The sequence below is a fragment of the Lichenostomus cassidix genome, chromosome 2 (genome assembly GCF_008360975.1).
Source record: "Lichenostomus cassidix isolate B80296 chromosome 2, HeHo_3.0, whole genome shotgun sequence".
NCBI lineage: Eukaryota > Metazoa > Chordata > Aves > Passeriformes > Meliphagidae > Lichenostomus > Lichenostomus cassidix.
The window spans coordinates 66,032,755-66,104,843 of NC_139482.1; the positions used below are offsets into that span (position 1 = coordinate 66,032,755).

The following is a 72,089-nucleotide window of genomic DNA, read 5'->3' on the forward strand; positions in this document are numbered from 1 at the left end:
AGAACATGTATTCCTGAAAATTTATATAAAATTCACAGTAGGTGAAATTTCATCAAAGAAACAGCAACTAACATTTTTAGATTTCCTTAAAATGTTGTGCTATAGACAGAAATACAGAAAATAATGGTACTGGTTTTCTTTAGTTTCAAAAGGTTGGCTTTCTGTAGGTTTTGGTCTTTTTTGATTGATGTACAAATATAACTAACAGAAAATTTATCATCCTCCATTTTTGTTTTTTTGTGTGTGTGTGATGATCTATGGTACTGCCTTGATGATTATACTTCACCATCTGGTTAACCTTCTCAGCAAGACACTAGAAAACAAATCCTGTGCAGTACAATTTTATCTATACTTCAGTTATTCTGATCAGAAGCAGTTACCCAAAACTATGAAAAATTGTTATGGAGACTTGAAATGTGCTGCATAAACCACTCGTGATTGAATTGAACAAAGGGCTTCTGCACTATTCAAGGAAAAAGATTATCCCCCAAAACTCCACTCATGATCATGGTTTTCATGAGTGAGAATATGTTATTTTCATACTAGACAGATAGATAATACTGGTTGGTACCAAGGTACTGGGAAAGCAGAACACTCAGAAGCAGGTTAAAGTTCTTTGTAAGCAAATAAAATGCAGACATTCTTGTCTTGGTAACTTTTTTGGAACTTAGAAAAGTTAAGTAGCACTTAAATTTTGTATCTGAATCTTCAGGGCAAAATCGACATGTTTGATCTACAGATCAACAGTTATATTGAAAGTCTCACCCAGTGGTTATCCACATACAAATGACAGAGAAAACTCTTGAATTTGTAGCATAAGACCTAAGCAGAAATAAGCATCTCACACACCACACAACAGTCATGCTGATGATCATAAGTAATCTCTTAATAAGAAAGCTACTTTAGTACAGGGATATATTTCTGTGTTAATTTTTGAAAATTTATTTTCTCAGTGTTTGAGACAGTAGAGTTTCCTAAACAGGCCATTGAAATTTTAGAACAAATTTAGGCCATGCTTGAAAGTGAAGTGCAAGTCATCAGACATACTGACAGGTTCTCCTAATTCCTTCGGGAAAAAGATTTACCAGAGCAGACTTTTTACTTGTAGGCATTCTCAAAGAAAGGACAATGATCTGCTTTTCCTAAATGGAAGCCAGGGAAACATTACCTAATCTTTGCTCCATTGTTGGCAAAGGGAGAACTCTTTATGAAGTAAAGGCAAAAATTCTAATTGAAGTTGATAAAAGAATACATCTCCAAGAGCAATCCAAAAACCTTGCTCAGCTTTTCTCTTGCAGCTTTCTAAGTCAAAAATACCAGAGTTTCACTGTCTGCTGTAAGGCTGCTTCTAGCTCTCATAATCAGAAAGAAATGAGGAAGAGAAGAGAAAGCATGAAGAGATACATTGTGAATACCTCACAAGAGTAATTCAATATTTATCAGGTGATATTCCAAGTAGATTGTCTATCCTTAACTTTTTGATGCAGGAGGGTTTTTTGAAAACAGAATTCAAATTTATGATAGTTTGAATTCTGTTTAGTGCTATGTACCATAGAAGGTCATAAACAAAAAGATTTGCTCTGCAAATGAATGCAAACTCTTCTACCTGAACATGGTATTTCAGTAGTCAAGCAGAGCTGCTTGGATTAACCACTGCTAATGTGATAAACAAGACAAATGAGCAAATCATAAGGAGGTAGGGAAAAATTACTTCAGGAAGGCATCAGAGAGTAAATAAAACTGCCTTATAGTCTGTGTCAGGCCCTAGTACAGGGCATGGTTAGGTGTGGGAAAACTCTGGATCTCAGTGCTACAGCAAACACATGGTATATTGCATCCCTCCACTAAAGAAAGGCTGCAATGAGTCACAGCACTCTCCATAAATTCTCTAATTTATGCCAGAAGCTGTCATAATCCCTCCCTTGACAGAATCTTCTTTATTTCAGCTCTCAGGAGAGTTGCATCAAATAATCTGCCCCACTGAGTCATGCATATTACAGACACACACATCCTTTATAGCAGGACTTCAATATAGTGGGCAGCCCAGACTTATTTTTAGAAAGAACAAAGCCAGTATCAGATAAACACCTCACTTGAAAAGAATTGAAACATTTTTAATTGCAAAACAAAACAAACACTTCTGTGTTTATTGTCACCCAAATGAAAGGCCAGTTACACAAATTAGGTTTACCCTGAATGTACAATCTCAAAAATTACCTGAGAAGACCACCACATCCTGCTAACACAGAATCTGGTGTTCTACATTCCAGAGGAAGTCCATCCTAACCCCTGTTACAATTGTTCACTTCCTCATTCCTACAGAATGCCAAGAGCTTTGAAATGCATTAGTATGCAAATATCTTGGGTGGCTTTACTACACATTTATATTGCAGAGTAATCAATAAATTATTATTTCAATATTTATTGGAATCTCAGAATAAGAAAGAAGACAGATTACACAAATCCATCTTAGTTGATTAATGGGTACTCCAGCAAAAGGCATACACTGATGGAGTGGGTCAGTATGCAGACTATATTACTGAATATTTCAGCTCGGTTGTAAATATAGTATCTGTTTCTCTTAGGGACTGTCACACTGAGTGCAGTATAAAAGGCAATAAATTTCAGCAGATTAATTAACTCTTTGGTTACTGGGGCTGTGTGTCACCTATCCTGGCACCTAATAAAAAATCCTTTAATGCCAAGACATAAAGAAGGGCCTCTTTGAAAATGAGTTATTAACAGCATTTCGTGAATAGATGGAGAAATTGTAGCCCAGCCATTTAAGTGTCATAAAGTGCAGCAAAGGCTGCTGGAGGCCTCTGAGGGACGCCAGGCAATACCATAACAATCAAATCTGAGATGGAAGAGGGATTGAGCTGTCCACTCAGAATTTTTATATTGTCAAAGAGCAGCGAGGAAATAATGTGATCAAGAAGTGAATTAACCTTGTGTGTGAAAGAAAGGGGATGATCTGATGGAAAAGGCAGTAAAGTAAAAATCACTCCATAATGCCTACACTGCAGGCTGGTCATGAGGGGCCCCTAATGTCTGCAGGCTGTCAGGGAACAGATCCAGCCCGCTAAGTACCATAAACCCATTACCTGCATTAGGCAGTAATTGGAATACATTTATTCATACTTTCAAAGTTCTTAGGATCCTCGTGCTGGCTAACCACACAGCATTAATTTCTAAAATGTTTTTTGTTTCTACCCTTGTGATAGAACATGGACAGTCTTCTGGGGCAATTAATACTCCAAAAGGCGTGAAAGACTCATATACCATGTTACATTTATACATATGTCTGTATCACACCATACAGTTTAATCTGGTTTCCTTGGTGTCAATTCCCCATGAAGCTATGCTGGCATTTCTAGTAAATAACAAGCTACAGATATTTGCTCTGTTGGAATTGATACAACCGTATGGGAGGACTCCACCAAGGAGGAAATAATCCATACCAATTTTAACAAGGTTGCTTTGTCCTAAACGTCTTTAGCAACATGCTAGTCAAGCAAGAGGCTGTGAAAGTAATACAGAATACCTCTGCTATGCAGAATTTTTTTTCTTCTTCGTACACAAGACAAAAATTTTCCTTGAACCACCCATGGAAATGATGGACACAGTCTCAAAGTAGATGATGTCTACTCAGCCCAAACCTCTTGCATATACAAAATTCACAATCAAATGTGACACCAGTGAAGTCCAGTATAAGAAAAATCTTGGCTGGAAACACGTATTTATAGTGACCCACAACCCTAGATAAAAGACATCAAGAGTAGGCATGTTTAAAAGTACTTTTTATTCTTAAAGATGCCTTCTTCATGAAAGAATTGCTCTCCATTACCTCAAAGCAGAACATACAACTGTGCAGTGAGAGTTAAGACCATCTAGTTGCAGCATCACTATATAAAGCGAGAACTAGAAAAGCATCCTTTAAGCAAAATACCCCAAATCTTTATTCTGACTCTTAGGAATAAGCAGAATTACAAAATCAATATGTAAGTTTAACGTATCTTTACGTTTTTAAGGATTTTTAAATATACTATGGTTTTCTAAGAATTCTTAATTTGTGAGGAAATTTTAGTTATCATCCATTCCTGCATACTGTAGTCCATCTAGCAATCAAAATCAGGTTGAGAAATGCAAAAATGTGAAGTCTCCTTGTTGCTGCCAACAGAATTTGCCAGAAAGAGTATGTTCCCTAGTCAGCCATTGCCATGAGAGGAAAAGCACAGGACTTGTGGTGGGAGACATCTCTCTTAACAGTTCATGTTCAGTCACCATCCAGGGGTGGTGGGTTGTTCTTCACTTGCAAATCTCCCCAGTCCAGTCCCTAGCACTTCTGACTCTCAGTATCTGAACAGAGTTTTAGTTTAACCAAGGTAGTTTATTAAGAACTACAGTTGTATTTAAATTTCAGAGGGCCTAGAGTAAGTACTAGTGCAGTATATCATTTCCTTTATCAAACTGACACAAAGAAAAAGATTGCAACTGACACTTCTGCAAATATCACCTTTTTAGACAAGCTTTCGTGAAACAGTGTGCCTATATTTATGCAGGGCATTTATTAACATTAGGAGGGAATATAAAATAAAATAAAAAAAGAAAAAAACCAAAGTATTTTCTGCTCATGGTGAATGCATTATCTTCCTCCAATTCTGTTCAGCAGGACTTGAGTGAGTTTGGAAAGTTTTGGACATGCTTATATAACAGATTACAATATGAATATAGCCACTGAGTTATTCTTCTCTGCTTGGTCAAGATTGCCCATACTCTCGTATGTTCAAGACAAACATAGAGCAAAATACCCTTATTGTCTGTCAGTATTATATCCACTTACCACCAGAGACTACACAAAAGCTGCCTCTAGGCACATCTCTCCAGGGCATGGAAAAGTGCATCCCTAATCTTCCTGTCCCTTCTGTTGAAGCAGCCAAATATCCAAAACAACTAAGTGAGAAAAAAATACTGGAGAATACATTCACAGCTGAAATTAGGTTAGTCACTTCCAGCTCTGAAGAACAACAAATAATGCACCCAAATCCATTACCTAAGAAAATATGGAATCAAACTGTGCCTCACTGAGCAGGTTAAAAGCACTTTCACTTTAAATAAAACCAACAGTATTTGCAACAAAACAGATGAATGAAAAAATGTTTCTCCAGGTCTGCAGAGCAGCAGTTAGCACCAAGCAAGGTTCAAGCACAGCAAAATTGAATCTAGCAGAAGTCCAGACCCTGACTGCCAAGTTTTGAGTGCAGCAGGGAAACTTCTGCCAGTCTTCTGGTTCAGTGGTAGGTGAAAACACCTCATTTTTAATAACCTCACACTGATAATCCAATTTCTTGAAATGAAAAATAGTTTTTCAAAGGAATATTAAATTCAGGATACATTTGCTGAGCCTAATAGCGTTTAGCATATGACCACAAAAGTATCAAGACCTAAGATCAATGTTTCAGACTCTTTCAGTTTGGTGGGAAACAGACACTCTACTCCTCAACAATTACAGAAATTGAAATCTATATGAAAAGCTTGCTCAGTAGTTCAGTTGTAGTTCCTTAAAATTCATTACTTAGTCCACAGGCTTCATCTTCTAGTAATGAAATAGGCACAAACTATTAGGAGGAAAATTTACTTATACAATAGTACTATTCACATTCATGATTAGTGAAGCCTTACTGATACTGACTAGCTCTTGAATGTCATCCAGCTAAAATCAGGCTGAATTAAACTTTGTCCGTGACTATCCTATGTGCACAAATATCCCTAAAAAAAATAAATCACAGGACAGAAACATACATATATGAGTAAATGTTTTTTAAAAGTGACAAATGCACTGAGCCAGCAAAATTTTGAGAACAAAGACAAATATGCCTGTCTTCACCAACAAATTAAAAAAAAAATATTATAAGAATCAGCCTACAATTTAAATGGCAAAATAAAGTCAAACTCTCCTTAAAGCTGAAGCATTCTGGTACAAGGATCACTGGGCTGTGAAAGGAATTAATGAGCTCTAACAGTACAAGTACTACTGCCCACTGTGTTATAAATGCTTCAGTCACTTCTTGAGTTTTCTCACCTATAAACAGGAGCTAGAATAAAACCAGCATGGTGTTGAAGACCACTAGTGAGAGCTTACATCAGCTTCAGAAATTATCAGATACTGTACTAGATTAAAGTATTACAGATAAATGGTTAGACTAAAAGGCCACATTTCTATACAGATGACTTTTCACTTCAGGAAATGAGCAAACAGAATGATTTTCATTCTTTCGTAATAGAAAATGTTGTAAATGGACAGTGTAAGTCATGAAATATCAGTGTCCACTGCTTAAGGTCATGCCTACCACTACTGTCACTTTTAACTGAGCTGAGTAGATGTTCAGTTTTGTAGTCAAGCAATTTAAACACCTACAAGGACACTCCAGCATGTAAAACACTGAACATTAAGAGACTGAAGAATCCCACAGAAAATTACACAAAGGAACTTTGTTTCAATCTAAAAAAAATACAGATCTGTTGGTTTTGGAAGAGTCACCAAAAGATGTCCAGATACCTCGGCCAAAAGCAATGATCCTGGTTAGGGAGCTCTGGAGAATTGTTTTGGTGACTGAACTATCAAAGAGTTCCTAATAGGGAGGTTCCAAACTATCAGGTTGCAATCTAGCACAGTTATAGCTACGTCCCTTAAGGCCTTTAAGATAGCTGAAGTGTAATATCTTACAAGCAAAGGACCATAAAATGAAAATTTCTATACAATCAGGTGCTCTTCTAATACAGCTGCAGTATAGCATGTTATCAGAATGGCCAATTGAGATTATTGTTCACACAAATAGAATAATTCTAACCATTTTTACCAGTCAAAATATTTGCCACAGTCACTACCATAAAAAGAACACTTCTTTATATTAGTAAATCAACAAAATTTATTTTTCTCTTTCTTTAAAAGAATTTATTAATATTCAAAATTAAATGCAGTGGCTACAGAGGAATTAAAGGCCACTAGGTTCTAGCTAAACAAAAATTGTTTAACACTACCTTTACTCCTTTACAGCAAACCCTGCTGATTCTTGCTCTTAGAAGGATTTTCTGCCACCAGCTTTTGTGCCCCAAGTAATTTTGATCTTTCTCACACACCATTAATAATGTTACTGCTCCAGGTATCACTAAACAATATAATTAATGGAGTCCAAGTACACTGCAGTCATGTTGCAATGTGATTTGGGTCTATAAAGAACACGTTGAAGGCCTTGGCAGAATGGGCCAGATTACCCCAAATAATAATGCTGTGTAGATCCAGGAAAAAAGAAAAGAAAAGAAAAGAAAAGAAAAGAAAAGAAAAGAAAAGAAAAGAAAAGAAAAGAAAAGAAAAGAAAAGAAAAGAAAAGAAAAGAAAAGAAAAGAAAAGAAAAGAAAAGAAAAGAAAAGAAAAGAAAAGAAAAGAAAAGAGAAGAGAAGAGAAGAGAAGAGAAGAGAAGAGAAGAGAAGAGAAAAGAAAAGAAAAGAAAAGAAAAGAAAAGAAAAGAAAAGAAAAGAAAAGAAAAGAAAAGAAAAGAAAAGAAAAGAAAAGAAAAGAAAAGAAAAGAAAAAAGAAAAGAGAAGGGAAGGGAAGGGAAGGGAAGGGAAGGGAAGGGAAGGGAAGGGAAGGGAAGGGAAGGGAAGGGAAGGGAAGGGAAGGGAAGGGAAGGAAAGGAAAGGAAAGGAAAGGAAAGGAAAGGAAAGGAAAGGAAAGGAAAGGAAAGGAAAGGAAAGGAAAGGAAAGGAAAGGAAAGGAAAGGAAAGGAAAGGAAAGGAAAGGAAAGGAAAGGAAAGGAAAGGAAACCACAGAAATACACTACCTTCAATGTATCCAAGCAATCAGAATACAACAGTAATAAACTGAGAATAATATGCATGCTATAATGCTGCTTCACTTATTTGTAAATATCAGTTTAAACTGCTTAGCAAAGGAAAAAAGCTTGCAAGACAGACCATAGGGAAAAAAAGACTTTATATTACTGGCCTAAATTTAGCAGCAGAGTTAGCAATTTATGGACTTGATTATACCTTCAAAATGAACAATAACCCAGTAACTACTGCAGTAGAAAGGTACTAAATTTTTATGATATGGGGTAATCAGGTTGGCTACCAAAGACATAGTAGACATGCTGCAAAGAAGAAACAATTCACATTAAAATAGTCAAGTAACAAATGCCCTTCTTGAAAAGGATATTTTTCTTTATATGATGTCTTTAGCAGACTGTAGGCTGCTTCTTTAAATGAATGCTTATGACACACTTAATTTTCAGGCACACTTGGTTACAGAAAGAGGCACCACAGTGTACATCATGTTTAGAAATAAATAGAGCTGTCATACTTGGATTCATATTGACATTTACATCAGACTCTTAATCTGTGTAGATTTGACAGATGGGAAAAAGTCAGCCACCCCACACATAAATGACACTTACATATTCATAATCAACATATTTTTTGTTGTTTACTCAGTAAAGCAAAACTAGTTTATTTTTACATCTCTACCATGGCAGCAAACAGTCTGACATTTCAGCATATATAGAGATGGTATGCCATTTTATTGCAATTACTATTTCCAGGAAAAAAGGAGGGGAAAAAATAGTAGTGCTTTTCCAAAAAAAAAAAAAAATATATATATATATAATGTATTCTTTTTTGTTGAAGATTGAAAAAAAATTATATTCTTTGCTTCATGGTGTAACGGGTACTCATGGACTGTGGAATTAGCAATTTCATGCAAAATCAGTAAACTTTTCCTTTCTATTTAGTGCATGGATTGTTAATAAAAATGAAATAAAAATTAAGTACCTAGGATAACTCAATAAGCACTCAAAGAAATGTAGTGCTTTTATAATTACTTAATGCCCACAGGAGTAACTCATTTGCTATAAAAATTCTGCAAATAAAATTATAAAATAGAACATTCAAATTTAAATAAAATTATATCCAAATTATTTTGGACTCTACTAGGCTTTTTTCCAATTTCTTGCTACTATCTAGAATCTAAAATACTTTTAACACTGTTCTCTCCTGAATATTTGTGTAATGAGTTGAGCACAAATTTTGGCATGATTCCTGTGTAGTTAGATGTTGGATGCAACCACACAGATTTTCAGTGAAGGCAATGAAGTCACACAAGACACAGCACAACTCTTAGGATATTGTATATAACTTTCTAGATATCAATTTATCTTTGTCAGCTGCATTTATTTTGCTCCAAAATATTATTCTGTTCAAACATTTTAGACAGACCCTGGATACACTGTACCTTACCTTGTTTTGAAAAGCCAATGCTTTAAAATGTGAAAATGTACCACTATACTTAATCCTAATAAAAAGAAATCAACATAACACCAGTAATACAGATAAACCTCAAGCTTCAAAAAGACAACAGTGTTCCAGTTATCCTTGGACTCTCTCCAGGCACAGCAGGAGATGCCCAAAAAAAAAAGTGACCATGCAGAGGATGCACTACACCAAATGGAATGTACATCATATGAATTAGTATATATTTCTATGTTTTTTCCTAAGTTATTCCATATTTTAAACTCCTCTGGTCAGAGAGGCTTATTTGCTCTAAGTTTATGCAAATTTGACAACAACTCAACCCCTGTCTGGCTGTAAAAATCTATCATATATTGCTATCATAGCAATAAAAAATATTCAAGCCTAATTAGGAGACATTAGTATTAATGAGCAAAGAAGATATCGTGCAAAAAATTTTAAAAATTGCTCTAAAATTAAAATACTATGAAAATACAATATTTAAGTATTTTCTAGGACATCTATAACAGAAAACAGTCCTAATGACACCAAATGCTACAAACCAACCCAGAATGGAACTTTTTAGCAAAGAAGATGCCAGAGGGTGAAGCTGGCACTTACAGAAGTGCCTGGCTTTGACAGCTTTGATCACTTCAATGCTGCAGAAATTGAACCACATTTCTTACCAAAAGGACCAGGGGAAGCTGTGTCTGGCACATGTCAGTTCAAAAGAGAATGTATCCAATGACACGAAGAGAATATCTTTGTCGTCAACTCTGTGGCTCCTCTGGTAATTTCTCTGTAGTCTTTTCACACATGGAAGATACCATTTTATGTTGATTTGTGGCAGGGAGAAATAGGCTCAATTGCAAACAGTTTCACTTGTTATGCTTTTTTGTAGTGTGTCATATGGATCTATTCTCAGATAACTGCAGGATACATATTAGGAGACCTTAACAGAACTTACCATAAAAATGGTTCAGCACACAAAAAACAAGTTCTCAACCCTTGTAAAACACCAGGAAGAGTTAACACAAGAGGGAGATCAGTATTCCCTTCTTGTCTCAGACACTGAAGTCCATATAAATGTAAGCATATCACCATATTTTGCATCATACCAGTCCTGATACCAATACAGCAATGACAAAACTACTTCAGAGGAGTGCTGCTTTAGTTTTGAACAATACTCCTAAGACACTATAAAATATCATAAGAACACCCATGAGTACAAAACAAGTGATGTGAAAATTCATTTCAATACCTTCCCATGCATAACACGTTAGTTTCTTTAGATTACGCTGTGTTACGGAGTTTTTCACAATCTTGCCTTCAGAAAATTTGAGAATACTTATAAAATCCATTATTTATTATACCAGGTCTTTAGTAATAAATACAGTATATTGCTTTTAACTTCAATTGTGACTAATTCCTAGCTGACTTTACTTTCTAGCACATCAGCAAAGTACACAGAGTTCTTTGACACCAATTATTAACTTATATTATAAATTAATTCAGAAGAGGAAACCAATGTAGTGTAAAAATTACTTCAATCCTTTTTTGAGAGGAATTAAGATGTAATGAAGAACAAACTTCAGAAACTAAGGAATTTTATTTCAAACTAATGTCAATTCAGTATAAAATATTTTTATGCTTATCTAAAAGTATATCATTCTCTAGCCAAGCCTATCCAAACTTATTCTCTCCCTAAAGTTACCTATCAGAAGTATAAAATAGACCCCATATTCTCCTTTTTTTCTTCTGAGAAATTTCAATCTTTCCTTTCCGGTATCCACTTGACACCAAAAAAACTGTTTGCTTTCTCTTCCAGTAACATACTCTGCTTGTCAAACACCAACTTCCAAGCTTATGTACCTCAAAATACCATACAATGCATATGTATAATGGTGGAGGAAGTGGATAAGCCCCTGCCCATCATATTCAAGGAGTCATGGCAGTATGATGTTGTTCCCACTTACTGGAAAAGAGGGTATATAACCCCCATTTCCATAAAGGAAAAATAAGGAAGACCTGGGGATGTACAGGCCCCAAGTCTCACCTCTGGGCCCAGCAAGATGATGGAGCAAATCCTCCTGGAAATTATACTTAGCCACATGGAAAATAAGGAGGTGATTTGTGACAGCCAGTATGGCCTCAATACAGGCAAATCATGCCTAACAAATCTTGTGCCCTTCTATGGTGGAGTTACAGTGGTGGTGAATGAGGGAAAAGCAATTGAAGTTGTCTCTCTGAGTTTGTGCAAAGCATTTGATTCTGTCCCACACTATGCCATTGTCTTTATCTAAACTGGAGAGAGATGGATTTGATGGATCAACTGCTCAATGGATAAGGAATTGGATAGAGGCTGCACTCAAACAATTGCAAACAATGGCTCAACATCCAAGTAGAGACTAGTGACAAGTGGCATTCCTCAAGGGTCAGTGTTGGGACTGCCATGGTTTAACATTTTTGCCGGTAATATGAACAGTGGGATTCAGACACCCTCAGCAAGCTGGCCAGATAGCCAATCATAACCTGGCCTTCATCAAAAGAAGTGCGACCAGCAGGTCAAGGGAGGTGATTCTGCCCCTCTACTCCACTCTCATATAACCCTACCTGGAGTGCTGTGTTCAGCTCTGGGGCTCACAACAAAAGCAGGACATGGAGCAATTCCAGAGGAGGGTCAGAGGGCCAGAGCACATCTCCTATGAAGACAGGCTGAGAGAGCTGGAGTTGTTCAGCTTGGAGAAGAGAAGGCTCCAGAGACACCTTAGGGCAGCTTTCCAGTACCTAAAGGTGGCCTGCAGGAGAGCTGGAGAGGGACTTCTTACAAGGGCATGTAGTGACAGGACAAGGGGCAGTGGCTTTAAACTGAAGGAGGGTAGGTTTAGATTAGATATTGGGAAGAAATTCTTTACTGTGATTATGATGAAGCAGTGGAACACATTGCCCAGAGGAGTTGTGGATGCCCCATCCCTGGAAGCATTCAAGGTCAAACTGGATGGGGCTTTGAGCAATGTGGTCAAATGGAAGGGTGTTCCTGATTGGGAGGGTGATTGGAACTAGATGATCTTTAAAGTCTCTTCCAACCCAAACCATTCTGTGGTATCTTCACTTATCAATTCCATGACCTTCACAGTACTGTTCAGTCCTAGATACATCCAGACTAATAATCTGTTAAAGCTCCCTAACTGAACATTACAGAGGGCAAAAACTTAAATGGCTTCAAAGCAAGATATACAAAGCATTGGAGGAAATGTCTATTAGAGGCCAATAAACAATCTATATGTAACCTCCACACAAGTTACTAGCACAAGCCAGGGGGCTATGCTGATAGAGGCACTACTTAACATATCCTCAGACTTCATCACAGAGAATGACTGAACAGACCTTAGATGTGACCTAATAATTGCTCTTAGATCACTTCTCATGCCCAGATATCCCTCAACATTTATCAAAACACACATCACATATCTCCAGGACATATAAACATGTTCATCCTTACTCAGCAAACCTTCCAAATCTTACATTTCAAGAAAAAACATCTATCACACCTTCACCAGTCAGAAGCAGGGCCTGAATTCAAACTTTGCACAGCCACAATGCACTCTGTTATTTACAGTCTAGAAGGCCCTAAATTATTTCAAAATTCATGCAATAGGAGGGTGAGAAATTTTTTTATAGAAAACATTCTATCAATAAACCTGCCTCACTAGTACTTATTCTGCCCTTGTCCCCAGTGAAACACAACACTTGCAGGCACAAGTGAGACCGCTTTTACTCCCATGCTCTGGAGTGTCATTGGTGTAATGCTGTCAATATCAAGTCATAAGCCTGTTCACAAAACTGTGCATGAATAAAAAGAAGTTATTCCAAAGAAGGCTGTTTGTGACCTACACTGGCTGGTAAAGTTACTTTAACCACCTCCAACCTCAAAGTACAAAACAATTTTAATGCATTCTGTCTTAAGGACAATTTTTCTGATATAATTTCGTTCTGCAGTTATGACTGCAAAATTCCCTACACTGTTATTCCAAAGAAGTTGTAGAATATACATCTGCACATCCACTCTCTCTGAAAAAATTACTTACTATTTGCATTTCTAAGTACTGGCATTTATATGCACCAGTGATGAGACAGAAATAATGAAGTTGTATCTAGACTGTTATCAACAGTTGATAGATTATCTGTCTGGCCCTATGTTCCATGTTTTAAGTGCAATTTAAAAATTTAAAAATCAGTATTACAGTACTTTGTAATGTCAGAAGGCAGAACCTTAATTTAACTTTATAATTCCAGAAACAATAGCTTTCCCTTGAATATGAAGTGATGTATCACACATTTCAAACTCCGTATTCTATAATCATAGAGCTTTTTGTTACTGTTAAAACCCCAATTTAGGTTCTGAGGCAGTAAAACGCAGTCGTACAAAGAATAGATTAGAAACAGTTTTTTAAATTAGGCTAAGAAAAATCATTTCAGCTGGAATTTAAGCAGAGAAAATTATTGGAAAGTATTCAGAAAACATTTATTACAGAAGCCTAAACAACATACACATTTTAATAACATATATATTAAAACATATGGATTTTTAATTGCATTGATATTGTGATACTTAACTAGCCATCCTCCGTTTTGATGGGTATTTACTTCTAATTTTAAAAATATTTCTAGTAAAAAGCCCATTAAGTCTTTCTTTTATGTGTGTCTTATTTTGTTCTCATTCTACTGCATCTCAGAGTAACAGCAAAAAAAAATCTGTACTAAGATGGCAGAAAATTTTTACTGCAAAACATATAGTATTAAATTATCAGAAATATCATTATATCTGTCAACAGGAGAACTATTGCTTTCCCCCTTCTTCCCCATGCTGCAGAGGTAAATGGCTGCTCTTCTTTTTGTTATCAAGTTTCTAGGTTTACCTAACTCCCACCAACTTAGCAGATGACCAGTTACAACAGCCAAAATGCACTTTAATCTAACCAAAATACTTTCTTCTATGCAATATTTAATCCTCTCAAATGCAAACCCTAAAACAAAATTCACAGAAAAATTGGCCACTTTGCATGTAATTCCCCACCACTTTTGGTAAATATGATAAACCAGTAAATAACATTGGTTTTAGCTGTAACAAGACTCACAAACTGCATCCTCATTTGCATATGCCATGATTTAGTCAATGTAGAAGATTCTAAAAATATTTATACAAATAACACACATCTCCAAGGTGTGGGTTCAAGCCTTTGAAAGTGCACTTTGAAAGATACTTTGAAAGTGGTATTAATTTGCCTTTCATGCTGAAATATAACAAATTCCTCTCATTGTTCTGGTTCATTAACTTCATTTTATTTATCACCCAGGTGAAAATGTTTGTGGATATTTGTGCCACTCATGGTATACCTACACATGCTTCATGGGGAAACATACCTGTATTGGGTAATTTTGGCACACACAGGAAATATTTTTTTACTCCTTGAAATTCTTAGTAGCAACACACACTATGCCACAAAGATATTACTGTCCATAGCCCATCAGCAAAATGCAAGATGTGCACCTATTATAAATATTCCATATTTGTGCTCCCTTCCACAATTAAGAAGCACCTAACACCTTTGCTCTGGTAAATTCCCAACCTGCTGTAGGGGACATGGTTACATTTCATTGCTGAAAAATTAGAAATGTTCATATTGAAAGGGCATGAAAACAATCTAGGCTAGACAACAAAAGCAACAAAGCCCCTTATGGAGCTGGCATTTCTAAATTCGACTGTAGTGAACAAAAGCTCTTGTTAATAAAACTACAGCCAACAGCATTATTGTGTACCTTACAGAAGAAAAAAAATGGATAAAGTTTGTGCACAAACTAAGCTTTCCCATTGGTACCTTTAGCTGGTCAAAAAGAAGTACAAACAGGGAGCATGAGAACTTTGAGATCTTTAATACTTTCACTGCCTCTGCTTGTGATGTACAACATCTATTTCCTGGATAAACAGAGAAGTTAAGTCTCCAGAGCCTGAATCCAGTACCTTTCATAAACCCTAACTTCATTCTTACAAATGATAAAAGAAAATGTAATTTGCTTTCCAGCTTTACCTGTAATCCATATGTGTTCATATTGCAGACTGCAAAAGCATCTGTGAGATCAATAATAAACATCCTACTCGTCATTTACTCTTCTGCTTTATCTAAAGAAAACATTCTCCAGCATACCTGCCACTTTCCAGCTGGAATGATGGAATGTGGATAATAGAAATAGAAAAATACATTGTAAACAGTAAAATGCATGCTCTTTACTAAAAGGCAGGAGACCTCCCAAGTCAGAAACAAGCAGACTATTTTCTACATTTCTGAATTAAAAGAGAATACAACATCAATAAGTATCAGATATTAGGAAATATCAGATCACATCTGCCAGTGTGTGCCTCCTCAACACTCGTCCTGATCAAGAGCTTCACATACCCAGGTTCCTTCCACCCAGTTACAGGTTATTTAGTCAATCCAATTTAGTGGTGCAGTTTGATTTTTCCTGCTGTCTGCCTGCTTCCACTGAGTCAGTAAGGCACACTCAGAGAACCAAAGAATGGGTGAGGTTAGAAAGGATCACTGGAAGTCTAGTCCAACCACTCTGTTCAAGCAGGGTATCCTGAAGCACATTACTCAGGACTGTGTCCAGATGGCTTTTGAATATCTTCAGTGAGGGAGAATCCACAACTTCTCTGGGCAATCTGTTCCAGTGCTCAGTCATGCACATAGAAAATAACTTCCCCATCTTCAGGTGGAACTTCCTGTGTAATCACTCCACTTATATCCACAACACTAAAGTTTATTACAGCTGGAGAATTTATATCTATATATCTAGAGAATTTATTTTCAGGAGGCTAGAAAATCCCATCTGATCACATGCAAGCTTGAATACATTTACTTGAGTTACTGGGGTAGTTACTTCTGTCACAGAGACAGTGAAAAACACTCATCCGTATAGCTGCAAAAAAAAGCACAACTGTTTGCTAAATGTGAAATTCCTCAACCCAGCTAAAGGAAACCTAAATGTAAAGGAAACCTAAACCAAGAAGCACTGGAACTTCACAAGAAGATGGCTGCAAGTATTTTTTTCAATAATCACTAATCCCATTTTTCAGCAACAGCTATTTGCTAAAAGGTTCCAGGGGGTTCAAATTTTTGTTTATTTGCTTGTTTTAAAGTAACACTGTAGTGCCCATTTTCTTTTTGCTGTTTATCACTTAATAAATACCCTTAAAATATGATTTTAAATGCTGGTGCTCTTGTTGCTACTATCTATAATACACACTGATTCACTCCACTAACCTTTACTTTACCTTTGGATAAGGTAAAGAAAACTTTTCAAACACTGAAAACATAAAAGCTTTAATTTCCTAAATATATATATATATGTTGTCCTGTAGTGATTATGTATAATGTTGAATACCTCTGCACATAATTACAGAAAACACATCACTGCCATTTTATAGACTGATATTAATAATAACTGGATTTTATGTATTTTCAAGCTACCTCTAATTTGCATATTTTCCCCAAAATGCTTTTAGCTCCCTTTCTTCTAAGTTCTTTACTTGATTCCTTTGGCCATTATGCTCTATGCATTCTGCCGTTATTGCTCTCATCTACCTTTTCACTTGTCACTGTTAAATACTTTCATTATTTCCTTCCTGCAGCCTCACATGGAACGATCACAAAAACACCTCCTCGAAATGCATTTTTGCCTTTTTTTTTTAATGAAAGCGGCAGCTTTGCGTGGGTGATTCACTGCTCACATCAGAACAGCAGAGCGTAAACCAAACCTCGGATCTAAACTTTCTCAGGATTCCAAACAGTCTTGATTTCACCACTGTGTGAAATATGATCGTCTTCTTCAGGAGGCTTTTCCAGAGTATTAAGGCAGTCCCATTTGCTGCGGACCTAAAGCAGCGCCTGACCAAAGCACACCTGGGAGGGGAGGTGACACCCCCACACGTGTCCCTGTCACTCCTCCTAGCAGCTGCGGCGCCCGCAGGCAGGCGAGGAGCTCATCCGCTCCTGCCGGGACTCCTGCCACCTGGGCTCCTTCCCCACATCCATGCTGCGCTCCGGCGGGACAAGGCACAGCGAAGGTACTGGCCAGGAGAGCCAATGGTACCCTGGGGAGCATCGGGAAGAGTTTGTGCCCAGCAGGTCAAAAGGTGATCCTGCCCCTCTGCTCAGCCCTGGGGAAGCCTCGTTTGGAGTGCTGTGCCCAGTTCTGGGCTCCTCAGTACAGAAAGGTCAAGGAGCTACTGGAGAGAGTCCAATGGAGGGGCACAAAGATGGCTTGGAGTCTGGGGCATTTCTCTTATGAGAGACTGCGGGAGCTGCAGGGTTTAGTCCGGAGAAGGAAAGACTGAGAGGGCACTGCATTAATGCATATAAAGATCTCAAAGGCAGATGCCAAAAGGATGGTGCCAGACTATTTTCAGCGGTGCCTGGCAACTGGATGAGAAGCAATGGCCATAAACTGAAACACAAGAAGTTCCACCTCAATGCAATGAAAAAACTTTACACTGAGGGTGGCAGAGCACTGGAACAGGCTGTCCAGGGAGGTGGAGGAGTCTCCCTCCCTGCAGCCATTCCAAACCCTCCTGAACGTGCTCCTGTGCCACCTGCTCTAGGTGACCCTGCCTGCTCAAGGGGGTTGGACTGGACGATCTCCAGAGGTCCTTCCCAACCCTAATGATTCTGTGAATCTGTGATCTCCCCTGGCGGCAGGGAGAGGGGAGCCGGGAGTCAGGAGCCGGGAGCGGCTGTGGGGAGCCGAGCCGAGCCGAGCCGAGCCGAGCCGAGCCGAGCCGAGCCGAGCCGAGCCGAGCCGAGCCGAGCCGAGCCGAGCCGAGCCGAGCCGAGCCGAGCCCCGCCCCGCCCCGCCCCGCCCCTCAGCGCGGTGGGCGGTCTTGCACCGAGGCCCCGCCCACACCGCGAGCGAGCCTCAGGCCGGGTAGCGGCACGCCGAGCGAGCGAGCGAGCGGCGCTGCCCTCGATGCGCTCGCTGCTCCCGCCGAGCCCTGGCGCCTCCCGGCCGCACTTCCGGCGGCGGCGATCCCGGCGGGCGGGCGGGACGCGCTGGCGGGGGGCGGCTGGCCGGAGCCGCCGTGCCCCTCCTCGCCCGCCGGACAGGTACGGGGCGGGGTCGCTCCTCCCTCCCTCCCTGCCTCAGGGACGGGGGAGCGAGCGGGAAGGAGGCGGAGTCGCTTCCTGGGAAGCGTCTCCCGGCACCAGGGGGCCATGGGCGCGACGGTGAGGGGCGGCGGGGGCAGGATGTGGAGCGGGAGGAGGCTGACACTGAGTGTCGGGAGGCTGACACTGGGTGTCGGGAGGCTGACACTGGGTGTCGGGAGGCTGACACTGAGTGTCGGGAGGCTGACACTGAGTGCTAACACTGAGTGTCAGCAGGCCCGAGGGGGCGGTGGGCAGCGAGGCGTTCCCTTTGCCGGGGGAAGGGCGGGAGTGGCGGCCTGTGGCGGCCGGAGAGTGTGCCAGCCCTGCCCGGGACAGCTGGCAGTGCTCGGGGAGACACGCCTGGAGAGGGAGAGGGGGGAGGAAGGAAGCCTCGGGGATCATACTAGACCCTATCCCCTTCCCTCTTGTGGCTTGCCGCCGGGGCAGCACACAAGTGCCATCAAGCAGAGTATCTGCTCGGGTTTCCCACGGATGGACTTTGGCGCCCCAGTCACCTGGCGCATCCCTGCTGTGGTGCCAGCTGCTGTCCTGCCAATGTCTGCCTGGCATTGTCTTCAGAGGAAATGGATCACGGCCAAGGCCAACGTGGAGCTTGCCATGTGTGTCTCGGGCGAGCAGTTTTTCTGAGCATACTAAAATGCTGGTTTCTGACGAAGTTATGATTTTAACAGATGTTTTTCAACGTTAAAACCCTTGGCCAGCCGAGGCTCAAACTCCTTCATGATGTTTTTTCCATGCTTGGTACAAGTCGTTAATTTTTTGGAGGCCAAAGAAATTTTGCTTTTCTGCTCGTTCATTTGTTTCCCCTTCATGTAATAATCACTGCTTTGTGTGCTAGGTTAAAGTACTGATCTGCAAGGGACTTCTTTTAAAGGGGAAGAAACAGGAGGTCTGTGATCTAAAGAACGTGTTGTTTACACATAAGAGAAAAAAGAAAATACGAAAATTAGTATTTTACACATATCAGGACAGCTCTTAACTCTTCATAAAACAGATTTTTGCTGTATGTTTGTTCAAGAGGTGAATTAGTTGCTTGAGGGATTTTGATGAGAGGAGGAGGAATAACAGTTTTCATACTTAGAAAAATAGCAGTTTGAGAAGTCACAGTGAATTTCAGAAGAGTTGTGTCACTGTTGCTAATGAAATTGCTGGTGGAGAGTGTTTCAAACGCATACATTTACAGTTTCTTCAGCTATTATATAATGTTCTTTGAAAGATGTAGAGAAAAACAATAGCCATGTATCAGTTTCATGGATGATCATGGGTGTGACTGGAGCGATCAGTGTTGTTTCTTACTTTCATGACAGACTCGGTAATCTGAAAAAAATTAGGTGGAGAGGTTATAAAATCTCATGATGTTCCTGAGGAAATGTTTTGAATAGAAATAGTTGAAAATTGAAGATTGTGTTAATTGGGTGGTTTAATGCTGGTAGGCAGCTCAGCACTACACAGCCACTCCCTCACTTTCCCTGCTATCCCCAAAGGGATGAGGGAAGAGGAAAGGATGAGTAAAAAAAGAAAATTTATGGGTCTAGATAAAAAGTTTTTAAGAAGTGGAGAAAAAATGGAAGAAGAGAAGCAAAACAAAACAGGTGATGTAAAGATCATCACTCTTCCCACAGGTAGATCAATGTCCAGCCAGCTCCTGAGCAAAAGCTGGCTAACCTCCCTTAACCCCCTCCTGTCACTTTTTATTGCTGTCCATGACACTTTATGAAGTATCTCTGGTTAGTTCAGGCCATCTGTCAGGTTTTGTCCCCTCCCAGCCTGCTGCACACACCCCAGTCTGCTCATTGCAGGGGTGGGCAGAGGGAGAAATAGAAAAGGCCTTGATGCTATGGAAGCTCTCTCAGCTATTGATAAAACTCAATTTTTGAACTTTTGAAGCACCCGAAACAGTACATGGCTGCGTCTTCTTCTGAGCATATGTCATGCTCTGTTTCCACATAGGTGAACAATGAGGCTCAGATTGCTCCTGTAGCATTTGTTCCACTGAGAAACTGTGGTGTTTGTTAACAAATGCTGGGTGCCTGTCAAGAGGATGAGTATGCTGGACAGGAAAGATCTAAGCAGGCGTCAACAAAAATACAAGTTCAGCTGAGATGCCACCAATGGATAGGTTCCAAACTACACTGATTTTCCTGCATTGTGATTTGCTTATTGGGCTTGAACTTGGAAGTCCTAACTTTGTATGCAATTCTTTTGGGGGGAATAGTAATTAGTATCCTGGGTTTAGTGGTCAAGTAGGATCACCGAGTGTCTTTTGCAGGCAGAAAACAGTTCAGTTGTCGTTTTTTCATTTTTAGGCTGCTCTAGAATGCAGATAGCCTAGAGGTGGAAAGGGTAAATTTTTTCATGATCACTTCATGCCCACTTGCTCTCATTCTTCTGTCCTTAAAATTAGAATTATTTTTTCTCCTTAGTGGTACTCTCTTCATACTATTGTTGAAAGCAGGTCTATTTTCTTTTCACTGGGGTTTTGCTAAGCTAGACAAGTTATGGTTTCATCTTATTTCAGTTCCTATGATTGGCAGTCTGTTCCTCCATCCTTTTAACCCCTTTTTGCCATTGTTCTTTCAATTTTTCTTTGAGGGTGATCAGAACCCTATGATATTGTATATGAAGGCTCACTCATGCCTCATTGTCTGACATTAGTGCTCTTCTGGTTTTACCAAAATAATCTAAAACTTTTTTTTCTCTTTTTTTTATGGCCACTTTATGGGATTAGCTAAAAATCCATAGCAGTAAACTTTCTACCTCTCTCTTTTGAGCTTCAACTGAAGAGCTATGAATTTAGGCACAAATAATTATTATGGTCTCTAAATTCCTATTATACTCCCCACACTCTTCTTTCAGAACTCTAGTAGGAGTCTTGTTCCAGCCTGAGCATGGATCATATGAAAAGAGGAAACACAAGTACATTGCAAACTTCATACTAGTCCTTCATTTTACAGCTAAACTTGTAATTTCTGGTACTGTATAATAAATTTGTGGTACTGTATAATAAATTGCCAGTGTTCTTGCACACTACACTTATTGCATGATATAGCAATAATATGCTAGGACATTTTCCATTTAAAAACAATGGGGGAAAGCATTTTTTTCTACATGTGTGATAAGGAGAATTATTCTTGAGCTGGGAAAAACAAACCACTAAACAGTTGGGACAAACACAGTTTAATTGTTAAACTTGATGCTGACCTACACTTAAAAGTCTTGGGACAATTGGCTGACCAGTGTGTTTTGTCTTAAAAAAAAAAAAAAATCCAACGAAAACCAAAAACCTTCAAACATCATATTTTTGTCTCCTGAGCTGGAGAACAGAATTATTTTCATCTCAGTCTACTAAGCTGCTAAATTCCTTCTCTAGGCTTCAGTAATCCAGTTTTGTTTTCTGTTACTTGTGGGAATAGCTGCATGTGATAAATATTAAAGGGATTGCCATATCATATACCTCATCAGAGAAACAGTCTGATTTCTAAGACTGGCTTCTCAATCTCCTTGTTTCCATCTCCATATTCTTCATGTGAGGATGAGGGGATAACTTCTTCCACTTCGAAGCTTGTAACTGATCATAGGCTGAAATCTGTAGTTTTAGCAAGGCTTCCCATGTTGTGGACTAGTCTGGTGTGTTTTGCTGTGAAGATGACGCAGAATAGGCAGAACCACAGTGCTTCAATACCAGTTCTTTTATTGGAAGTTAGTCATGGAGATCACTTCTCTCCCAAGCAGTCACTCCTGTGGGTACAGACATGAACAGTTAGAGGTGTTGGGAGGCTCAAGCTGATTTTCTGTTGCTGATGTTTTGGGGTTGGTTCATTGGTTTGTTTGTTTTGTAGAGTGTAGGAGTGAAGCAAAAGTGCTTTCTTAAAGTGTTGATGGCTTCTGGGGTTAACTCTGGTGTTACAGTTAACTGATGTTAAGTTTGGACATCAGAAATGATAAATAAAATTTGTGAATGAAAACAATTCAACAAATCTGTGAAACCTTTATATTTTCCTTATAAATGTCACACTCTGTTACTGTTTTTGGAAGGCTGTATGCTATTTCCTATCTGACTTTGGCATTTCTTTTAGCTTTCAGACAGAAAACACACAGAAAGAGAAAAGCAGACAGAAGACAACAATAGCACCGAATGCAGCGAACCAGGAACCATGGATCTGAAATTCACTTCATCAAGAAAACACATTTCCATCAGTGTACCTTCCAAATCTCAAACTATGTCCCCCCATATCAAATCAGTAGATGATGTTGTAGTTCTTGGCATGAATCTCAGCAAATTTAGCAAACCTACTCAATTTTTCATCTGTGTTTCTGGAGTTTTTATGTTTTATCTAATATATGGATATTTACAGGTAAATGCTATGAACTTGTGTCATAAGCCAATTCCTCCTACACCTTTTCTTTTTAAATAGCCGAATAATATAGTGTGTGTTTTAATATATATGGATGTTTAAACTAGATATTTGTTGCAAAGTCAGCCTTTCAGTATTCAAGTACAGCAAGTAATGTATAATCTAAGTTTCCACTATAGTCCATGTGCCTGCAAAATTTAGCTCCCTTCAACTTTCATAACTTGATCTTTTACTTCTGTGTGCAAAATATACCAAAGTCTTCATTGATGTTAAAACCTTTAGATCCCCCTAAGTTGCATGAGTGCTGTACAGTTAACAGTTGTCTTATTTTTCTCTTTGCTCTCAGGACAGAGCTGAAACATGTGCTGTGGTGGTTTGTTAAACAGAAGCATAGTGTTTATGCTATTTTAGTTAAAAATTCTGCTAATCTTTTTTATCTTGAACAGCTACATTTTTGTTACCCTTTTTCAGTTATTTTTAAGTTCATTGAGTATTCTCAATAAAGCGGTGATTTCAAAATTTGATAATTAAAACCCATGTTTCCAATGCAGTTTTCAAAAGCAGCTGAGAAGTTAGTTAACGTAAAGTTACTTCAAAAGACTTGGACAAGATTATCAGTAATTATCAGTAAAATTATCATTAATTAAAAGCAGAATCTCAAAAAGGAAAGTATTAGGTAGCCCTCTGTTTCCGTAACTGACACACCTACATAATTCTTTATGCAGTGCATGTTTTTCCATAACAAATTGCTCTAGTTTAAAATGTTCCTACAGCATGCAAATTTATGAACTAACAAGTGCTATTTAATGTAGGCACTCAAAATATTAACTGTGCATTCCTAAGAGCTGAAAATCATCAGTAAATATGTTTGTTAGAGAAAGTTGTATTAAATTTATCCTGAGATATTATTTATAAAATCTGAATAAAAACAGTCCACTGAAGTAAATTAACTGAAAATCAGAAAAAAGTAGACAGGAAGCCATCTATAATTTGAGGTAATTACTAATGGATCAAATGTATTCTCCTGATGAATTGATCCATTTATTTCAGTTTATTTACAACAGCAGTAAATTTTCTTCTTTCACTGTGGAGAACCTAAATTGTCTTTTATTTTCAACACTTTGCAAGTTACATATGGCAGATAAATTCTAGTTAATAACCAGCATCTGCAAAGGCTAGATTTGCATGTACATGAAGGAAAAAGGTCTGTTGATTTTTTTGTCCAATTAATATTTTGGTGTATGTACATGACCTTGGTGGGTTTTTGTTTTTATAGGAATTGATATTTTCAGTGGAAGGTTTTAAACCTTTTGGTTGGTACCTCACTTTAGTGCAATTTGGATTTTATTCCATTTTTGGACTAATAGAATTGCAGTTGATTCAGGACAAAAGAAGAAGGTATGTGTTTTTCCAAGCATTTTACCCACTGTCCATGAAATTAGAAGTATTTGATACTTATGGTAAATTTAACTTCTGTTTTTTGAATGTGAGTACCATGAGGCATTGCTAGCAGTTCTGTAGATAACATAAAGTGAATTTGCTGGATGATGTTAGAGAATGTTTTAGAAGCACCCACTTAGATTTTAGACCTGTAAGTAGTTTTGTTGACTGCTGTCACTTTGTCCCACTTACAGAACATATTGTATCCTTGAGGTGGCTGATAGAGACTGACTCATGTTTGTGTTGCTTGGGATTATCATGTCTAGAATAGAGCCAATGCACTTCACAGCACTTGAAGCCATCTGTCAGTGAATATGTTTTCCTCAAATATTGGCACCTCCTCACCAAGAGGTTCCTCTAATATGCTGTGCATCTTGGAGAATGTCAGAGGTCTGCTCTCTGCTTGCCATGTGGCTGAGTGGGTTTGCTTCAAAAGATGTGCTAAAGTTTTGTGGTTTTCATTAAGGACAGCACTCTTAGCACTCTGCCACAAAACAGTTGTGTTTTCACTGCAGTTGACCAAGGAGATTTTGGTGTCTTGAATCCTATGCAAATGGGATATTTTCTGACTTAGTGTAGACATTCTGTGGCTTCCTACCCATCTAGAGCCTCTGCAAAGTGTATATTGGGGCACTCTGGAAATTTGAATAGAGGATGTCATGGTGTACATGAATTTTAAAATTGCCTTATATCCCAGTTGAACATAACTGGTTTTCCTTACCTGCACCCAACCTTGGATGATTTTGCATATACTGATTTTAGATTATAACATTATTTTTTAGCTAAACAATGTAACTTTGAGAAATTATTCCCTTTTTTTTAAACACTGACAGCTTATATTTCAAGTTATCTGAATTTTTGAGTTGCATCAGATAAAATTGCACAGTTACTTTTGGGTGTTCTGTTTCGAGTATTTAGGGGTTTCTTTGTAAGCATTACAAAGTTGGTAATGCTTACAGAGCATGAGCCTTCAAGTAAGTTGTGTTGGAAATGTTGATCTTAAAGATATTTCTCATTTTATTTTCTATAACCTAGGTATTTTCTTGTAGACATGCAGAAATCTATGTTTCTTAAATTTTAAATTTTATTTGCATGCCTCAGAATATGTGTACATCCCATAATGAGTTACGGATAAGACAGGATTGCAGCAAGACAGTTCCTTCTGTTGCTTAGTGCAGTTCTGAGTATGCATGAAAAATAGCTGAACATATGCACAGCAGTAACTGTAAAAAATCACAAAGTGAGCACAGGAATTACTGTTGAATCACCTGTTGTCAGGTGATAATTTCATCAAATTGTGAGCAAAACATCTGAAAATGTTCAACAAGCCCCTCTGTTCATGGGATCTGAATCACTGCTCTCTTAATTTTGTTGATTTTTGTAAAACGATGATTCTTTTTTCCACTTTTTTAATTTTAAAAATGTCACGGTTCTTGTGAAAACTTCACCAAAGAAGTTGTTACAGTGACCTGTGACAGAGCTAAGATCCAGGATGTCTTGGTGTACCAATCTTCCACGTTTCCTTTGACAAATAACCTGAAACCTTTGTCTTGATTCTTGTGCGAATAACTTACCTTCTCAGAAGGAGGTTAAAGAATTACTGCTGGAATACTTTATGACCCATAAAGTTGTTATTGCCTCATATTTGTGCTGTTTATTCACAGTAATTGAAAGAAATGAAATATGAAATCAGGCCTCTATGTGCATTATTAAATTTCTATGGAGTGAAATTCAGTGAGAAGGATGTTGAAGTTGTGTTACAAATGTATTTCTTTACCCAGATTTTCCAAGCTAAATCTCCTCTAGATGAGTCTGTAATACCAATGTTTGTATGTTTGTGTTTTGTAGAATTCCTGGCAAAACCTACATGATAATAGCATTTTTGACAGTGGGAACTATGGGTTTGTCAAATACCTCTTTAGGATATCTCAATTACCCTACTCAAGTTATATTCAAGTGCTGTAAGCTGATTCCAGTTATGATAGGTGGAGTTTTTATTCAAGGTAAGTGTTAGTCTTGCTATTAGATTTTTTTTTTTTATTGTTTCTTTGGGAGGCAGTCATATATGGAATCCTGTACTTTGTTAAATTCCATTGGTAGAATTTTTCCTATAGCAGGAAAAATGAGAATTTCTGAAGCATCTTCTCAGAAAATGTACAAATACAATTAGATCAACAGAAAATATTGGGGAAAGTATTCTACAGGTCACCTGCAAAACTTCATTTTTACACAAGATTTCTTAATTTTTAAGAAATGGAAGTTTTTTTTTAAACTAAATCACTTTGTATATGAAACAATTTCAATATTGAAATTGAAAACTTGAAACAGGAAAAAAAAATCCAACCATGATTTGTGAAGAAAATCCCTACTCTTGTTTGAAAATACTAACTCCTAAATTCTGATTGAATGTTTAATCAGAAATACACCTGATTTTGCATGTCATTGGCTAGTGCTAAAGTCATAGTTCATATTCCAAGAAGAGAAAATGGAATCTGGAGGAAAAAAGGTAAAGGTTCTAGTTATGTGAATAAATATATCTCAGTATTTCTGGATTTAGAAGTCTTTAGTATAACACTTCCTTTGTTCAATACACAAAAATTCAGTTAGTAAAGCTCCACATGGACAAGTATTAAGGAACAAAATGTAGAATGCTGTAATCCTGTTTCTGTAGGTAATTGTGGCCTTCTGGTTGAAAAACAGCTGAATTTTCAGAGGAGATTACAACTTTACATGTGCACATGCCCACACACTAATTACCCTTTATTAGGAGTAATTTTCTATCATTTTAATGCAAAGTGACTGGTATTTCCTTAAAGCTTTGTGAAACTTTTTATTGTGTTGTAGTAGTATAGTAGTATTGTAGTCTCAGAAGGTATTTTTTTTAATACTATTGTTAAAAAAACTCGGTTCAAAAAAGTTCCCTTGGAAGCTCATGTTCAAAATTCAGCTTCTGAGCAAGGAATATGTTATTTCAAACAAGGTATACTACTGCCTGCTTTTTTGTTGCCTTACTTTCTCTTTCCATTCCCCTCCACAACATGTCTCTCCCAAACTATAAGACAGTGTAGGGCTCTAAAAGCATCAGAGTTGTCCATTACTGTTTGGAATTGACTTCTTTCTGATCAGTGAAGAAATATTTTGTGTGAGGGAAAAGTATTAAAACATCTAAGATATCCTGAAGTTGGTAAGAGAATGCTTTGTCAGGGAAGATGTGCTTTGTGTCAGTAGGAGTCAAAATAAAGCTGACCACAAGAATCAGAAATTTCCTATTAGGGTCCTCCCCCATGGTATGAACTTCTGTTGTAGAAGAAACTAAGTCTGGTTGTGAAAGACCAGAACATTAAGTCTTTTATTTAAGTAAAAGAATGACATTGGAACAATGTTTCCTTTGCCTTCTAGTCTGTTAAACACAATAAGTATTAAATTCTGAGCGTGCTAACAGTCCATTCTTGCTCTTTTTATTTTGTAGGAAAACGTTACAACATAGTAGACGTGTCTGCTGCCCTCTGTATGAGTCTGGGATTGATATGGTTTACTTTGGCTGACAGCACAGTTGCACCAAACTTCAACTTGACAGGTAAAAATATATTTTAGAGTTTAAGGAAATGCTTGTTTTTTCCTATGGTAAGCATTCCATAGAAGTTTTGAATTCTTGGTGGAGTGCCTTCAGGTATACTGAAAATGCAAGTTTCATTGTAGCTTTGCGCTGGCAGAACTATGTGGCAGAAGAGACTTTTATTCAAAGTGTAAGTTCTTAGGTTCCTAAAATTTCTGGAAACTACCATTTTGGTTGAAATATCTCCTGTATTCTCAAGGAAGACTTGCCCCACTGTATAAAAAAATAAATACGATAAAATTCAGTTGGACCATTTTAAAACTTAAAAAGATTAGTTGTCTTTTCTAGTTAAATTTTGAAGTCTTTTTTTCATTTCAGAACCATTTACTTTATACTAACTTATCATCTCAGTCAGATTTGCTGTAGTTTTTATCTGTACTTCTCACATTTTAGCCTTTTAATACTGTCTGAGAGCAGAAGCAAAGCAAGGATTTTAACCTGCTTGGATTTAAAAACTTAGTTGAATTTCTTTCTCAAATGACAAATAATAATTGTATTCCTGACTTCATTCCAATGTAGAGCTGCTCCCATGCAGATTTCTTTCAGAACTAATTCGGGACCAGTTTTTCCAATTGTTTTTACTCATGCTTTACTTGCAATATAACATTGCTGGTCTCATGAATGGCTTTGCTGCTGCTGCTGCTGCTGCTGCTTCTGCTCAGCGCTGCCACAATGAATGGAACAATTCTCCTCACACTCCAAACTGGAGTGGACAGAAGATTAACATTTGTCTTGTCCCTACAATTCTCCTCTCCATGTGCACTGGCATTCAGTGCCATTTTCCAGGTAAACTTTTCATCTCAGTCCTGGACTGAGCCATGCATTTGTTCACTGGTGTGCCTGGGCCATTAAGCACAGCTGGAAGAAGCATGATGGAGAATGTCCATGGAGACAGGCATCCATCACTTACAGAAGTGATCTGCAGCAAGGCTACTGCTGAGCTGGAGCCTTACTTTATCTTTGGACCAGAGCTGAATCTATGTGGATGAGACATCTGTATTTTTAGCATAACCAATATTATTAATGTTACCTGTCTTTTCCATTGAGCTACACCTTTTCCAATGCCTGATAACTTTGAATGATGAAGAGACCTGGAAAGTCTAGCCATGGAAAGGAAATGGTTCCCAAACTGAAAACACTGGTTTAGAAGTTCCTATACATTCAGAAGCTTGCCAAGAAAGTACCACTTTAAACTTCATGTGCCTTAAAAGTTAAATATTCCACCTCTGATTGTAAGAACATAGATTAAGAAAATAAAACACTGCTTGTTTCTAGTCTTCCAGATTTTTCCCTGACACGATCTTTTAAGGAACGAAGACAAGAGCAGATTTTGATTTTCATTTTGATGATTAATATATTCTGTAATGTTGTATACTTAGGAGAAGTGGTATTTCAACCTGTGTTCATAGTTAAATACAACAGTTATGAAAGTTTGGAGGTTGGGAAATGAGTTGAGACTGACGTGGATAAAGAGTTATTAATTTTTTGTTATTGGAAAACTAATTACATTATTGACTGTGTAGTGACTTTGTTGTAAGCATATATGGTAATCTAAAACCATGGGGTTTGTACCTGAACAGTCGGGTTTTTTTCAATTAATGTTTCAGTAATGAAAGATTTCTACTGTCAACACTTGCATTTGTCTTACCATTACATCTAACATTTCTGTTTGCCTTTGTCAGGAAAAAAATAATATGGGATTAACTACTCAAAAAGAGTATGTTCTCTGGTTATTTATCTTCATTATCTAACCACAATTGATACTCTTTCACTCTTGCTGCTACGAAAACTACAGCTGGCTTCTTTATAGGAATGTCCAGATGTTTCCATCAAGCTTAGAGACACACAGTGCTCAGGGGTTAATTGGTGGAGGGAGAGTGGAGGTAGGCACTGCTTTGTGCTGGTGTAATGAAATATTTTTGCTGGCATTTAGAATACATTATAGGGGAGTGGGAGGGTTATTATGTTTCTGTTCCTGGGATTTTTCACCACTACTCTGCTGATGAATATTCTGAAGAGCTTTTTGTTTGTTTGTTTGTTTGTTTGTTTTAATAGGTGTGGTCCTAATATCCCTTGCCCTCTGCGCAGATGCAGTTATAGGAAATGTACAGGAAAAAGCTATGAAGTTGCACAATGGTTCTAATTCAGAAATGGTAAATACCAGATTTGCAATTTTAAAGGAACATGTTCTATTATAGGCAAGGCCTATATTGACAAAACGTGGAACTTAATGTGCTTTTCTCTTGCCTGTGAAAGGAAAAGCTCTTGGTGTACTGTTCTTGGATTTTCTGTTTGGGGACTTCTGCTGGTTTTTTTGTTTCATTATTTAACCTTCCAAGCATTCTGCTTTCTGCGTACAACTTCAAATGGATATTGCAGCTATAGAAACACTGATTTCTAGCAACAATTCCTTTGTCTACCCTGCAGGCCTGAAATCAATGTAATGGTTTTTGTATGATCATGCACTTAACCTCTGAAAAATGCACACTCCTCTTCTGATGTAGTTGAGCATGTGTTACATGGAACGTGTTGCTTTTCTTACTTCTGATACTTTATATTCTAGAGTGTGCTAGCACGTGGGAGGCAGGGTTTTTTTAAAATTGTTTGAAACGTGTAAAGCCCTGACTTTCACAGGGGGTCAATATTTTTGTTCCTGATTCAGTGAAATACATAATTCTGAAAAAGTCTTGTTCAGTATTTTTTGTATACTTAACTTGGAATGTGGATTATCTTTTCACATGGTCTGAGGTTATTTTTCTTTTTAGACAAAACTTGTTTGAATTTGGCATATTTTTTTCTGAAGTCAAGTAAATATTTTATTATAAAAGGCATGATATGAATATGCCACAGGTAAAAAGTTACTGAAATTTATTTTCTATGTTTGGCATGTATTTGATGTTTAACTAGAAGATCCAGTTTCTCATGAGAATAGCTTCGTAAAAGTTAGAAGGAGGCCAGAAGTGATTTAGGATGGCTCAAGAAGTTTGAGCTGCAAGTTTCTGGGAAGTGGGAGAATATATACCAAAAGTGTCCCTGTATTCTTGTTTTTATTCTTGTACTTTTTCTTGGTGTTCACTGTTGACTGCTGCTGGAGTTGGAGATTTCAGCTACACGGACATCACCTGACCCGGTGCAGCCTTCTATAGCTGTCATTTCCAAAATCCAAACCAAAGTACAATCTGTGGCTGTTTTCTTGCCCACTTTGCATCTGACAGTTGTTGCTGCCTTACCTACAAAACTCCTGTTGCCTCCAGTACTTTGCTTTTTATTCTGCATTTAGTCTGACAAATGTTGGCCCTCATACTGTAAACTCGTACAGCTTGTAGAGGATGAGTGTAATGGTTTAGGATATAAAGGTTTTCTTTGTTTGTTGTTTAGACATTGCACTTCAGGATTTTGTTCACAAAAAGTACAAACAGAATTTTGGAAATAATTTTCTGTACTTGAGACTGTGGGTAAAAATTGAATCTGAATTAGAAATTGTGTTTAATGGACAGTGATCTGGAAATAAAATTGAATAATAAAGGAACCTGTCATCCACAGGATCTCTCTTTCTTTGTCAAATTTGGAAACTGCCCTGGGTTTAAGCAATTGTGGAAAGGGAAAAGATGTCTTGTGGCTGAAATAGTAATTGCTTTTCTGGAAGGTTATACCTGGTTTTGCCTTACGTGTCATTCTGTGGAAGTGACTTGTATTTTACTGCCTATCAAGGAAATACCAATGTAGTGCTTATTCCTGGTTATGAAAAGTGAAGTCTGTGGGTATTTTGGCAAGCTGGATGCAGAGGCAAGGGAAGAGCTAGGGCCTGACTTCTGTGTGTATAAACAGTGTCAAGTAGAAGCTCTGAGGATCAAGTAATTGGTTTTTAAGTGTTTGAAAGCAGGTCTGCTCTTTAAATGTGTATGCATCCCTTATTATAGAGCAGTGATAAGTGTTCCGTTGTCTCATGGAATTCCTATCAATTGTTAACAGATTTTTCCCAGTAACTGAGATGTTATAACAGGACACTGACTTTTGAAAGCATAATAGATCAGTATGTTCTAGCCAGTATTGCATAGAATAGTTCTGTTGACTCATTCCCTGTTTCACAAGAAAAGGCTACTAAATGTTGTCCAAACAGCTGAATACCTCCTGCTGCATGGGAGGATGGATGGATGGATGGATGGATGGACAGTTGCAGCTTCTTCTGTTGACTCAACATAGGAAAGGATAGGTGAAGATTGTTTTGTTGCTCAGTGCATCTATGAATTGAATAAGGACTCAAACAAAAATTATAAGACAAAATAAAGAGCTTGCCTGTTTCCTGAGTGTTCTGAGCACTGAACCAGGCCAGAGCTGGTCATATTTGAAAATCCTGTGTGCTATAATCACATGTGCCATGTGTGTGAACTGAAGGGACACAGGTGAAACTTACGTGACACTTCTGGCAGTCCATGGTGATTCTGTGCTACCCTTTGCACATTTAATGTAAAATGGATCTTTACTGTGCTGGATAAGTAGCAGAAAGTGAAATATGTTTAACATGTTCTTCAGACTGTTAAATTACATAGTTGTGTGAAGTTTTATTTAGGCTGTGAAATCCTGAACTTGAAGGATTTACCACAGTTGACACTGACCTCGGGATATTATTAACTGACTAGCTTTCAAAACTTCTTTTATGTTATTGTGGGTAGGAAGAATGTGTCTAGCACTTACTGTTGACTTTTCACTGTACAACTATTATATAAATCCTAGTAAAAATATCATCAAACGCTGCAAATTCTGCTCTGAGAAGCAGAGCATATTAATAGGGCCATGCATCTGAAAGCATTTAATTTTGCCCTTTTCTATAGTATCACCTAGTAATTATTTTCTCTTATACTCTTCTAGGTTTTGTATTCCTATTCAATAGGTTTTGTGTATATTTTATTTGGATTAACTTGCACCAGTGGATTAAGCCCTGCAGTAGCATTTTGCTCAAAGGTAGGTGTAAAGATTTCCCTTTTTCTATGAAGAACCTCATTGGAAAACCTTGTTCTGTATGATTTAGAAAATCTCACCACTTCTCTCTCTCAAATTCTATTTTCATGTAAACAGGTTAACTTGTATACTTCATACAGTAAGAAAGTTTTTCCAGTCTTTGATGTCCAAGATAGGGTAATGTTTTAAAAAGCAGCAAAATCACAGGACCAGACTTATAAGCTTATAATTTCATTATTATTTTTCCATTATTTAACTAAAATTAAATAAGGATTTTTGCATGAATGCATTGTTGAACAGCTTATTATTGCTCAAGCAGTTGATTAAAGTGTGTAGTTTTATGTCATTTTGCAATACCTCAGGGTTTGTTTTACATTTTCCTAACCGGCTTTTTTTATTGTTGCAGCATCCAGTTCAGACTTATGGTTATGCATTCCTTTTCTCCCTGACTGGGTATTTTGGCATATCCTTTGTTCTAGCTTTGATTAAAATCTTTGGTGCCCTTCTCGCTGTAACAGGTATGAACAAATGATATTTTTACTGCCTTTGTATAAAAACAAAGTAATCCTATTCTATTATTTAGGACACAGCTTTTGAGAATTGTTCTTACTCTGGCTTTTATTTGGTTCTTTGTGCTGACTGATTGCTGTAGCATGGATCCTCACTGGTAGAATGTGTTTGACAGCTTCCTAATTTTTTTTGTGCCACAGTTTCAACCGTGAAGAGCCTGTTAAGTAAACTTGTGCATAAATAAACTGTTCTGTGTTTTAATGCAGAAACAAACACTGTTATAAATGGAGGAGTTGAAATAGAATCACAGAATCATTTAGATTGGAAGGAACTGTAATGACCATCTAATTCCAACTCCCTTGCCACAGGCAGGAGCACCTTCCACTAGACCAGTTTGCTCAAGAGCCCCATCCAATCTGGCCTTGAACACTTCCAGGGATACGGCAGACACAGCTTCTCAAGGCAATCTGTGTCTCGCCACTCTTAGTTGCTTCCTAAAATCTAACCTAAAGCAGCCCACTGTCAGTTTAAAGCCATTCCCCTTGTCCTCTAACTACATGCTCTTGTAAAAAGTCCAGCTCTCATGCAGGCCCCCTTTAGGTACTGTAAGGTGCAATAGGGTCTTCCCACAGCCATCTCTCCTCGAGGCTGAACAATCCCAAGTCTCTCAGGCTGTCTTTGTAGGAAAATAGAAAAAGGAAAAGACATGTGTCATTTAAAATGTGAAAGGAAAAGTAAGGACGTTCTAGGAAGGCATAGTAGGCAGTGACATTGTTTCTAAGCACGTGAAACTACAAACATTAGTCACAAGGGGAAGGTGTAGGAAGATGTCATGTAGCTACTTTGCTTTCTTCTTCCCCTAAAAGACACCCTGGCTTTTGTCAGGTGATGCTCTACTTCATTCACAGTAGTGGAGATGAAAATGCATTGTTGTTTTCTGACCTGAGGGTTACATGCTCTGATTTTCTATCAGTTATTTCCTCTGCAGCATATATGTTTTGTATTTGCTTTTAACCAAGTTCAGTAGCTCTCCTGGCTGGAAACTGGCCCAGAGGTGGTCAATTTAAATTACCTCTTATTAAAATACCTCTTAAAAAAAAAGTCTCACTGTACTAAAAAAAAAGTTTAAAAATGCTGTGGAATAGTAAACCTTTCCCACGTTTTCTTATGCCTGACCTTGACAATTCTAACACTTGAGCCCTTTCTGTCTTGCCTGTGGCAATATGAACATGTTTATTGTGCCTTGGAAGAACACCACATTCATTACTGTCCCTCCCACCTCCCCCATCCATCCTCCCCCTTCTTGAGGGGAGTGGGGTGAAAGAGTTTAATGAAAATTGTATTTCTATTAGCAGAATGAGAAATTATCAGACTTAATTGGGAAAAAGAAGAAAAGGCACTTAATTTAGAAGGAAATGGTTACATAAATATTTTAATTAATAACTGATTTGAAAGAACAGAAATAATTGTAATTAGAAAAACTGAAGTAATTTAAGCATTTTTTAAATTATTCATCTGTAAACTGTTTTCTAATTAAAACTCAATTTTCTTTTTCATTCTCCTTTAATTTTTCATGTAATAGAAAATAATTTTATTTGATGTGCATAAATTTCTTAAAATGTAAAAAGAAAATTATTAGTAAAAAGTTGAAGTTGGAGGACATAAAGCAGTAGTGAAGGCTGTTTCTTCTGCTACAAAACACTCTTAAGCGAATATTTGTTTGTGGGATAGAGTTGTTAAGAATGAAACGTGCTTTTCTAGCCATAGCAGCATGAAAATACATCAATAGTCATTGGTTCCTTTTGCCAGTGTGTTGCAGTAAGACAAGTTTGGATATAGTTACACAAGTAAGATTTTCCAGTATGGTATAGAAAAAATTACTTCATGGTAAGCAAAATACTTTTTGTTAATGAAAAAATATATTCTTTAGGTTCAGACCTACTGCACCCCATGCTGGGGTCTTTATCAAGTAAGAGCCCTGCACCATCATATAGAATAACACCTTCTCAGGCCCTTAGCCTCCATAGCTAAACTTGTGTGCCTGGCTGCATTCATGCTTTGTTTTTAAACCTTTTCTACAACTTTCACTGATTTATTGATTTTGTTTCAGTGATAAACTGCTTAGAGTTCCTGGTACACAATTTGCTAGTAATGCTTTATCCTTGTTTGTTGCATTGGAATTGTTCAAATAATTGTTGGAGCTGTAGTATATTTCACAGGAACCAAAGAGTATTTCCATTTGGAAACAGGGTTGTGTTCTCCACTATTCTTACTACTTTGATTCTTTCTAATGAGCACATCTCATGTACAAGAATGTCTCTTAGTGGTTTTCAGGAAAACTTCCTAATGCAATCATCGAAGTCAGACACTGTTGGTGTCTTAGGCTTCTAACCATAATTGTAATTCCCCTCACTGTTTGGTAAATTTTTAGTAATTTCAAAAGAATGATGAGAGGATAATCCTATTCCACTTAAAAATAGAGCCCAAAACACCACTGAATTGTTGTAACATGAGGTGGAAATGGCAAGAGGTCTGACCCTTAGCTTTTTATCTACATCCAAGCTTTAACAGGTGAGTTTATGCCATCAGTTTCTTGCAAGGGTTGTTCGTTGCTCTCAGAGACTGTGGATTGATTAGCATGAAGTTATTAAATAGAAAATCTTGTTCTGGAAATTTCCTTGCTGCAGATAGTGTGACTGGAGACAATACTACTGGCACAGAGTTCTTGTTCTCAAAGAGCACATGGTGCATCTGCAGTCTGTGTTTGCACCAAGGGTGTGATCATCATTTTAGTGAGACACTTGATTATTTAATGAGGTTACCTGCTAAGCCTTTGTTATGTTCTTTTGTTGTAGCTGAATTCTTAAAGGGGTTAATATTTGTTTTCCTCTGCAGTAACAACAGGAAGAAAAGCAATGACCATTGTGCTTTCTTTTTTGTTCTTTGCAAAGCCATTCACATTACAGTAAGTACTTATAGTTTTAAATGTTTTATAAAATATTTTATAAAAAATCATGTTCTTCATGATGGAAATATAATTACACTAATTAATCATGTTCAGGGTTTAATGCTTGTCATTTCATATCTTCTACAAATGTTGGCATTTTACTGTAAATATTGACTGGCTTGTTGATACTAGTCATGCTAGAGAAAAGAGTTTATATTTTTACAAAAGGTCTGGAAGACAATAGAGAAAATTTAAGAAAAACCTTACATAGTATGTAGTGCTTAGGATGCATAATAAATTGTTTGGATACTTTCTCTGTGGTAGAAGGTTTGGGTAAAGGAAGGGATTTTCTCCATTATGGTATTGTTCCTGCTTTTTTAAGCTCAGATTTTAATTCTTAGCTAGCCCTCTTAAATTCCTGAAAGCTTCTATTATTTTGATATATTAAATTGCCAGATTTTTGAGCCTGGGTTTATTCCCTTTTTTTAATTTTAAGGAAGAGCTTACATTGAAAAATGCAGCAAAGTTGCTGCTTTGATCTTAATGGCTTCAGGTTTGAAACAACGTAATATTCCATTTTATTTCTATATACAAATTGATTTAAGAACAAAGCTTGCACCCAAATCCCAAATGGAATTTACTCCAACTAAAAATCTTGAGGATTAAAAGAATGGAAAACTGAAACAAAAATGTGCCTACCTTGGGAAGTATGGATATAAGGCACTGAGTGAGAAAACATTTTGGACCGGTAACAGAGTATAGCTCTCATAAACCATAGGAAGGAAAAACATACTAAAACCCCTCAGGTTTATTTTATTCATGAAAGAACAGATACCATTTAGTTATTATTTATCTATGAATGCACCTTAGTAAGTTCTCCAGCCAGGACAGGAAAAAAGAAGAGTGGAAGGGTAGTAATAAAAAAGATTCAAGGAAATTCTATCTCCGAGCCCACTGACTTGTGCGGGTTTTTTCTTCAACTCTTCTTAATGTAAGGTTTAGTTAATCTACAGATATCGGTATGTAATTGCTACAGATGAAGTACTGTTGGTAACTTTTTTTCCCCCTCCTCTGCCTCCCGTTTAGGTACGTGTGGTCAGGCTTGCTGGTTGTCCTTGGTATATTTCTTAATGTTTACAGCAAGAATATGGACAAAATCAAACTGCCTTCACTGCTTGGTCTTTGGAAAAAAAGTGTGGAAGAAAGAAAATCAAGGACGTTGTCACAAACTGTATAGGCAGTGGTTTATGCCTTGTCTAGACTTTGACTTTACTATTTTATTGGAACAGTCTTCAACTGATCCACTTTCCAAAGGGAACATTATTAAAACCAAAGGAGCTGAAGGCATATTGTCTGTCTGAAGGCATATTGCAGATTGCTGTAAATGCACACTTTTGTGAGCCCTTTCTTCAGAGCACTTGAAATTCATCACAAACGGTGTTGTAGGCCATTGTCAGACGGTTTTATCGGCAATGAAGGACAGCAGCTCCTGGCAAACTGCTAAGAAGCTGCACTCAAAGTGGGACACAGTAGAAGACCAGTTTGGGCATTTTAATAACATTGGCCATGTGGCTGATTTGAGATTAGTGGTTCTTTGTTAATTGTCTAGGTGGGGTAATTTAAATGTAATACTGTATTAACATTTAATGGAACCTAATCACCAACTGGTTGACCAAATTGTGATTTTAAAGGTGGAAGGTTTAGAATACAGTATGTTGTCACTGTTTTACATTTTAAATAAAAATGTTGGGTTTTTTTTAAGTTATTCTTTAGATCATCACAGAACTTGATATTTATTGTAATAATTGAAATTTTAATGGAAATCCTAGTGTTACTCTTTTTGACTATTGCTTGTAAGTAACAAAACTGAGATTGAGTGTGTTGGGCCAACACTCATGCTTTTGCAAGAGAGGAATGGGCTTTTAGGCCTGAACAGGGTGAGACCTGAAACAGTGGTGTATGAAACTGTTATTTGCTTATTCTGTGGTGACATACAGAATTTTTAGGGGCCTATGGCCCTCTTGATCATAGTGGTATAAAGAGACATGGAAGTTCTCCTTAAATTCATATCATCAAATCAAAATTCTTCAATTTCAGTATTGGAGTAAATAATAATAGCATCAGCTAATGTGATTGGAATATGTATTGTGTCACTCTGTGTGGTCTTCTGATGAAGTTAAGAGGATTAGGGTACAGATTACAATTTTCTTTCTTTAATGACAGGAAGAGACAATGTGCTATCAGTCTGTCTTTTTCATCATGAATTTAGGAAGACTAAGTCCATTTATCTTTCTTTCTTTCATATTCAACTTGCTTTTGAATCACTTGCCATCTCTTTCATTTTATGTATTTAACAACAGCACTTTAAAAATACTAATCACCTTACAAATCACTGTTCTTACATGGTCATGGTTATTTTGTAGTTGTGTCCCTTAGATTCATCTTTGGTATGTGTTCTTTCAACTTAGACAAAAGTAAATTGGATAATAGAAATATATAGTCAGAAAGAATGTATGAAGAATTTAAATATCTCACAGGATGGCCTTCTGTCAGAAATACTAGTTGATAAAAGTATTAAAAAATGTGCAAAATGTTTTTCAGACACTAATGAAGAATTGCTGTTCAAAGGACCTTGTAATCAAAGCACAGACACAAAATGTGCCTTAAATTTTTTTTATTAAGTTGATAGCTCGCATCTGCTGCATTATGTTATGGAGTAGAACACAGAATAACAGCTGTCTTAGCACAATGGGATGAACAAGAGAAGAGCTGTGCTAACATAACTGCACCGTTCCTAGAGCTGAAGCTTCTCTGATGTGACAGCAAAGCCTCCCAACACATACAAACCCACTGTTGCCAAGTCAGGAGAATTTTTTGCATGTGACAGTTTTGGTTTTTAAATTCCCAGCTGCTGCATGGTTTCTTTTGTCTTGGATTAGATAGAGAGGCGAGAATTTGATTAACAGATACACCTTGAAAGAGAGAGATGGCCTGCCATGGCTGTCCATTTTCATGTCGCAGTCAAAGTTTTCTGGTAAGGTATGATAAAGTGTTACAATTTCAAATTTGGTGTAAGAGTGCATTTGACCAAGTCAAGGGGATTGATACACTGCTTTCCCCATAGTATCCACCAACTTTTACATTCCCTTGCATTCTTTTCACTCAATGAAGTTGGTCTTTATAGCAAGGTTAGGATAATTTTACCATCTCAACTCTGCCTGTTGCTAAACTTTATTGAGCTTCAGGAAACCAAATTATGTGAAAGCTGCCATACATGCAGAAAGTCATAGTAAATATGATTAATTTGGTATCTGTTTTGTTTAAATAGATGACAAGTCACTCACAAAGTTTCTGACTAGAATTCAAATGTAGTGTATATGTTTCTGAACCATTTATATAATCCAGTTTTGTCTCTATTGTCTCTCTTTGGAGAGAATAGCAATCACAATAATTCACCTTTTAATTTATTCTCTTATAAAGGACTGAGTTAATGAAGCTATCATTAGGGGAAGTTCTGATTTATTTTTTTAATAATTTTCTTAACTGTAGAAGTGTATGTCTTGTTTTACAGGTGTATTTTAAAAATATTTTTATATACAAATGAATATTGTAGGTTTACTGTTAATAGCATAAATTTAAGAGTCAGATCTTTATTTTCATAGGTGTGAGTCTAGTACTTGCAAATCAACAATATCTAAATGTGTTAAAGAAAATGCACACACAAGTGAGAGTAGTTCATAATTTGCTACCCATCATGGTCTGTGCAGTTTCATGCCTTCATTAAGAAAACCAGCTTTTCAGTGAATTGCTGTTTGTGGGGTCGTGGTGTTTTTTTAATAGGCTTCACAGTGCATGCAAATCTGAGACCCTTACAAACCTACAAGTGTTCTTACTACAAAATTTTGGGTTTGAGTCTTCTGTACTGTATATGTATGCTGGTTTTGTGTTGTCTATGAAATATGAATAAGGGCTTGTCCACAAAGTAGCTGTAAATTCTTTATTTTTTGTGTAAGAGCACTTATATTGGGATGTTGGTTAACCCTTCCCAATGTTGAAAGCTGATCATAGTAACTATTGCATTTTATACTCATTGTCTCCTGGACTATTTACAATAGGCATTGTGAAACTATAGCAAAAAAATTCAATTCTCTCACCAGAAAAGTTATTATCTAAATACGATGTGAATTAGTTGCTTCTTATTCTTGTGCTACACAACTTTTTCCTCTCTATAAAAAAATCTATGATGTAGAAATTACTTACAGTGGCATTGAAATTCACAGTAAAATAAGTCTGACCAGGATCTCGAATGATGTCAGCAATCTACCCCTGTAACACCTGCTTCTGCCTCCTTTGGAAAGCTGAGGGAGCTCTTTTTTCCTAAATCAGCATTTTATTTGCAGTTGCTTTCATATTACAGTTTTGCATTTGTTTGGCACACTTCTGTAATGAAGTAATTGACTGTGCAGTGGATTTCTTCAGTGTGTCAGTAATGTCAGAACTGCTAATTATGCAGCTACCTATGTGTGAATACAAGTGTGGAAGAACTAATGCCCTGCCCTCCAAACCTAGTGTTTCCTGATACTGCATTAAACTGTTTTACTTAATCTTCTTTTACCTCTCCTGTGCTTTGAACTTACCAAACATTTTATGCTTAAACTTGGACATATTTTATTCCTATTTGTCTTTATTAATTGCTTACTTGTCTTTCTTGCTTTTGGATGTGAACTCTTTTTTTAACATGTTCTGTTTATACTCTATGGATTGTTTCAGGTTTATATTCCTGCATTTAAGGGCTTACATCATATTATTGCAGGTTGGTCACATTCCGTATTTTCTGTTTCATGTCAGTTGTAACCATCTGGATGATTCTTTTAAATCCTCTTTTCTCCATGAAAAAATCTTTCATAGTTGTCATTATTTTTGAAAAGGTCTTGATGAGTGCATGTATGAGTTAACTCCTTCACCTCATTCCATCTTCCAACAAAATCTTTCTTCTCCCTTGCCCGCCTATGAGAACTAAAGGAAGAGGAAATAAATTATTGCAAGTGCTCTCCTTTTTTTCTTTATTAAGTGCCTTCCTCACTAACCTGGTGTGTATTAATTGTTTCTTTTCTGTCTGCCTCCCATGCTTCCAGGCACAAACAAGCCCTTCTCTCATGTTTGACCGCTGCTTGTTGAATCATGGAAACTTTTTGAGTTGTTTACTGTTCTGAAAAGAGGCATAAAATTGCATGTATACTCTGGAGAGCAGGAAATAATAAGTAAACTTCACAAGTTGAGGAAGTAATTAAATGGATTAACACTTTTTTTCTGGAGGGATTTTATATATGGTTTAGTTAATAGCTCAGAATTTGTTAGTGGAAGGGGGCTTTTTTCTTTCTTTTACATTTTACCTGTTTAAAAATCTTTATATTAATTTTAATATTTAATATAAAACTCCTGACTGTTCAGAGAGTTTGTAGAGATTAATTGCAGCCTTGCCTACGAGGCAGGAAAGCCCTGTCTCCATTTCAGAGATGTAGCAGAAATGGCATCTTGCCCAAAGTTGCCTTGGCAAGTCTGATGGGCAAGGAGCAAATGTTAATACCCTCAGTTATTCCGTGCCCCAAGTCCTGCAGAGGCCATCTGTACTTTAAATTAAATGGTACCAATGTAAGCCCAGTTTTCTTTTACCCCCAGTATTATAGATGTTTAATTGTTTCTATTTCTTATTCTATACAAGTATAATTTAAAGGTAAAATAAGACAGCCATAAAATAGCTTTTCTGTATTTTATTTTAAGCTTTTTTGCGTTGTTATTTCCTTGTTGATTTGTTCCTGTGAACACTGCTGTGGAAGCAAGCCAGAGACAGTAGCAGTTTTAGAAGAAGCAGAAGCAGAATATCCTTCACTTTAAGGTGACTGGTTCACCTTGCTACTAGGTCAAAAGCTTTTGCATTGGGAAAACTGTGAGGAATTGCCATCACATGAGGAATTAAGCATGATGATGCCCTGACGGGTCTGTATCACTTTGGCATTCACTTGCGGAGAAGCAAAGAGTAATGCAATAAAGAACATTCATGCACAAATAGTCAGCTTAGAATACAATGCTGACTTAACACTTTCCCACACCTGGATTGTGCTGTTGTGCTGGTGTTTTGAGGTGTGTCAGTAATGTATTGCTTCTCTCTACTTTTGGTTGTTTAGATGTTTTCTGTTAGATTTCTTGGTTTTCTGCTTCTTCTCTTTGTTTCCCTTTTAATTTTTATATTACTTGTATTTTCAGTGTAAAGTTTTACTGTGTAATTTTCATTACACCTGTAGTGCTGTGTCCACTTCTGGGCACTCCAGCACAAGAGAGAAATGCAGCTAGAGAAGCGAGATCAGAAAAGTGATACGAAGATGATGGACTGGAGCATCTCTCCTGGGAGGAAAAGCTGACAGAGCTGGGACTGTTCATCCTGGAGAAGAGAAGGCTGGGGGGAATTTCATCAACATGTAAACACTGAAGGGAGGGCATGAAGACAGGCGAGCCAGGCTCTATTCAGCGGTGCCCGGTGACATCACTGGGGCAGTGGGCACACACCGAAACACAGGAGGTTCCCTCTGAATAGAGAAAATACTTTTTTACTGTCAAGGTGATTAAGCACTGGCACGGATTGTCCAGGGAGTCTGATAAGTCTCCATCGTTGGATATATTCAAATCTTTGTCTGGATATGGTCCTGAGCAGCTGGCCGTGGTTGTGTTTGCTTTGAGCAGAGGAGGTTAGACCATATGACCTCCAAAGGTTCCTTCCAACCTAAGTCACTCTGTGATGTTAAATCTTGCTGTCTTTTTCTATCTTCCTTTCTTTTTCCTGTTTACAAATTGTTAATAAATACACTTTAAATGAGTATGTCTGAGTTGGCTACAGTAACTGCTGGAGCTGGCAAAGCCATGCTGAAAACACCTAATATGCCTTGTCAGCATTTTTCATGAACATGGACAGCTGTTGTAGATGCCCTCTTATTTGTTCAGAACCTGAATGTAAACTCCACTTAAATGCAGTTCTGTAGTAACAGGCATTAATGCGAGCAGATCTGTGTAAAAGTCCAGTACATAATGGGGTCTACAAGAAACTGTTTGTCAGGGAATGTTGTGATGGGGTAATTACTTTAAACTAAAAGAGGGTAGATTTAGGTTGGGTATAAGGAAGAAACTTTTCAATGGAAGTGGCAGAGCACTGGAACAGGTTGCTCAGAGAGGTGGTAGATGCCTCATCACTGGAAACATTCAGGGTTATGTTGGACAGGACTCTGAGTGACCTATCTAATTAAAGGTGTTCCTGCTCATTGTGTAGGGCTAGGCTAGGCGACCTTTAAAGGTCCCTTCTAAACAAAACTATTCTATGTTGACAAAGAGGATTTGAGGCCCCTGGAAGGCTTTAATGCATAAAGAAGGGTTCATATAGGCTTCAGGCAGTGACAATCAGAATTTAAGCTCTTTAGGCTTTAACATGCCTTTAATCTTTTGTTGATGTAGCCTAAAGTTAGGATTATTTATTTTATGTACGATCCAAATTTTGATACTGGAAAATCATTTTAGTGAGAAATACACTAAAAATTGCCCTTATTAAGCAGTTCAAGTTAACAGCTGGTAGTATTGAACATCTAGTTTTCACTATCCTGTGCAGTGCAGTGAATACACAAAACTGAGTGCTTGGCCTCTTCAAGTGAAGATTGTGTTCTTGCTGTTAGGAAATATATAAAACAAATTCTGTGTAACTTTGTAGATACAAACTGATACAATGGTAGCTAATCCTTACTGTGTGTGGTACCTGTTTTCCCTGGACTCCTCATCCTTAATAAATGACTCCTGCCTGGCTGTACAAATTTGGCTTGCAAACTTAATCTTTCCTGGGATTAAAGCAGCCTGAAATTAAGCTATCATGCTTGCAGTCTTGCCAGGTATGGGACCACTTATTGCCTGAAGCTTTTCAATCCCCAGGCACTCAGGTAAAGGCTGCTTGAATGGACCATCCTAGATTTGGTAAATTTTGCATTGAGACACAGCTTTAATAAAATCTATTCTTTGATTGATAAGAACTCAGTTTTTTTCCCAAGAAGTTGAAGCATAGGCTGTGTACAAATGATACATAGTATGGCTTCTCAGTAGAAATGGCACTAGTGAAGAGAGTTAGCTTTCTTCCTCCTGAGAGATAAATTTGTATACAGAACAGGTGTAGCTGTGTATTAGGAAGGTGCAGTGTGGTATCTTTTACCAGACTATATTTCTGCACTGTGCACTGTGGTAGGGTAAGGAAACAAATGAAAATCAAGATGTGTAGGAGAGCAATAGCGTTAATTCTTGGCTGTCCTACTTTTATATTACGTAATATTGGATGCAACAGCTATGAAACAGGTTTCGGTAATCAAACTAAGGCTCAGGACAGGGATTTTTCAGAGGAATTGAAGACAATTTAAGTACTGTTGAGCCATTGCTACTTTACTGTTCTGAAAATACCAAATTCAACGACCACAGAAGAGCATTAGACTGCTCCTCTCTGCACAAAGTTTCTCTTCCTGTCTGTGAAGATCCACTGTGAAGACACATTAATCTTAAATGTATGTCTTGCTTGATGGGCAAAGATGTTTTTAGATATGCTGAGACTTTGTGTTTATCCTCAGGAATAGGATAGCTTCTGGCAGTCATCTTCACTGCAGGTCCTTCAAATCTCAGAATATTTGTGCCAAACTGAAAATGAGTGAAGCGTGTTTGGTAGGTGCACAGGAGGCTTAAGGGAGCTGTATATGATTTAGTGTGCAATTTCTGTGATCTGCTAGATTTCTGCTGGTGCTGTGGGTGTTTGATCAGATTAACTGTTCTCTTTCTGCTAATGACTTCCAGTGTTGAAATGTGTTTTTTTGAAAATGCAAGTATTTGTGTTTTGCAGAGTTTAGGGAGTTCAGATTGATTCTTTTTAATTCATTTTTTCTAATTAGAATTTTATGGTTCAGGGGATTATTCATAAGTAATTTTCAATATTAGGCTTTTATCCTCTGTTTAGTTTATTTCTTGAGACTTCCAGTAAAAATGGTCAGCATTTCTTCTTGTCTGTGTTCATTTCTATTATTGTAATCTCTCTTCAACACAATTGGTAACCTGCATTATTTTCTCAGCATCATGTAGTAAATAATGGTACATGTCTGAAACTCATCACAACAGCAAATAAGATGGTGCATAGCACATCATTGTTTCCAAACTGCCACAGCAGGGAAGCCTGGCAGTACATCCATTACCTCTGTTATTTCTTGCAAAAAGCTTAATTTTTCTGCCCTTTGATGTTGTAAGGCAACAACAGAAAAAGAGCTGAGGTAGCTACATGGGGATGTGAGCCTTTGGGAGAACACTGCTTTATTTTAGAGAAGCAGCCCACATTGGATTGTTTATGGCTTTATCTCCATATTTGCTCCTCTGCCCTCACCCTTTTGATTTTCTCTTAACTGGAGAATACATTTAAAAACCTGGCATCCTAGTTACTGGTTTTGTACTGTGCAGGATTTTTTTTTATCATTTTGTATTCCTTTCACCATGACAGCTATGACCTTATTGTGTGTTCATTTCCTTCTCCTTTTGAGCAAAAAATACAAATACTGTTTCTTCATGCAAAGGTCTTGAAGTATTAAAAATAAGGACCAGGTCCCCAGAAACGTAAACATTTTTCTACTTTAAATGGGTGATGGACAGCAAAGAGTTTATGTCCACAAATTCCTGTGATGTGAGTCTAAGAAAAATTCCACACAGTAGGAGCTGCCCATGTGAGCACACTTCTCACTGAAAAAATCCTGTAAATTATTTCATATGTATTGAGCACATAGGTTGTTCCTGTGCAATAGCTGACAATATAAGATCACATTCTTCCATACCTTGGAGCAAACAATTTTCATGTATCTGTGACCTGAACTCCGTTACATTTTGCAAAAAAACTGGAGAAAATGTGGGAATGAGCAGAGGGATGCAGCCAAATCTTCCTTGAATGCATGTATAGCCTCATAATCTCAGAATTCTCTTAAGCAGAAAAAGCGGTGAAAAATCACAGCAAAGCCCTGTTGCTTGTAGAGTCTATTAATGTCCAGCTATCAACACAGCAGTACCAGTAGCCTGTGAGTTGCACACTGCTGTAGGAATGAACATGTCCTCTCTCTGCTAAACCAGTTAATATTAAGTCTGAATTTATACCTGTTATATTATCCTACTGACAAATAAAACAAACACATTTTTCTATCGGGTATAATTTCATTTCAGTTGAAGTGTGAGCTACATCCTGACTCTCTTAACTCCTGCAGAGTCAATTGCTGATGTGTTTTGACAGTGAAATAACTGACACTTATGAGTCTAACATAATTTCATCTCTTGGCTGCTGAAATTCTGGTATCCAAAAACAAAGAGACTTACTTGTATTTGTTGCTCAGAAGTCTGTCTGGCACTACTGCATACTATTTTTTAAACAATGGATTAATAAAGTTCTGTTCAGACACAACTCTGTTTCTCCACATTTATCTATGAAAATCTGTAGTGTTGGTTTGCGAAAAGTGCAATAACTGCAAATTTGTCCAAATTCTATTGAATATAGTGCATTACACAGTGTACCATAAAGCCTGTGGACATGGATGAGCTGCATGGACTGCAGATCTATTGTTACTTCACCGCATGGAGACTCTAACTGCTACTTGCATTTCAGAAGAGAATAGAATCTCATATCTTTGGGATCTCCTGTTGAAACAGAGAGATCTGTTCTGCCAAAAAACCCCACCTTTCCTGAAGAACAAGAATGTATTTGAGAACTTTCCTTGTAAATGAAGGACAGTGCACTTGTATGAGCTCATATGTTTAATACGCACTAAATTAGTGGTTTTTTGCAGAACAACTAACAATTAATCATTTTTAAAGAAACTGTGAATACAAATTGATACTTGAGGAAATTTGTGAAAAGCAAAAATGTAAGATTACCATGGAAGGATATCAACCATCTCCTCCCTGGGGCTGAGGTTCATCAGTTTAAATTCCTTCAAACTCAACAACCACACTGGAGTAATTGTGTGTGTAATTTGGCTTGGGTTGAGGACAAATTTCATCCTTAGGGAAAGTGTAAGGAGAATTTTAGTGGTAGGAGGGGCAGAAAAAACAAAACCCAAGGAAGAACTGTTCAGACTTACTGGAAAATAATGTTTGATCAAAGACAAGATGTTGCATTTTTGCTTAAGTAAAAGTGCTGGAATAGGAGACCTTTATCCAGAGATCAAGTTATCAGACCAGTCATCTTGGCTCCTGGAGTCTCTTTCAGTCCCTTCTTCTTGAGAAGCTGTAGTGATACAAATTCATAGAGTAGGTTTAAATAAGAGGATGAGAAGATGGGCACTTTCCCACCACATTGTGCAACATAATTTACTTGGGCATTTTTGTAGCTAGGAGAAAAGTGAAATAAAAGAATTAGGTCTGCTATGTAGGTTTTATATTGAAGGTGCATTTTATCTTACCATTTTTTTACATGACAGAATCAGCACAAATTATTCTTTCCAATTCTATTCTTTATATTTCACTAGCATTGTAGTTGGAACATCAACACCTGGGAATCAGTTCTTTGCACTTCTGTTACTCCTCCAAAATAAGGCTGGGATGGCAGTTTAGCACGGGGTTGAGTGCATTCTCAATGTGGAGAAATACTGAGGTTTTGTTTTACCTGTCCTTTCAGGACCTTGCCACTCTGAAAGTCCTCTAAAACAGCAAGCAAATGGGAGAAAAATTGTCAAAATGCAAACTTGTTTTACTTTGATTTCCCTCTAGCCTTTTTTTTTTGTTGTTTTTAAGTATAGGTCTGTACGAATTTACATGGGTTTTTATTTTTTAATGGTGTCTTCATTAGGAATATTGAGTGCTCATACTTAATAGAGTTTCTTAATTGGCATTAATGTACCAGGTTTTTAATAGTTTATCCTAAGGAAAGTCTTGAGCTAAATTAAAATTAAGTTCACATTTTGATAATGCACAGGATTTTGTAAATGCACAGAATATAAATTTTGTTGGGAGGTTATCACTATCCCCAACCAGAACAGCCCAGTTTGTCACTTTACCCATGTACTCACCCTCCTATCCCAAATACCCCACACCTGTTCCCTGCTTTGTATCCAGGCATGCAAAGGATAAAACACTGAAGGAAAAATGTATAACATTTTTTTTAAGTGCTTAATCTGAAGATCTAAAATGCCTGTCTGTCACTGAATGGTTACATCTTTGAGTCTCTGCTGGCTGAGGTGAGGCTGAAGGCTTTAGTTACATTTTCTGCTTTGTTCTCTGTAGTCTTATAAATGTAACTTTAATTGAATTTTCTGCATTTACAGTACTTGTCTTAGGGAGATTATTTGAACCACATAGCTTTGGCTGTTTGTGTTGGAGTAACACATACCCAGCTGTGCCTTGCAAACAGTCCTGTAATACAAAGTCACCTTTGTCATGGGAAGCAAACCAAGTCAGTCACACACGAAAAATGACAAGATATTTCTCCCCATTTCAGATAAAAAGAAGAGAGATTAACTCTACTGTGGACCTGCTGTATCCCAGCCCAGTGCCTTTGTACCATAACCTCTGTATTGCTCTTCCTCTGTTTTATAGGTTGCACTTACAGTCAGTGGCCTTATGCTGCTGTTTTAGGAAACTGTATGTCCTGGCTTTATTCCCACCAGCTGACAGACATGTGAGAATTTCATTAGCTTGATAACTGCTCTCATTCTGACTGATATAGCATTAAAAAATGTAGTTTGAAAATACCTTCCAGGCTGTTGTGGTGGCCCAGATAGGGCTGTGTCAGAGACCCCAATTCATTTCACAGCCTTTCAGTCCTCTGGACGCCACGTTTACTGACTTGACTCCCTCCCCAGCAGGCAGAAGGGCAGAAGAGCAAGAAGCTTAGTCAGTAGTTCAGCAAGTGTTTGGATACTTGCTGGAGTTTCATCAGGAAATGCTTCTGATGCAGTAACTTCCTGAGGCTACCTTAATTAGCACATAGGCTTGCAGCCTTCACTATGCCAGGATGCTCTCTCACAGCAGCAGGATACAAACAGGTTTCTTTCTTACCTTACTACAAAGAGAGCTGTGAGTCTCTTGGGCAATATGACCTCAGAGCAAAGAACTCCCATTGTCATCTGTGAGTTACGGTTTAAAAGGTTCGTGTACTCAAGTTTATTTAAGGGAAATAATATTCAAATATTGAAAGCATGAGAGTTCAGCAAGTAAAATTCAAAATGCCTTGACTAGCTACCATCAAGCACCCAACTCTTCCTGGATAAACAACAGGCTACAAATATGTCAGAAAAATTGGAAAATAATGTTGAATTACAAATATATTTGAGAAAAATGTACTGCACTGGCTGCCAATTCTTTTTAAAAGAGGAGCAGAAATTGATCAAATGAATTGTTTGTTACTAATTATTTGCCTAGTGCTAGCTGTGATGTGAGACCTTGAGGGTGGGAATAAATTATCTTAATGAGGGATTAGGTTAAGGCATGTAATAAATTCTCATTTCAAGAGCTAACCCCACTATTAATATATTTGCTGTGAATTTCTTGAATGAACTGTGAATCTTCTTTAGTAGCTGCCTGTCTTTTCTTGCATGGCATGAAATGTTCCTCTGTTTCTAAATCCATGTTCTGAAGAGGAAGTATTGGCCTCCCAGATTTTATCTTCATTAGAAACAACTCAGAAATACCAACAAGGAAAGAACAGTAATGTAGACTGCAAGTTATATTTCATTATGGAGAAATAAATGTTCACATCCCAAGGATGAGGTACCAGATATCAGATACCAGATACCATGAGCTGAACACATACCTGCTTTTGGAACTCCTGTTGTGTGGAGCATGAAACCTTAGAAAGAGTTTTCCAAGTGAAATGAGGATGGAGAAATGGGGATGAATTGCTTATACAACCTTGAAGAAAAAAGAGGAACAAGGATGCTTGCATTGCTTTCTAGTGACAGAGTCAATAGTTTCCTCTCATGATACATACACTGTACAGGCTCATCATGGTTTGCCTCAGAAAGTCTAAATAGCAGGGCCTTTAAATCCTATCTTCCTCCATTTAAGCTTCTGTAGCCACATTATTATAATTCTTATTTATTATAACTGCTATTAATAATTCATAGCAAATTCTGAGACAGCTAAATAATAGGCCGATTGAGATAGCAACTGATTATGTATTTGTGCAATGTTTTGTGAGTCTAGATGTTAATACAATATAACACCCATGTAATAATAAAACATTATGTTTTTCTCTCCCTGTGCCTCTCCCATTTTCCTTAGTTGTCCTCAAAATGCTTTTAAAAGAAAGAGCAGGTTAATGTCTGTGTTCCTACAGGCAGGTCAGCATCCACAGTCACTCAGCAAGTCAGTGTGACAATCAACACTCACACACCTCCCTGTGCCTCTTGGGCAGCAGTCCTATGCATGCCCTTTTCCTTAGATTCTGCTTTGTCTCAAGGCCATCAATGCTGGCTGCTTTCTAAGGTGGGAGTGAAGAAGCAAGAGGATGTGTTAGAAAGTCTTGCCTTGTTTTGTTTCAGAATTAGTTTGACTGGTTTTTCTCTGTGTTTTTAAGGCATGATGCAATGCCTTAGTTTGCCAAGAAGTTTAGAAGACTTTTTAAAAAGATACTTTACTTGCCTTCTTTTTGATTTCTTTTAAATATATGCTGCTGGTTTTCACCCATTACCTGCCTCCCCCTTTCTGCAGCACTTGGTGTAAAATTAGTTCAGCTCTGGGAACTTGCAGGAGATGATACACCATCCATGCTTATTGTCAGAGCTTTTGGGGGATGCTGTTCATCTCACCGGAAGCAGAGTTGGGCCCTCCCTACTTCCAGAGAGACTTGTTTCCAAGCACTGTCAAGCGTCTTGCTACTGAACAGCAAGATTCAGAACAGCAGCAAACTTCACAGTATTTATTATTCTATTCAGTAGCAATTCAGAGGCAGCACTTGTGTATTTGGTTTGTGCAGGAAAGATTTGTCACATTCTTGGGTCAGCTACCTTGTCAGCTCCACAAACACAAACACATGCACAGGCACACACAGAGAGGGAAGAAAAAATGAGCTTTATATGCTGCATTCATGTCAGAACTCAACAACTTTAAGAGTGCAAATATTCTGCAGTCACTCAAGAAAAGAAATTTTTAATAATAAATATCTAACAATTAATGGGCTGGTAGCTGCAGTTGTCTTCAGGGCATAATATCTAATTTCCTTTCAATGTTTCATATCCTTACTTTTCATGCTGCAACAGTCTATCATTAAAACCAAACACAGGTTTCTATCACTTTTATTTATTTTTCAAATCAACTTATAAATCAGTGCCAGACCTTGTTACAGATGAGTTCCAATAAATTATCGGCTGCACACAAATTCTGAATGTTAAACATTCTCTGTTTTTTCTTTTTTTTTTCCCACCCCCACTTACTGTGCTCCTATGTCACCCTTTGGGACTGGAGCTCATGACATGCAGGGGGTATTTGGAGGTTTTCTGCCCTCTTAAACAAGATGGAAACCTGGCTACATAATTAGATGCTTTTAAAATAATGTAACCATGTGTTTCTTTCTGAAGTTAAACAATAGCCAGGGAAACAGTTTCACACAACCGGCAACAAAATTTACATCTCTGGACTTTAGTAAGATAGACATCATTTCTTATACTTGGAGCTGACAGGTAATTCCCAGAGCAGCTTGTAACTCTAATCTAACTCACATTAATTCTTTACCAAAATGCTCTGTCGTTGCCCTTCAGAAGAAGGTCATAAATGCTTTTGTGGGCTGATGCTAACTTTTCCTTAGCTGATTTGTCACTTCTAAATTGGATTGTTGCAATTAGCAGTATATTGCTGGTTTTGATATGACTCTATCAGTTAAGTAAATTTTATTGCTGGTTTTACCATTAGGGTGAGATACATCAAATGGCCTAAAGTGGCATAGCCTTGCATGGCTGATGGGAAGCTCCGAATATAGTAATTAGCAAAATAACCTTTAAAAATGTTGTAGGTTCAATTAGCCTGAATGAACTCTGTAACACATGAACATGCATGGAAGTAAAGATGCACACAAAAAATTCATTTACAGAAAGCATTCTCCAAAGTGTGTTCTCTCACAGTTTTCCTCTTTTCCATTCTGCTTGCAGTTTTGTAGGATTTTTTGGTTTTGTTTTTTTGTTTGTTTTGTTTTGTTGGGGGTGTTTGTGGTTTCTTTTTCTTTTTTTTTTTTTTTTTGTTTGGTTGGTTGGTTGGTTTGGTTTGGTTTGGTTTGGCTTGTTTTGGTTTTTGTTTTTTATCATTATGCTTCTTTTTCCTTTCACATCTCTTGGGTTTTCAAAACTTTCCCTTTATTTTTAGATGCCACGGATTTCAATCCCTACAGACAGAGTATGATTTAGTTGATTTAACCTCCTTGAATTCCAGTAAACTTCAACCCACTCTAACCTTACAGGAAATGAAGTGGAAATTACCCAGTGTTCCTTTTATTCTTTTTTCTTTCTTTCTTTTTAATAAAAATCCATGTTATTAGACTCTACTTACTTTATCAAGTGGTTACTCTGGTCATTGTCTGACATTTAACTTGCTGTGTAAATTAGGTCATTTGATATATTGTTGAGTGACAGACGACATTAATCCTTAGCATAAAATAAGAAATCCTTGAAGAAAAACAGGAGGAATTTCTACAAACGTGGCTATACTATGGCATGGATGAGAGCCAGAAGTGCAGATTAGGCAGCAGTTTTAAATACTTTCCATCTGAATTTAAGAAATAAATAAATAAATAATCTTTTAATTATACAGTGCCAACTTCTGGTTTCATCTGAATGCAGAAAGAAAATCCTTGGTGTGTGTTTGAAGTCTCTTCTGAATCCTGCCTAATGAATCATTTTTAGTCTTTTTATGCATCTCTTCCCAGGTATCTGCCATTATTTCATTAAGGCAATTACTCTTTTCCCCTAAATTCTTCATTTAAATACATGTCCTTGTAATTGGACAGATAAAACTGTCTTATTCCTATGGCAAGATAACTTTATGTATGGCTTGTTTCTCCCTGCTCCTCAGATTAAATGCTCTTCAGGGCAAAGATGCTGTTGGTTTCATGGTCTGCCCTGCATCCACTGCCAGCACAACAGCAACTGCACAAATGAGCACAGGTACAGAGTTGAGCCACATCCTCTCCCTCCAGTTAAAGCTGTGACCTTTTCTACCATACAAAAACACCTACTTTGTTCTGTTTATCAGTCCCCATGAATGACTGACAAGGAAAAATCAAAGATAATTGCAATCTTGAGTTGCAAACCATGCAAATCTGGGGACAGAGAAAAAGTTGAATTTTGCTGCCCTGCCCTGCTCTACTAAATTTAAGTCAGCCCATTTACACTGTTTGTGTGATACAAAAAACTGCCTAGAGCAAGTACTGAGCTGGGAATGTGCAATTCACAGATTTCCTGAGGAAGTGTGTTTTTAAATCCAGACTCAGTGAGGAAAAGCAACTTATTTTTGCATCCTTCCCCTTAATTTTATCTATGTGACAAGGAAATTTGGGTAAGAAGCAGAGACAACCTTTTCCATTGTCTGCAGTGAGCCTTTTGAGTTTATTTCAAAAGTATTTAATATTGCTGATAGGAGTGCATTTATACATCCATTTAAATCCTGCAGAGGATAAGCTACAGGAGAGATGTAACCACAAAACATGGGGATGAATTTGTGTTTATGGAAGGATTTGTGTTCCTGGGTCAGTAGGAGGAAAACTTCGCAGTCCTTTCACAGACCTTTGTCACTCCTGCAGTCAGGTGATGCCACTGAAGCTGCACAAGACTTGGAGGTCTCATCAGTCTGTCAGCAGAATGTCTCTGCAGCATAACCTGGTCCTGTGAGATGATTCCATTATTCTAACATACACTTGTTGCACCTTAACCACAACACAAACAGACAGATCAACTGTACATAGTAAAAAATACCTCATTTCTGTTACCTCTGATGCTGAATTGCCACCAGTTTGAATCCCAGATGCTTTCAGCAAGCTATCTAAATTCATACTGAGATGCCTTAAACTGAGATGGAGCTGTTTATGTCAGTGTCACTGAAAAGCAGGGCACTTTTATTTATGTGTTTATACAGAAGCTGATTTCAGGAACCCAGACCAAAAATTAGAAACTGATACAGTTATTTTATTTATGAGAAATCTCTTTCTGTATCCCCTAATCCTACTGTTCTTTGCACTGTATAGGGCAAAGTTGCCTCATAGTCTGGTTTCAAGGGAATATGAATTGAGTCTCCAACTTCTATCCACAGCTCCTCCACTGACTTCCCTTGGAGTCTAGTGCAAATCTTTCCCTTTTCCCATCTACACTCTCTCAGATCCCACAACAGATTTTTGGGAATGCAATGTACCAGAATTGCTGTCAGGCCTAATTAATTTTCAGGGAGCTTGGAGTTGTGGGAATGAAAAGTGATACAGAAGGAAAAAGGTACTGATTATACTATTGCTGTTATTGTTGTTGTTCTTTCGGAGGATCCCTGTCCATTGCTCTCAGGAGCAACCTGTGCCCGATAGAAGACTGCCTTCCAATCTTTCTAGACATGAGCTCTATTAACATACAAACGAACAGGTCACACTATTCTTGGAGCAGAACTCTTTAGCATGTTAATGACAGATTCACACTGGTGGCCCCTTAGTGCTCTGGAGAAATAGAGGTTTTGCTTAGTGCTTAATAAAAAAAGGCCATCATAAAATATGTCACTTAGGGCTGATGAATACTTTTGCAAGAGATAAAATGGAAGAGGAAAATGACATAGATTTATCTTTTCCTGGGTGTCAAGTGTGACTTCCACTTGTGCTGGAATCTGCCTGTTAATGTAGCATTTATTCACATCTACTTGGCAGAGGCATATATGAGGCTAAATTTTCAAGTGAAGGCTCAAAAAAGGGGGCTTAACTTCAGTTTCTAGGCACTTGAAACGACAGCCTCTACCTGTGGCTTAGAGAAGAAACCAAAGTCAATACAGACTAGGATGGTGATGGCGACTAGAAGCTGTGGGATGGATCCACAGCCATCACATCCTGCCCTAAGGCTACCAGAGGACTGCTACAACTGATGTCAGCTGAGGACTGCTCTCATGGCTCAGGCTATGTAGTTTGGTCCTTCTGTGCATCGAGAACATTTCTGAACAGCTGGTCCTGCATATAAACAGATGAGATCTTTCTACATTTGTGGCCACAGCTTCAGGTGTATTTTAGATGTGACAAGTAGTGGGAAAAACTCCTTATTTCTTACAAAGCACAATTTACAGAATACTTTTTTGAATCAGGGATTCTACACATCACTTACATGAGTTACAGATGAGAGAAAAAACAATCTGCTTGAAGGACTCAATCCATAGCCTAAAAAAATAAGCAAAAAGCATTCTCCTTGATTCTCTTGGGCTTTGGACCAAGCCCTCAGTTAGGAAATAACATTTAATTGTTGAAACAAATTGTTTGGTGGCAAGATATGTATGCATGCCTTTAAAAACATTCTTCTCTTAACACATAGTAGATTAATTTTCCTCATTATTATTTATCATTTTTAGTTTAGAAGCAAACACCTTCAAAAGGGTGCAGGAGTGCACAGCAACATTACCCATATCCAGTGCTTGTTGCTTGCTACATTGTCCATTTTAGCAAAGGTGAAAGTTGTTCCATAAGAGGAAAACACTTTAGGGCTTCCAGCAGCCAAGCACAGAGATCAAGCAGAGCTCTGCACCAGCCAGAGGCTGCCCACATGCTGCTCCAGCCAGAAATGCTCTGTACACACACTGAAAATCGTGGCAGGGATTTGAAGATGTCATGCTGACACTGATGTTGCCATTTTAAATTCAATCAATTAATATTATAAAGAGGCAAAAACATTATGGTAGTAGGTATACTGCTGCTGCCCTCATGGAGCTAAACATCATAACAAGTGCTGGTACTAAGTGGTTTCCTGAGTCCCATAAAGGTTAGATCATATCTTTGAGTATTTCATGCATTTCTTCTTTCTTTCTTTTTTCCTGATTAGTTCATATTTATTATTATTAGCTATAGTAAGGGAGTTTATAGAGAAGTGAATGAGAAAATGAAACTGAAAAGTAGTTAATTGGTTCTTTAATTGCACTGATACAAGCGTTGAAATTCCAGTAGCAAACCGAAGTCACAATATTTACAAGGAAAAGAGCAACAGAGATATTTCTTCACAGGCTTTTAATTGGAATCCTAATGAAATCACCTTGTGAAGGTGTGGGATGCCTGAAGCATGTACGTGATGGTGAAGGAGGTGACTTTGTGCATTAGCATTCACAAAGAGAACAGCCTGTGACATGGTTTGGGCACAGTCTGCTCAAAGCTTCCCAGCTGTGGGGAAGGCAAACTTTGCCACTCCAAGAGCAGGAAGCTGAGCTTTCCAGTGTATCCTTCTAGGCTTTCTTGGCAGTGGATGGGAAAAGAGGGATTCCTCCAAGAGGAGCAGTGGCCAGGTGTAAGGACTCCTGTGAGATGTGATGGGACTCTTTGGCTTTCATTCACATGTTTACCCTTAGGAAAACCAGAGCACCAAGTACATGTGCACACATTCTCACACGAAATGAAGTTGAGAGCTGACACAGAGCATGGCCTGTACTCAGCTCAGTACACAGGAGATCTTTCCTGGGCTCTACATCAATGACCTAGACTCAGATCAGGCTTCTCCTCCAAATCACCTCCCTGTCACTCTCCATCAATCAAAGAGGAAGAAGGGTGTGAACAGGTAACACTGAATCAGTGTGGCTTGGGTACTCCTGCAAGTATATTAGAAAGATAATAAACACCATGTTACATTTCACAAGAATAAATAAGTCTAGGGTATGCCCATATTCTTAGTCCACTTTAGAAATGGCAGAAAAAGTGTAGACTTTATATTTTTCTCCCACTGGTTTTATGCAGGAGGATCTGTCCTGACTCCTATGAAATCACTCTTTATTTCCATTATTGTGAATGTACCATTAAGAGTACCAGTGTACTTACAATAAAAACCAGCATGAGGCTAATTTGTTAATGTTTGAAAAACTTGGCCTGGAATAAGCAATATTTGTGTCACATGAGAGTCTGCCTCTGAGTGAACAGTGATATTTTGGTCAGCATTCTCAGGTTTTTTGCACCTACAGTGGGGATCTGGTTTTCAAAGGTGCTGCCTGCCTAGAAGGCTTCATAGAACTAAGCAGAACTGCTTGGATGAACATTTTGAGACATTAAATGAGAGACATTAAATAAGGCTCCACTTGAAAGCTCTGTTTTTATCTGATTTTAACTCTCTTCCAGTGTATTGCTTCATCACAGCAATTTTCCATTCCTATTACACAGAGAGCAAAGAAGGAGGAAGAAACTAACTTGTCAGCCTGACTGAAGATGGACATGACCTCACTCATTCATCAAATGGAATCAACATCGATATGACAGTGTCAGTAAATCCCATTAAATGATCTCTCATGAAAGAACTTTTACATGTAGAAAGCTCCTTTATTAATTTACCATTTAATTTGAAATACAACTCTCTACACACCAAATGCTCAATAAGCCACAGGGGCAACAGTAACTTCTAAAAGAATTTCATGTTTTGCCAAAACCACTAAAACAGTCCAAAGCTGCTAAGAACAGTGATAGTAGCTAGTTGGAAGATCACTTTATCCTCTGGTGTCTGGTCAAGGGCCTCTATTGAACACTACATTGGCAGGGGAGTCCAAGATGTAACACCACCCAGATACCTACTGCACTGCAATAGAAATAACATGAAGTCTTAAACAGGGCAAGACTTACTTCATAGAAAGGGTTAAATTCACTTTCAGAAGAAAGTTTTTATGTGAACATCTCATGTCCTGATCCTCATCCCTCATGTTTGTTTTGCTTTGCAAAATATCTGAGTGTTTTAAAATGCAAATTTTAACCAAAGATGCAAGTATGTTTTAGCTTGTGTCACAAGCAAGCCTTCATATATGTAAATTGAATTAATGCCCATCCTTACTCCCCCTGAACACACTAGGAAGCTGGGGGAGCAGAGTACTGAGTTGTTTGGCATAAGCATGGCTTGTAAAGGCTTTTGGAATTCGTGGAAGTACAAGAGGCCATGCCTATGTAAGATCTGATCCCAGTGTGAAAAGCAGCAGTATGGAAACAGAGAAGGAATATTTATATAAGCTGGAAAGTGACATTTTGTGGCAAATTTTACTCAGGAGATCATTCTCTTCCATTCTGTTTCTGAAATGAATAGAATAGAATAGAATAGAATAGAATAGAATAGAATAGAATAGGGAAAGGACCCACAAAAATCATCAAGCCCAACTGCCTGCTATGGTAACACTCCATTCTTCTCCCTCTTCCGCCATATATATATATGAGTTATTTATATGGTGTCTGCATTCTCCAAGCAAGCAAAAAATAGATGTACAAACTTTGAGACTATAGAATTAAATTATAGATTAAATAACATTAACTTTCTGACAGAGATGGATTATCAGTTCCACCAGCTAAGAAACCTTTTGATGCACTTTTGATATACTCATTTGCAAATATTCTTTCACATTAAACTTACAGCCTATCTTTTGTTTGGATAAATTCCATTGTGCACAACTTCAGGGCATTTATTCATAAGTATTTTAGAAAATCTTTCTGAGAGTCAGCAAAGAAAACTCAAAACCTTGTGTCTGAGAATAAAGCAGTATGATTTGTGGTTGAATTATTCTGGATGTTCCACAATCAACATGATGCTCCATTTAGGAAAAAAAAATACAACTAATTTTAGCTTGTTGGGCCAGATCCAAAACACACCAATGTAAGAGGTTTGTTAACTTCATTGAACTCTGGATAAAGTTTCCAGTCTGGGAAGAAGGATGCTGCTATGCACTCCAACAGCAGCAGTAGCCCTGGCAGTTATCTTCGCCCCCAAACATATCCAAAAAGCAATTTAACGCACCAGCAGCAGTTGCCTATTAATCGGGCTAGAAAAAAAGGTAGCCTGGGAGGGTGGGTTTAAAAAGAGGAATGTGGCTCTATTATGTATTGCTTGCAAAGTAAACAAGCAACATCAGTATAGTCATTTCCTAATTACGAGCTGTTTCATAAACTGTAAATGCTAACATGGGAGAGGTAAATCATAGCAATTTAATTAATAAAACACTTTAGACAATTAAATCCATATGTGCATGTCCTGGGGCACAACATCAATAATAGAAGCTTGCAGGCATATTTTGGAAATTTTATGCAATCATTTGCAGATCTTGTAGTCAATAATTGGTACAAACTGTTTTAACTCTTCCTTGCCTGATTGGGAAAATTGAAAGGAATTGTTAATTACTATTACTATTATTGATTTCATTACTGTTCTTTTCTTGCCCATTTTTCCATTTGATGTGTATATTTTAAAAATATTTCTGTGCAGGCTACAAAATTAATCTGATTTCTTTCTTACATGTGTGTGAGCTTCCTACACAGTGTCATGAATTAACTTCATCCTGGGAAAGTAATAGACTTGTTTTTCTTGCCCACGGAGCTGGATTAAAATTTGTACATACACTACAACTTTGGGCTCTGAAGTCTGAGTACAATTTCTGAACAATGGGACTTGAGCTCTGGAATTCAAGGATCTATCCATGAGCAAAGATATCTTTAAAGTTTATGGAGACTCTAAACACAGAGCTGAAAGTTGAATTTTACAACTAAATGATGTTCAGAGAGGCAACTTCATGTGTGCAATAAGGCAGACTCATACACAGGCTGTTATCCTGATACTTCACAAACCAGGCTGACAGCAACCCAAAAAAGAAACTAAACTCCTGCATACCAAGAAAGTGCTGGGGTCTTCCAAGGCTCATTAAGCCTGGAGAAGGAAATAGCATGGATCCCATCCTTGCACTGGCTCCCAGCTAATTTCCAGTGTCCATGTAAAGCTTTGTTCTTACAATTTCAGGCAATAATGAATTCAGCCCTGGCAACATCAAAGCGTGGTATGATCTTTGAATCACTATAACTGCATGTCCTCTGGGACAATGGAAGTCACAAAGACTTTTAAACCAATTAATGGATTCAGCCCCATTTACATCAAAGTTCCAGTTCTGATTTATGCGCTGCCATGATAGCAGTGCTTCCTGGGGACAAGGCAGTTCACAAAGTCCCAGAAGCAACATATAAATGCTGGGGACATCTTCAGTTAAGGGGATCTCACAGTGGGTAGTCTTCCAGTAGAGATCAAACAGATGCTATATCTCCAGGGAAAGTGGTCAAGCCTTCTGAGAAATTCCACTTTGAGCCATACATGTAGTTTAAGCCCCTGAAGCTTAACTGTCTACTCCCTATAAACCTTAAATGTCCACCTACTTACCAAATAGACACAAAGAGGAGGTTTAATCCCAAAATGGGAAGACTTGCCGAAGACATAATGGAATCCACCAGGGTTTTACCAGATCTACTGCTGCCATATAAAAAACAACTGATGTTGAATTAAATTAAACATTGTTAAATTGTCGAACAGATAAGTAGAGAGATGAATTAGCTAGTAAAATGGTTTTGCTCTTTACTCAAAAAGATACTATGGGGAAAAAATCCATTCTCTGAGAGTAGACTACCAATTGCCATGAATTCCATCCACTGCTGCATTTTTGTAGTCTCAGGTTCTGTGAAGTATTGCTATTACCTTTCTCTCAATAGAAAATCAAGATATTAAATATATGTCCCTCTTCCTGATCTTTACAGATGATGTTTCCACTGCCTATTTTTATATTCAGGATCAGAATTTCATACACTTCAATCTGCAGAGCATTTGAGGCTTTCTGAGAGAGGAAAGTAAGCATGAATCACTGGTGCTGTTACTGATAATGATGCAAAAGTGTTTGTCTGTTTGTAGGGAGAGGGAAAATCAGGAACCTTCTGGAAATGTGCCTTAAAGAGTCTGAGAGATTTAAAAAATTCAGTGTTCAATTGAAAGTCACTGTAAATTGAAGCTTAGTTTTTTCAAATTCCTTTTTAATTGTTATTATTATTCAGTTATTTGGTAATTCAACAGAGTATACTGCAGCACTTCTATTTTAAACTGTGAGGGCACTTGTAACATGAAATTCTGACATAAGGGATGTTGGCTGTAACTATGTGGCCCATTATCAAGTAAATTGCCAATATATAATAATGACTATTTGTTTTTTGGTTTTATTCATAATTGTTTTTTCTACCCTGTAGAACACAGTAAAACTCTTTTGGCTCATGCATGTTTTCACAGCGTGGAATGATATCAAAATGAATAATGTTGAGGTGGTTACTGGCAAAGCATTATAGAGAATATGCTTGTTTGACATCATTTATATGTAAATCCTGCTCCAGTTCATCAAGATGTTAGGCAATTTCAGAACCATGCTGCACTGCTTTCCTACCCACTTGCAGGAGTTTCTTCTCTTACACTGCTTTGATTCCTGATACAGGCTGGCCTCCTTCCTCTGATGAGAAGTGAGCAAATGCCCTCACTGCAGTTCAAGTCCCATCACTCATTCATGCTGGCACACGCTGTCTCTGATAAAACTGCTGCTGACTGCTGCTATCCCAGCCCTAAGTCTGCCTTGGCATCTGAGACCAATTTTTCCACAGGTTTTTTGGTGACTGAGTACTCCTTTACTGTGGAAAATCTTGACTGAAAGAGGAGAACAGGCACGCACTGCTCCAAACTGGCACCCCTGTGGTCTAGCTTCTTTCTCCAGTTTGGAGCTGTCAGAGAGCTGAGACATCACCTTGTGTAGCATGGTCCCCAGTGGGGTCCTGCAGAGCTCCATCCTTGACCCTGTGCTCTTCAATGTCTTCATAAACAGCTTGGATGTGGGACTTGAAGAAATGCTAAGGTAAGTTTGCATATAACTCTAAATTGGAGGAGCTATCAACTCCCTTGAATGCAGGGAGGCCCTGCAGAGAAACCTTGACAAATCAGAGAGATGGGCAATCACCAACTGTATGAAGTTTAACAAGGGAAAGTCATGGATTCTGTGCCTGGGATGGGGCAATCCTGGATGTACAGACAGACTGTGGAATGAGAGCCTGGAGAGCAGCCCTATGGAAAGGGACCTGGGGGTCTTGGTTGATGGCAACCTGAACATGAGTCAGCAGTGCCCTGGCAGCCAGGAGTGTCCTGGAGGACATCAGGCACAGCATTGCCAGCTGGGCAAGGGAGGGGATTGTCCTGCTCTGCTCTGCACTGGAGCAGCCTCACCTTGAGTGCTGGGGGCAGCTTTGGGTGCCACAAAATAAAAGCAGATAAAGCTGTTAGAGAGTGTCCAAACGAGGGCTACAAAGATGGTGAAGGGTCTGGAGGGGAAGCCTTACATGGAGCAGCTGAGGTCGCTTCAATTGGCTTCAATTCTTATTGAGTCTGACTGCAATAGCAATCTATCCTATGTGAATTAGTATCTTACATGTGTTCCAGATGTTGAGTATTTCTCTGGACTCTGTCAGGGAATACAGACACCTATTAGTGGAATATCATCATCATCATCATCATCTTCTTCTTCTTCTTCATCATCTTAAAATATTGTTATTGTTATAGTAATAGTTATTATAACAGTGACAGAAGCAACCACAAAAAAAAGAACAAAAAGTCCTCACTGATGCTTGAAACAAAGTTTTCTTGCCAGATAACTGAGATTTAGAGAACACTGGAAGTGTTTAGTATACTCAATTTTACTCAATTATATATATATATATATATATACTCAATTTTGAGGAACATATTTGTTTATTAAAAGGAAGGAATCATGCTGTCATCACTAGAGAGGGAAAGTGATGTGAATCCCAGCAGCTGATATATCCTGAAGTGATTGCAGTCAAAAATTATACATGGGCTATTTCTCATAGTAATAACAGGGGGGTTATTAAAAAATATTATTTCAATCTATGAGAGCCTTCTCACTGTCAAAATTTAATGGTTTTTTTCTCTTCACTTCATTTGGTAATAATAAAAATATATTTTCAGGACATTGTATGACATCATGGTCTTTTTTTTCTTCAGTAATAATAGCTACATGGGTTTAGATATCTCCCCAGTAAATTATAATTTAATTTTCAGATATTTAAAGGTCACTCTGAATAATATATATGCTGCTTAATAATGAGTTAAAATAAAGGCACCTTTCAGGAGTGTAGGCTAATAGCAGCATTGCCTTTGCACAGGCCTTTGCTGTTTTCATTTGTTGTGTGATCAGTGAAGCAAGAGAGAAGTTCCCCTCATATGCCTGAGCCAGATCTTCAGTCTCTCTCTCTTTCTCTTTTTAATGGGAGGAACAAAAACCTTTTCGCAATCAGCAGTAATCTCTCCAAAGGTCTTTTAATTTAAAAAGTCATAAGTGTTAATTAGCTATTATTAAGTGCCCCCTGTATAAATTAACGTGATTGATGAAAAAATTAAGGGTAATGAAAAATGTAGCAATGCATGTATTTTTAAGAGACTATATTAAAGATGAAAGTCCCCAAAGACAGAAACTAAGGCCTGCTGCACCCGTGCCCTGCCTTTATTAGTATTAGTAATAAAAAATATATAGATATATATCTCAGGAATGCACATGGACATGTTGGATATACCAGTTTGAATATACTTCTCATTTCACTGAGCTTTGAATACCTCTTTGTCACAAAGGCTTATTTCAATGTGGTATAATTTCCAAATTCTATTTGGTTTGTGGATCAAAATAAGCTCCTTTGAAATTGGTAACTGGGAGCCAGAGTTAAAAGGAAAAGAGAACTGAATGAACTGAATGACTGGTTTTCCCATTAGTTTTGCATGTACCTCAGTAGGGCACTATTGTTTTATACAGAACAAGTTCTTGTTTGATCTGTTATCAGAATAAAAAAAACCCAAAATTAAATTAAGTTGTTGTCTTGTTGTTTTTTCTTTCTCCACACAACTGATTTTCCTTTCTGTTACAAACACTTTATAACTGTTTGTAACTGTGCTGTGTTTATAACTGTGCTGGGTTCTGCAACCTGTTTGCCTACATGAATTTGATTGAACCATCATTTGTTTTAACAGCATTTCACAAGAAACAGGCTAGATTAGGCCACAGTGACTGCACATCAAGAAATATTTCTCTGTGAAAAATGTTTGAATAAATGATATCATCTCTTGATATTTTATTTGCCTTCTTCTCAGCTACCCAGAAAAGATTACTTGCATCATGTAGTCACTAGTGTACTTGCATTTCTGGCCTCATATGAAATCATGACCATAATGACATCTACACGACATTAATATCCATTAAGAAATAGTTCCCACTAAAAACTAAGCTGGCAATACAAAGAGAAGGACTAGGAGAAATTTACTACAAGCCCTCTTATATGCTATAAAAGCAGAATGCTTCTCAAAGAGAGGGGGACTTAAGCCTAGACTACAGGAGTCCGCTGAGGTGAGTGAGCAGTAAGAAGTTTCACAATCTGCAGCTGTGACAGCGCCTGATTTCCTATGACACCATGTCATGCAGTGTGGCTGTCATACCTGCATCTCTCCTCTGCTTCTCCCCGTCCTGGATGCCTGGTCAGCAGGCAGGGGGGGCTGTGAACCTGTGGGCTGTGGGCTGGCTGGTCAGACCAGGGATGCTGCATGGCAAAGTTTGTTTGTGTGTTTATTTTCTGGCTCTGGATAGCCTACAAAGTGTCCAATCTTCCAGTAGCATGTAGTCCCAAAAAATGGCTTCAAAGGGCTAACAAAGTCTCCTCTCCTTCCCTCAACCCAGACCCCAGGAAATTATGTAGAACTAACATCTGGGAGTATCTCTGTGTAACTCTGCCTGGTGACTCTGAACCTGAACATGATAAAATGTATTGGATAGTCATGAACAGTTTATGAGCCTGTTCTCCTTATTTTATTCCATTCTCCACCTGTAGCTTCTTCACCCCAGTTCTGCATCCTGTTTGCTAAACTAAATCGGATTTAAACTGCACTGTTCTACAAACCATGAGTCCTGGAAGTCCAGAAGAATTTGCATGGTTTAGAAATAAGTATAACCCAAAGTATTTCTATATGTAAGTGACATATAATATTAAAATTATCCAACACCTTCCAGTATGAGACCCTATTTTTCATTTGCTCATCACCATTTTTTCAATTAATTAACTAAGTAATTGTAGTGAAATCATTTTTCAGGGCAAGAATCTCTGCCTCCGTAATAGTTTTAAAGCAAAAAGGGCTAAACATTTTTGAGAGAAAATGTGGTGTTCTGGTTCTAATAAAAGAATCTTGCAGTTATTCATTGATTGTATGCCCCACATTTTATGCTCTAGTGCAAAAGTTGGAAAGTGGGAAGAACATACTAGATATATGCCTTTAGCACAAATTTGATCAAATCTCAAATCTCTATAAACCCTCTGTGAAGTCTGCTGTCAAGAATTGGAAAGATTTTGACAGCTGAAGTCTCTGAAGAGCCTGACTGCATTAAGCAGCCCCATGCAACGAGCAAGGTGCACGTGCATTGTTCCCAGAGGGCTGGGCATTCTTTAGCCAAGAGCTCCAGGGAAGAAGAAAAAGATTATCTCAAAATACCAGAAAAAGAGAAAAGACCAAAAGAGCCACTACATTAAGTTAGATCAAAAGATCATCTAATCCAATACCTTTTTTCTGATGGTGATAAATTGTAGATGCATAAGGAGAAGCATAAGAATACAGTAACTATGAAACAATAGTAGCCTTGAATAAAATTAATTTTTCTGAAAATTTGGAACTCTGGGACTTCCAGAGTCAGAGGTAGTTTCTGTTTATGAAATCATCACCAGATTTCTCCTCAATGACCCTGTCCAGTTCTGGACTCCTCAAGATTCTATACTACAGAAAGAATTGTTATGAAAAGCCCTCTTTTCTTTGTTTTGAATTTGTTCCTATTCCTTTAATATCCCAATAGCTGTTGTATTGGAAGATAAAGTGAACAAACGTGTCTATGGTTTTAACTTTCATTTTGCACAAACAGAACTTGAACCTAGTGAAAACCCACCAGATAAACATATGGGGATTTTTTGATGTATGGTAATATATGGAAATGGTGTGGAAATTTCAGTTGTAACTAATTTCTGCCTGCAAGATTAAAAAGACTCGCAGAAGACCATAGAATAATTTAGACTGGAAAGGACCTATGTGGTCAAATGGTTTAATCCTAGTACAAGCAGGTCCAGCTAGGTGCTCAGAGCCTTGGCATAGCAAGTTTGGAATATCACCAAAGATGGAGAGTATGCAACATCTCTGGCAACATGTTCCAATATTTGACTGTTCTCCTTATGAAAAATTTTTTCCTAATGTCTAATCAGAAATTTTTCTTATTGAAGTTTGGGCCCACTGCCCATCATCCTTTAGCTATGAACCATCCTTATACTTTCTTGGATATTAGAGGATAGCAATAAAATCTCACTCAAAACAACCTCTTTCCAAGAGAAATCACTTACTGCTCAGCTGCTCCTCATATAGCCTGGGTTTCCACCTCCAACCGTCTCGTTGGCCCTCCACTGAGCTCCTGTCAGTATGACAATGTCCTTTTTGTAGTGGGAAGACCAAAACTGAGCACAGTGCTCAAGATGCAGTCTCAAGGGTAATTATAGGGCCATGTTCATTATTTTTACTTCCAAGTAGTGTCCCAGGGCCCCCAGAACCCTGGACAAAGGTTTTATACTTGTTGTTAGTGAACAGGCATGGAATGAGAGCAGTGGGAAAAAGTTATTGGCTCATTGGAAGAAGTGAGTGGAGGCCAGTTTCGAAGAATACAGCAGCCCCTGAGCCTCATCTGGTATTAACCATCACAGCTACATTCAAGGCTATGGAAGCACGTAAATTTATATTAGCTGAGAAGGTGACATGCTGCCCAAGCCATGGGAGCACTCTAAAGCTAGCCACAGAAGCTCTAATTCTTATTCTAAACCATCCCAGAACAGAGAAAATCCTTATTAATTTGCATTTAAATGTAGAAGAAAAGTACTCTGTGAAGATCTAGTAGAGCTGCTGATTTGGAGAAAAGTCTACCACATCAGCAGAAAGATTCCCAGTAATTTAAGTAGACTACATTTGATTTTTCACGAAATGTGCACTCAATTAGCGGGTACTATTATTCCTCACAAGTAACTCTGAAACAGATCTTATGGCACCTATCTGCAAGGAGTTTCAATTATTCAAGAGCAAAGCCCTTTTGAAATTTGTTTAATATGTAAAATAAATTGATCAAATCACCAACCCAACATTTACAAACAAGAAAAGTTTTTTTTGCTAAAAAACAGTAGAAATGCCCATTCACTTCAGTAAAATCAAAGAATGCTTTTAATGGCATAAGACATTACTTTGTGAAAAAAAAAATACCTTTGGATTCTGTTTGAACATGTACAAAAAGTCTGCAAATTTTGTGCTTCTCTACACCATAAATCACTCCTCCATAATAATGCCTTCCTGTCCAAGCACACTAATCAAATCTCTTTCCTGTCACTGGAATTATTACATTTTAACAAGCACAGGATTTAATCATCAGTTCAGGGTTTTCACGCATTTGCTTCATTCAGGTCTTGACAGCAAACCTTTACTCATGAGTTGTCCTTACAGTGGTGGTTTGATTACCATTTTGACTACTCATGTGAGTAATACTTTCCTGTTTCAGGCCTTTAATTAGCTGAATGCTTTCAGAGATATTTCTATAAACTGCATTTTCTCTTTGAACCATGGTATCCTTTCTCCCTCCCTCATGTTAATGACTTGGGCAGGTATGTATTTGCCTGATGTATCAATCACTTTCTTCTCACTTTCTACACATATAAAGTCTTTCTGATTACTTCTTATGAATTTTAAGGAGCTTCTTTGATAGAAAAGACTTTGGCATCTGTATTGCATGTCATGTAGGATTTAATCCGTGACTGAAATACAGGGCATTGCCCAGCTAAAACGTGTACCAACGTTGTTCTCAAACTTGCCAGCTGCTTTCCTTCTTTGTCTTTCTGACACCCTCTCAAGGCTTCTGCAGCTTGAAGGTCATCTGTGCTTGTTCACAGGTCTCCATCAGCATCCAGGAGTGACTACAGATGTTGCTAAGGTGATTTCTTTAATTAGATATGTAGCCATTCATTGGCAGAATATGCTGCACCTGGGATTCACAATGACTTTCTGTAATATATTCATCTATTCCTCTCAGATAAAAAAGGTAAGAAAGGAGAAGGAGCTTACAGAACTATATGAACTGTCTAAATTGACTTGTTATTCAAAATGCTTCATTTTCTATCTAAACTCTTATGGATAATCAAGAGCTAAAACTCATCTGCAATACCAGGGATGTCCTGCAGCCAAATGTTTGTTTACAATCCTTTTGTTCTGTGTTGTATGTTCAAGGAAGTCAGATTTTACAAGTTGTGTAAGGATTAAAAGTCCCACATCAAAGGCTGGAGAGTGGTCACCCTACATCTGCTTTTCCAGTAACTCAGTTCAGTGGACTTTGTGGGAAAGCAGCTGAGTGAGACCCATGCAAATGAAATCCTGCTAATTCATTGTGATAACTGTAATACCTATTGAAAGCTGAAATGGAAGCTGAATTTATTAGGCTCTGCTAGATTAGTCAGGGCTAACCTGTCATCATGCTTGAGTTAGGGGCTGGAATGGCAACTAAAAGAGAGGTGGGCAAGGAAATTCCCACTGTGCTCTGCTCCATTTCTCACTGACCCTCTGTGATACGTATGTTGCAACAAATTCAGACAAGTGATGAAAAATCTGAGTTCTCAAGCCCATCCAGGGATTATTCTCCCTTCTCCACCTTCAGGGAAAATTAATTTGTTTGCTTATAAAATATTTACTTTGTGTTCAAGTGCTATTTACAGTTTCAAATCAAAAGCATTGAAACACTATTTAGTTTGGAGGAAGGGGAAAGTGAATTCAGTTTTCACATCCAGATAATGATCCTGTGGGTTTTTAATCTATTGGATCAAGTTTCAAAAATGTCTGGGTTTTCACATTTTTGGATGTTTTTTAAATGAGATTATGAATAAAAAGGCAGAAATTTAAAACCAATAAACAAAAACAAAGCACTTTGGATCTCATAACTCAAATTTGTTCTTTGTTCATTTCTATAATGCCTATCAAGATTCATCTCTGTGACTGAGAAAAGACTACACAATTTCACAAAAGTAGCAAGGGGAATGCAGACTCTTTTTTTCTGGCATGAAAAAGGCCAAAGAAAACAAGGGGGAAAGGGATTGCAAATGAGGATTTTCAGAATTATACCCAAACTCTAGACAATGGAAATACAGTATCTAAGCAATGAAATTAATTTTCCAATGCAACTATTTCTATTTTACTACTACTGCTGTTCCTAGTGAGGATTTGAGGTCATCTAAAGCAGACTGGTCAGCCCATACCCTCAGATCAGAAACAACTTCATCAAATCCCAAGTCCACCCTTGGGTATTGCAGCTCATATGGGAAACAAGATAATTGAATGTGCTGAGAACCCTAGAAGCTGATTCGAGCAACTGCCCTAGATAAGACTGATAGGTGAAACGAGGAGAGAGTTTGAGCCTTAACTCTGAATATCCTGGCATTCGCCATTCATACAAGCAATACTTCACTAGGCAACTGCAGTCTTGGGAATGCAGGGGGCAGTCTCCACAAATATTATGGGTCCTGTGATATAAGAAATCTCCATCAGCTCAATGAATCAGGTTCTGCCATTTCAAAAGCCTCCTCAGTTGCACCAGGGGTTTGTTCTACCTCTGTAATACCAGCAACTATGAGACAGCAAAAAATTTAATATTTTACTCTTGGCGTTACTTCTGTTTCACATGTGCACATCCTTCTACTACTAATTGCAATCGTGCCCCTTATGGCACAGAGTTACACCCCTACTCTGCAAAACATACAAGTGTGATGTCTGCACCTGACAATGAAGGGTCCTTAGAGCTCACTTGCACTCTTGTCAGTTCGATTTCTAATAGCTCCCAGACGTTCTTGAGACATAGATTTGCTCTCCCACTCTTCTTAAAAGGCATTGGAAAGCCCAGCTGCGTGAGAGGAAAACATCACAACTGTCTTGCTAAAGGAGAAAAACAGAACAAACCACACTGCCACTGAAAGCCCCTCCCTGTCAATAAAGCAATTTTACAGCAAAAACATTTAATTTTATTTTGTTTTTCATTCATTGCCATCAAGTCCTGGCTGTCTTCAGGAAAAGAATGAATTTGACAGTTTCATGTTGACTCTTACATTTCCCATTACAGACTCTTTTCATCTCTGTCCTAGAGCAAAAATACATTTCCCTTTTTAAGCTTTTGATGATAAAAATCTCATCTGTAACCTCATAAATGATCCTTTATTATCTATATTAATAATGAATAAATGTCTGTTGAATACCTCTGATCCTTTGCATTAATAGTGCCAGATGTATTATAGATAACCTTTGGATTTAACAGCACAAACTGTGAAACAATATTAAACCAGGAAAGGCCTGATCTTACAGGAGTCACTAAGGTCAAAATTATAAACATTTCTTTCATTTCTATTTGTAAATTTTCCCATTATGCATCATCAGTCTCCATCATTTATTTTTGAGAGAGGTACCACACTAGTTGGTCTAGTCCTAGAAATAGAGCTCATAAATAATATCTTGAATAATTTTTTTAAACATTTCCGTCTCTTCCACTTCTTCTTCCTAATGCCTCCTGATGATCTTAATTAATAGAGCATTACTACAAGAACCGATTCACTTCCGCTTACTGTACTATCATTTAAAAATATGTTGCTCTCCTCTTTTCCCATTAGTTCCATCAGAATCAGGCACAAACTTCGCTCAATCATTTTTTGAGATGATACTGAGAGAACTGTAGTTATTCCTGAACAAAGCGATGAAGCTCCCATTAGTTTAGCACAACTGCATACCATGAGTTTGACTGCTTTTCTGTTACATACCTGTTGTCTCTTCATTTATCATCATTTTCAAGTAGGTTGTTGCTTCACACTGATGGCCATAACATCTGAAAATCTATCTGCCTGTAACTCTGGATAACACCTTTCTTAAATATTCCCTTCTGCCTGCTGTCCTGTGACTCCTGTTCCAACTTTTGATGCCTCCAACAGAAGCAAAGCCTTTTTCGATATTAGGCGACAAAATAGAGCGTGTCTTTCTTTCAGGGGGACAAAATAAGATTCTCTCTAAATTCAAGTGGTAAATACCCCAGTTTTGTGCTTTTTCTGAAGTGTAGCTTCTGAAATAGATTATTTAACATTGTGGAGACTGAAGCACAGCAATTCTGCACAGCGACTTACCTGTAGCAATATCTGCAGCTACACTGTTACCAGGTCAATTCAAAACAAGACTGAAAAGCTCCAACTGTCTATGCACCACTTTATTTCTAGGATGGGTGCTCTAATGAAGTCATCTGACAAATGTTAGCTGAGATACGTGATGGCAGATGGTACTATTTAGCCTTAGTGCTGCCCAGATTTTATTCCCAGCTCCGTGCTACAAAGTTTGCCCAAGTACCATCTCTAGGAATACTCTTGCACCTTAATATCTGGGACACAGTTTATCCCCAAATACCTGTGGCTTTTTTGGAAGCATTAAAATAAAATTCTGTGGTGGCAAAATTGCTACCAGTATAGTTCAATATCTACTAGTTTATTGCCTCAGCATAATTAGTAGTGCAGTGACCCCTTAGGTTCTGTTCACAACTCTTCACTGGCTGGATTTTGCTGCCAATTTAAGTATCAAGAAAGT

At 37.8% G+C, this 72,089-nt stretch overlaps 1 protein-coding gene across 2 annotated transcripts; it reads left to right on the top strand.

Moving 5' to 3' along the window:
• Positions 1-18,331: 18,331 nt before the first annotated feature.
• SLC35B3 (solute carrier family 35 member B3) lies at positions 18,332-38,094 on the top strand. Of its 2 annotated transcripts, none has more exons than XM_085051939.1 (10): positions 18,332-18,443; positions 22,583-22,861; positions 24,138-24,259; positions 26,150-26,304; positions 27,771-27,878; positions 29,973-30,070; positions 32,787-32,879; positions 33,283-33,394; positions 36,282-36,351; positions 37,420-38,094. In XM_085051939.1, the coding sequence occupies exons 2-10, from the start codon at positions 22,661-22,663 to the stop codon at positions 37,568-37,570; spliced, it is 1,110 nt and encodes a 369-aa protein (XP_084908065.1). In that variant the 5' UTR covers positions 18,332-18,443; positions 22,583-22,660; the 3' UTR covers positions 37,571-38,094. The 2 variants fall into 2 exon arrangements, with proteins under 2 accessions (XP_084908065.1, XP_084908063.1); XM_085051937.1 differs by lacking the exon at positions 18,332-18,443 and adding an exon at positions 18,464-18,563.
• The last annotated feature ends 33,995 nt before the right edge of the window (positions 38,095-72,089 follow it).

Coding starts and splice junctions, on each gene's coding strand:
- SLC35B3 (XM_085051937.1), top strand. Junction 33,395..36,281: donor TGCCCTTCTCGCTGTAACAG/GTATGAACAAAT, acceptor TTTCCTCTGCAG/TAACAACAGGAAGAAAAGCA. Junction 36,352..37,419: donor GCAAAGCCATTCACATTACA/GTAAGTACTTAT, acceptor CCTCCCGTTTAG/GTACGTGTGGTCAGGCTTGC.